Source organism: Bufo bufo, chromosome 6 (assembly GCF_905171765.1).
Source record: "Bufo bufo chromosome 6, aBufBuf1.1, whole genome shotgun sequence".
NCBI lineage: Eukaryota > Metazoa > Chordata > Amphibia > Anura > Bufonidae > Bufo > Bufo bufo.
In genome coordinates, this window is record NC_053394.1 from 122,833,630 (window position 1) to 122,905,718 (window position 72,089).

The 72,089-nt window shown below is 46.2% G+C and overlaps 1 protein-coding gene across 1 annotated transcript; it reads right to left on the reverse strand.

Moving 5' to 3' along the window:
* Window positions 1-24,774: 24,774 nt before the first annotated feature.
* Window positions 24,775-52,253, reverse strand: LOC121005269 (beta-microseminoprotein-like). The gene is made up of 4 exons (XM_040437901.1): window positions 52,227-52,253; window positions 32,041-32,146; window positions 30,730-30,835; window positions 24,775-24,998 (listed from the first exon to the last, which is right to left on the reverse strand). Exons 1-4 carry the CDS (start codon window positions 52,227-52,229, stop codon window positions 24,869-24,871), a joined length of 345 nt encoding a protein of 114 aa, XP_040293835.1. The 5' UTR covers window positions 52,230-52,253; the 3' UTR covers window positions 24,775-24,868.
* Between the last annotated feature and the right edge of the window lie 19,836 nt (window positions 52,254-72,089).

Here is a 72,089-nt window from a genome sequence, read left to right on the forward strand (position 1 = left end):
TGGTCTGCCAAAACCCAACAGGTAGTGCAAGAGATCACATGACTGCACTGTTTAATGGCAATGGGGAAGGCAGGGACAGTAACAAAAAATGGCTGTGTCTTCTCTATGGGGAGCCCTGACTCTCGCAGCTGCACAATTAACATACAGCTATGATCTCAGAAGTTTATGCAAAATAAATATTATGGCTCGATCCCACACAGCCCAGTCCCTGCCTTCCACAGTTATTTAAAATTGGATCGGAAGAACCCCACAAAGTCAGACTTTTCAGTGCAAGGTTAGTTTGTGCAAAAGTTTTCACTCAGCTGTATTTTTCCGACTGGTTCTCTGCGTGTTTGTTGGGTTACAACAGGATCTCTGCCGGTCCCCATTATAGTTAATGGGGCCGGACTTGCAGCAAAGCCAGATCCAGAGATATCCGGCAGGTTATTTCCTGTTGGAACAGTTTGCCAGATCTCGTGAATTCTTGTGGGAAACTAGCCTAATTCATTGGTTCAGATCTTCCATAGAGACTGAATCTACAAAAGTCTCCCTCCATCTTCTGGAAGAAAATACCCAGCAAGAAGGCACTTCAGGATATCCTATTTTAAAGAGAACCTGTCACAGTGAAATTAATTGTAATCTGCATGCAACATACTAAAAAGCAGAAGAAGCTGAGCAGATTGATACTGTATATAGCTTTGTGGGAAAATATACAAAAGTATTCTGGAAAAAAATGTAATTCATTCATATAACTAAAGATGGCCTTGCGGTTCGCCTGGCGGTCGTTTTGCGGCAAACTTTGCTCGTTCGCGGTACGTCAAACAGATGAACATATGGCGATGTCCACCGACGCCATATTCTTTTACATTGTGAAGAACTTTGACCCATGACACATCCATCAGGTGGTACAGGACAGCCAATTGAGACATTTTAGCACATGGACATACCAACTACCTTATAAATAAAACCGATCTGGCCGCCATTTTACATTCATTCTTTTGCCAGTGTAGGGAGAGGTTGCTGTGTGGAGCAGGGACAGACTGTTAGGGACACCAAAGGCTAGCTAATAGGGCCACAAAAGTCCTTTTGAAGGACTGGTAAAGGTGTGCTATCGATAGGTGTGGCATACTGAGGGGTGTAATATACTTATAATATACTTTCTAACATAGAAAGTATATTATAGTGCATTTGTATTGTGCAGTTGTGTGCGGTTCTGCTGCGATACTGCAGCTACACAGAGGGACAAACGCTATTGGAGCAAATAATTTCTACTGGTGTGATATACCAGTTGCCCCCCAATAAAACTGATTAAAGCAGGGGTGTTATATACCAATAATATACTTTCTATATAGTGCATTTAGGTAGTGCAGCATTTGTTTGCGGTTTTGCTGCGTTACCGCAGCTACGCAGAGTGCCAAACGCTATTGGAACAAAAATTTCTACTGGTGGGGGGCAGAGCCTGACTGCACTGCTGCATGGCCGCACATGTCTGAGCTCCTCCCGTGAACCAGCTTCTTAACCCCTGAATACGCTTATAAGCAGCAATAATATGGGGAAGACTGGCAAGGATAAGCCTAAGGAAATTCCCGAAGCCACGCCAGAACGCATCAAGCAGCCTGAGATGGATAAATTCTTGAAAAGAACTCCAAGACCGGTCGCTCCGAACAGATCCAACATGGCGCCGACAGCCGCGCCAGACTCAGACGTTTGAGATCTCTCTGACATAGGCAGCTGCTCAGATACTTCCGAACGGCGACCCAGAGACCCTCCGATCTCAAAAGCTGTGTTAAAAGAGATAATGGAGTCTGCTCTCTCTCCCTTAAAAAAGGACTTGTCCGATATAAAAGACTACCTGCGTCATTTAGGCCACAGGGTCATAGAGCTTGAAAACAAGCAGGACGACATCCTGGCGTTCGGTGTAAAAACCGGGGAGGCCCTAACCACTCATAAAGCCCTCCTAAATGACGCACTCCTGAAACTTGAAGATCAGGAAAACTGTAGCCGCCGTCGTAACCTGCGAATTTGCGGCCTCCCGGAGACAGTAGCAGCAGAGACCTTACCATCCGTGGCCCGCAAAATCTTGTCTCACACTACTAGGCCCTGAGAGGGCAGCCACCGTCATGGTCGAAAGGATCCATCGAGCCTTGCGCCCTAGGCCCAAAATGAATGAACCGCCAAGAGACATTATTTGCGGGCTCCTCAGCTACGTCGACACGGCGGAATTGCTAAGAAAGAACAGGGAAGCCAACTCTCTACAATATGAAAACTCAACCATCTTGATGTTTCAAGACTTAGCCCCTTCAACTTTAGCTAAGCGCAGTTTATTTAAACCTATGCTAGACGCCCTCAAAGCTTCAGCAACCCCATTCAGGTGGCTTTTTCCGTTTGGGTTAACAATTTTTTAAAATGGAAAACAACTCACGATTAGAATGCCTCATGACCTCCGGAACATCTGGGAGCAACTAGGCATCCCCCCATAGAGATCCCTTCTTGGATGCTGGTAGATCAAGGCGAGCCCCGAACAATGCCACCCGGGGTAATCCCCTTGCAGCTATCCCCATCAGGGAGACCAGATAAAGCCCGGAGAGGACGCTCTAACAAGATCTTGACCTGAAGGGTCCTCCACAGCTTCAGTGCATGGTCCACCGGCCTCTATTTTCTACTAGGAACAGTTACCTGTAACCAGCGGAAACCTGTTCGGACGTTCGTCTCTGGTGGTCACTGCCGCCGCCAAGAACAGATTGAGCCCACCATAGGATTTGCTACCTCTGGCCCACTATAATCAGCGAAAACTTGTCCTGATGTCCACCTTTGTTGACCACTACCGCCTCCAAGTTCGGATTGAGTCCACCACAGACTTTGCTATCTCCGGCCCACTCGCCATGGTCCACCACAGACTTTGCTATCTCCGGCCCACTCGCCATAGTCTGCGGAAATAGGATTGCGGCTCCCCAGCCAGCCATCTACTTATGTGATGTTTTATTTCTTTATCCTCCTCACTTCCATCACTTCCACCAAACCATAACCTCTCACTCCTACAAAAGGATAAGGTATCCATAGCATTCTTTCAGGAAACTAATTTTAAATCTGGTAAGATACCAAATTTACCTCCCAGGCGATTCTCACAATGGTTCTACAGTACACATAATTCCGCCAGAAAGGGTGTCAATATAGCCATTCACAATTAGCTTCCGTTCATACACTCGGCTTCTTTAGCTAACCCAGAAGGGCGCTACCTGATTGTGAAGGGCTCCATCGCTGATAAGCAAGTAACCCTGGCTAATATATACGCGCCTAACAGAGGCCGGATAACATGGCTCATTCAGACCCTCACATTGCTGGCCTCCGTCAAGGAGGGTATAGTTATTTTAGGTGGGGATTTCAATGCTTCACTAGAACCTGCCCTGGATTCCTCTACTAAGAGATCCTCCCTCTCTCACAAACTTCTGAGATGCCTCAAGATAGCTTTAAAAAAGTTTGGAGTCCTAGATGTTTGGCGCACCCTAAACCTTTCAGGAAGAGATCTCACATTTTACTCCCATGCAAAAACTTCCTTCCACAGACTTAATTACTTATTTTAATCCTCTGCCCACATTCTTCTAGTCACAAGTGCTACTATCGGAAATATCGCAATATCGGACCATGCTCCAATCTTCCTTACCCTCTCATTAACTGACCTCCCCAGGAAAGAATGGAACTGGCGCCTGAACGACACCCTCATCACTGACCAAGCTAATAATTTAAAATTGGCAACCTCCCTTACCGAATTCTTCAATCTAAACTGTGCAGGCCCTTGCCCTCCCTCCCCCTCTATTATTTGGGAGACCCACAAGGCGGTAATTAGGAATGAACTTATTGCCTTGGGCTCTCAAAAATCAAGAAAAAACGCCATACGCCTTCTTCATCTCCTGAACTGGGCCCGGAGCAAATCTAAACCCTTAGTACTCTTAAGCACGGACACGGAAAAGGCTTTTGACAGGGTCAGTTGGTGATTTATGTCAATGGTCTGTCAAGGTTTGACCTACCTTCTCAATTCATTGATGCTATTTTCACACTATATTCAGCCCATTCTGCTAGGGTCAAGGTCAACGACACCCTTTCCCCCACATTCTCTATATCTAATGGTACCAGGCAGGGCTGCCCTCTTTCCCTGGCACTCTTTATCATTGGGATGGAGACCCTGCTTTGTAAAATCAGGCAAGACCCAACCATCTGAGGCCTTGAGTTAGGTTCTCAGACCCACCTTACAGCAGCATTCGCTGACGACCTTCTTATTATGACCTCCAACCCGGAAATCTCGTTCCCCAGATTGCTCGCCATAACTTTAAAATAAACTATAGTAAGTTCTTAGCCCTTAATATTTCCTATACTCCTTCCATGGTTAACCACCTTAAGCGCTCCACCCCATTCACGTGGGCCCCACATGATATTCAATATCTTGGCATCCATATTTCAGCCGATACAAAAGACCTCTTTGCCCTCAATTATTCCCCACTACTTAAATCCATCAGGTTACACCAACAGTCCTTGAAGCTACCATTCATTTCCTGGATAGGAAGGAAAAATTATCTCAAAACCTATATAGTACCCAAACTCTTTTACTTAAAACAGACCCACCCAATATGGCTTCCGCATTCATTCTTTATTGAAGTAAGGCGGTTATTTTCCCTTTTCCTTTGGAAGGGAAAATCCACAAGATTAGCATATTCCATCCTGACCAGGGAAAAGAGGTTTGGGGAATTCGGACTTCAAGACGTCCATTTTTTTATATTAAACAGCTTCCCACATATGCAAAGGCAAAACACTATCTTCCAAATTGGAACACGCCCTCCTTACTTATCAGGAAAAACTTATCCTCTGGGGGATCCACCCCTGCCCACCTATTACATCTGCCCTTTCTCCCATTTGGAAGGGTGTATTGGTTGAGTGGTCCAAACTATTTAAACCCATGTGATTAGGTTCCCGCTTCCTAATACACTGCATCTTCTACAGGCCCACTTACACCCTAACTTGACGGAGCCATCGGCTATATGGTCCTTAATATCTGACCACACACTACAGGAAATCTCTCGCCCAGATAATAAGCTAGACTGGAATAAAATCCTCATCTTACCTAAAGTACTGACAACTTCATTCCTACATACACTAAGTTTTCGTAGCAACTTGCGAAGCCTTCGCCTACCCCTCACCCACAGTGAACCGTCCACCTGGCTCGAAAAGAAGCTTGGTGATACTCGCCCCTCCCCCCCCGAAGACCCCTGTCATTAATGTATAAAGAGCTGCTTTCCGCCACACCTTCTGAGCTACACTTTCTGAAATCCTGGGAAAAAGAATTGTCTATAAAACTCACTGACCCAGAAAAAGCTTTTATCCTTTCAAGCTCACATGGCTGCAGGAGATGCATTAAAATACTGTAGGGGAAAGCTTGGGATCTAGTGATCACCAGTCAGTGTGGTTTACTATAAGTACAGTGACTGAGTCACACCACACAAAAACAAAAGTTTTAGATTTTAGAAAAACTGACTTTTCTAAAATTAGATTAGTGTTATACAAGTCCCTATCAGATTGGAACAGTTTCATTGGAGTCCAGGAGAAATGGGACTACTTAAAAGAGGCACTATTGAAGGCAACAGAAAATTGCATTAAGCTTGTCAGTAAAAGCAAAAAAAAGGAAAAGACCACTGTGGTACTCAGCAGAAGTGGCCAAAATCAATAAAAACAAAAAGATAGCATTTAGGAATTATAAAAAAAAACAAAACGAGGATGACAGGCTAATTTACAAGATTAGGCAGAGAGAGGCCAAACAAGTTGTAAGAGCTTCTAAAGCACGGGCAGAAGAGAAATTAGCTCAGTCAGGGAAAAAAGGCGATAAGGCATTCTTCAGATACATAAATGAAAAAAGGAAACTAAAACAAGGAATTACAAAATTAAAAACAAAAGAAGGAAGGTATATGGAAGAAGATAAAGAACTAGCTGACTGCCTCAATGAATACTTCTGTTCAGTATTTACGAAGGAAAATGAAGGAAAAGGACCTCAGTTAGGAAAGAAGACTAATGAATCTTTTGATGCATGTGTCTTTACAGAGGAAGAGGTTCTAAGTCAGCTGTCTAAAATCAATACAAATAAGTCACAGGGGCCTGATGGGATACACCCAAAGCTATTAAAAGAGCTCAGCGGTGAACTAGCAAAACCATTAACAGATTTATTTAACCAATCACTGGCAACAGGAGTTGTCCCAGAAGATTGGAAATTAGCAAATGTTGTGCCGATTCACAAGAAAGGTAGTAGGGAGGAATCGGGCAACTATAGGCCAGTAAGCCTGACATCAATAGTGGGGAAATTAATCGAAACCATACTTAAGGAGAGGATTGTGGAACATCTAAAATCCCATGGATTGAAAGATGAAAAACAGCATGGGTTTACTTCAGGGAGATCATGTCAAACTAATCTTATAGATTTTTTTGATTGGGTGACTAAAACAATAGATGGCAGAGGTGCAGTAGACATCGCTTATCTAGACTTCACTAAGGCTTTCGATACTGTCCCACACAGAAGGCTTATCAATAAATTGCAGTCTTTGGGCTTGGACTCCCATATTGTTGAATGGATTAGGCAGTGGCTGAGGGACAGGCAACAGAGGGTTGTAGTCAATGGAGTATATTCAGACCAAGGTCTTGTTACCAGTGGGGTACCTCAGGGATCTGTTCTGGGACCCATATTGTTTAATATCTTTATCAGCGAAATTGCTGAAGGCCTCGATGGTAAGGTGTGTCTTTTTGCTGATGACACAAAGATTTGTAACAGGGTTGATGTTCCTGGAGGGATTTTCCAAATGGAAAAGGATTTAGGAAAACTAGAGGAATGGTCAAAAATCTGGCAACTAAAATTTAATGTGGATAAGTGCAAAATAATGCACCTGGGGCGTAAAAACCCAAGAGCAGAATATAAAATCAGTGATACAGTCCTAACCTCAGTATCTGAGGAAAGGGATTTAGGGGTCATTATTTCAGAAGACTTAAAGGTAGGCAGACAATGTCATAGAGCAGCAGGAAATGCTAGCAGAATGCTTGGGTATAAAGGGAGAGGCATTACTAGTAGAAAGAGGGAGGTGCTCATGCCGCTCTACAGAGCACTAGTGAGACCTCATTTGGAGTATTGTGCTCAGTACTGGAGACCATATCTCCAGAAGGATATTGATACTTTGGAGAGAGTACAGAAAAGAGCTACTAAACTGGTACATGGATTGCAGGATAAAACTTACCAGGAAAGATTAAAGGACCTTAACATGTATAGCTTGGAAGAAAGACGAGACAGAGGGGATATGATAGGAACTTTTAAATACATAAAGGGAATCAACAAGGTAAAAGAGGAGAGAATATTTAAAAGAAGAAAAACTGCTACAAGAGGACATAGTTTTAAATTAGAGGGGCAAAGGTTTAAAAGTAATATCAGGAAGTATTACTTTACTGAGAGAGTAGTGGATGCATGGAATAGCCTTCCTGCAGAAGTGGTAGCTGCAAATACAGTGAAGGAGTTTAAGCATGCATGGGATAGGCAGAAGGCCATCCTTCATATAAGATAGGGCCAGGGGCTATCCATAGTATTCAGTATATTGGGCAGACTGGATGGGCCAAATGGTTCTTATCTGCCGACACATTCTATGTTTCTATAAGTATTTAATGAATTTGCAGATTCTGAATTCTAAACTGGAGGTGTGAATTGTGGTTATTAATTATGAATAATATATACAATTTATGTCAATTAAGAGGTTTCTCTTTTTGGTTCACCTACTGTATTCTATGTTCGCGCACAGGGGGCACAGGGAGCGCACACAGGCAGGGGGCACAGGGGGTGCACACAGGGCGCAAAGGGAGTGCACACAGGAGGTACAGGGAGAACACACAGGGGTCACAGGAAGCACACACAGGAGGTGCAGGGAGAACACACAGCGGGTACAGGGAGCAATTACACAGAAGGCACAGGCAGCACACAGGGGGCACAGTGAGAACATACAGCGGGCAAAGGCAGAACACATAGCAGGCACAGGAAGCACAGACACCGCACACAGGGAGTGCAAACAAAGCCCACATACAGGAGGCACAGGTAGAACAAACAGAGGGCACAGGGAGCGCACACAGGGGTCACAGAGTGCGCGCGCACAGGGGGGACAGACAGGGGGCACAGGGAACGCACACAGGAGGTGCAGGAAGAACACACAGGGGTCACAGGGTGCACACACAGGGGGCACAGGGAATGTGCACAGGGGGTGCAGACAGGGGGCACAGGGAGAGCACACAGGAGGTACAGGGAGAACACACCGCAGGCACAGGGAGCAAATACTGGGATCACACACACAGGGCACAGGCAGAACACATAGCGGGGTTGTACTTAATAAAGTGAAGTACATTTATTTGGTGGTAGCCGTCATATGTCAGTCTTTGTATGTATTTTTTATGCAGTACTTTTGTATTGTTTCAGGTACCCAGAGAGCATATTTATATTGGTATTTATAATTACCCTAAGCACAAGCCAAGGGCGGCTTGGTTCTTAAGTTCCAGGGAATGTAACGCCCCAGAGTGGCATTACCACCTTTTGGGCCCCTCTACTATCTCCTGTGGTTGATTCTGTGTCATCATGTGTATTTATTGCAAGGTCCTGAATAATGTGAATCTGTATTTCTGATTTTGCAACTGTTAAAGTGTAATGTACCTGGTTCGCCAGCAGATGGTGGCTGTATTGGCAGAATTAGTTGGCCTGGAATGTAACCTTCTATCCATTCTAGCCCTCTCTAGAGATCGAGGAGCTTAGTTAGTGAAGGTAAGTCTAGAGTACCCCCTGCAAGAGGCAGGGTGTGTGGAAGCCAGCAGAGCACTCCTTCAGCTCTTCTAGGCCTAGAGGCCCAAGCTGCAAGCTTCAGAAGCCAGGAGGAGAAGTTCCCTGGATAGAGATAAAGATACAGATCAAGATAAAGACAGTGTCAGACTACAGAAAGTAAAGTACAGCAAAAAGGAAAAGTTTCTATTTAATCTGACAGCACAGCAGAGCTAAAGAGGTTCAGATGTAGAGGAGCCGAATGTGTTTGCCAGCCAAAACTTATGCCAAAGCTTGCTGGTGACCAAGATAAAGTTGAACGATTGTTTTCTGATGCAAGTTTATTCAAGTAAAGCTGTTATCACCTATATACAAAGTCTGGACTCAATCATTTCTACAATTCCCTCAACTATTCCCCCTGTTTGCACTGCTTCGGACGACAACGCCGGTGGTTCCAGAATATCCAGATAGGAGCACTGTGACACGTGCACAGCCACAACACCTAAAGGGACATTATAGGCAACCCCTACACCACTCTGGCATTCCTACACCTGGGTACCACCACCACCATCTACTTAGGGGGACTCTGTCTCTCGTTGTTGAAATGCAACTGGCGTCATGACAAAACTCTGCACCCCTGGTAGTACCCAGTCCGTTGCAGTAGCGCACACAAAGGGCACAGAGAGTGTAACCCTGTGAAGTTACACCGGCTGCGTTATCTGAAATGCCCAGTAGATGGACTCAGTATGCTGTTAATAAGACATTGAGCATTGATCACACGACTGGCTGAAATGAGTCACATGGTTAGTGACATCATCGCAGGTCCTAAAACGCTGCGGGCTGCACAGCTCTAGAGAGGAAGGTCCTGGAAAAGTTTCTAGAAGCTAAGATTTGCTCAGCCAGAGAGAGGACCTGTGTCTAGTTATGAGAGACTGCAGCACAGAGATAGAACTTGAACAAGAGAACTTACTTCACCCAAGATCACACCTGCTGAGAGAGGGACCGCTGGCAAAGACAAGCACTGAGTCCAGACGTCTGGTGAATCCAGTGAAAGGAGATTGCTGCTGACCTACCTGGCTAATGGTGTTGTGAGGGTAAGTCAAACCTCTCCCTGTATCACCACAGGGCACCTGTCTCCTCATTCACAATAAAGACTCTGAGGTCCCGTGACGGACATTACACAGCTCAGGCTGCTTCAGTGACCCTGCGGAGCAAGAGCTTATAAGGGCCCCAACTCTCCTATGTGCACCAACGGCCATTAGGGCGAAGATAGGGGGTGGGACGCAGGTGTGCTAGTGGGTGGGTGAGGAAGAATCCACCTTACTCTGTTATTTGTGTTACGCTATTGTATTTTTCCTATGTATGTTGGTTCATTTTGTTACGCACTATATAAAGTTAATTCCAGTTAGGCTGTGTCAGTCTCATTTGCACCAAGTATGTTCCCAGTGGAGCCTCACATCCCTACCCCGGATGTTCCACTGGGTGGAGGCACTGCCGCAGACATGTACCCCAACTCCCAGATAGCGGAGGCTCAGGATCCGCCTGTCAGGCATAGTGAGTTAACTAGGGTTAGGGACCCCATAGACACTAGGGGGCGCCCCCAAAACCCCGTTACAAGAGTATACACAGGGAGCGCACAGAGAGCATACACAGGGAGCGCACAGAGAGCATACACAGGGAGCACACACAGCGGGCACAGGGAGCGCACACAGCGGGCACAGGGAGCGCACACAGTGGGCACAGGGAGAACACAGAGCGGGCACAGGGAGAACACACAGCGGACGCGGGCAGCACACAGGAAGCACAGGGAGCACACACAGGAGGCACAGGAAGCACACACAGGAGGCACAGGGAGCACACACAGGAGGCACAGGGAGCACACACAGGAGGCACAGGGAACACACACAGGAGGCACAGGGAGCACACACAGCGGGCACAGGCAGCACACACAGCGGGCACAGGGGGCACAGGCAGAACACACAGGGCACAGGCAGAACACACAGGGCACAGGCAGCACACAGGGCACAGACAGCACACACAGCGGGCACAGACAGCACACACAGCGGGCACAGACAGCACACACATCGGGCACAGACAGCACACACAACGGGCACAGACAGCACACGCAACGGGCACAGGCAGCACACAGAGGGCACAGAGAGAACACACAGCGGGCATAGGCAGAACACACAGGGGGCACAGGCAGCACACAGAGAGCACAGGGAGAACACGCAGCACACACAGCGGGCACAGGCAGCACACTGAGGGCACAGGAAGCACACACAGGGGGCACAGGGAGAACACAGCGGGCACAGGCAGAACACACAGCAGGCACAGGGAGCACACACAGCGATCATAGGCAGCATGCACAGGGATTGCCGAGAATGTAACCCTATAACCCCACCTTGGTACTTAGCAGCTAGGAATAAACGACAGAACACTACTATTTGTTGGGTGAGAGTCGGTCACAGCTTTATTAATAATTTTATTTATCAAACCAACTTTTATATCTCAAAACCAACATCAACAACTTGGAGTCTCAAGAAGCGGTATGCCCCACAGACTCCCTCTGTGGGCAAGTCACCCTTCTTCTCCATCTTGATTTTGATCACCGACTTCCGCTGTGACTTAGTACCGCGTACACTTGTAAATAAACAGCAAAAGAACCATCGTAAACAAACCAATAAAACCAAACCATGGCGGGAGGGAGGGGCGCTGCCTGCGGTGCCGTAGAGGAATAGGCAGGGACATGCATAATCCGCTTTTTAACCCCCCCTTGGCCTCTACCACTTCAAACCACCAATCAGGGGTTAGGGGAGGATCCCAAGGAGCGCCTGGAAACACCATACAAACGGCCCTAACCTACTCTAGAGAACCCTACCATCTTGGCTGTACCACAATGCTGCTAGCTGCTGACTGGGATTTTTTAACCCTTTAGCTCCCTGTTTCTGCAGTCCATGCTGCCTTCGTTTAATCCCTCGGCGCCAACTAGACTGCCGAGAATGTAACCCTATAACCCCACCTTGGTACTTAGCAGCTAGGAATAAACGACAGAACACTACTATTTGTTGGGTGAGACTCGGTCACAGCTTTATTAATAATTTTATTTATCAAACCAACTTTTATATCTCAAAACCAACATCAACAACTTGGAGTCTCAAGAAGCGGTATGCCCCACAGACTCCCTCTGTGGGCAAGTCCGCCTTCTTCTCCGTCTTGATTTTGATCACCGACCTCCACTGAGGGGCCCGTGTACTCCTACACGGCGCTCCGACCCCCACCCAACAAGAACAAAGGTTGCTCCACTCCGTCCTGTAAACCAGACAAGAAAATATCCAAACCGATGTCGTTCAAATAGACACCGTCGGGCCGCATAAGGCGCTCATTATCCCCTTCCAACTGGCGATGACGTACGACCACCCCAGCTCTGGAGCGTATAAATCGAGAAATACGGTTATTGACAGTACGCCTGGCCCGTTCGATCGCTGTGGAATCCCTAGCCCCTTGCCACGTAACCCGGGGGATAATTTCCGACCACACTACAATTACCTCGTGGAAGAAAGAGGGGAGTCTCTCCAAATCGGCCCGTATTAACGTGATCAACTCCGCAATTTTCAATGGGCAAAGGTCATTGCCGCCCGAATGAATCACTAATACAACAGGAGATCGCACTGAATGGCTAAATTCCACTGCTTCAAGGAGGACCTGGACACCCCGCCAACGGACTTAAATATTCCGAAAACCGAGGCCTCGACCACCCGGCCGGCATTCAGCTCTCTGGCCTGCCCAGAAGATGTACAAGTGGCCGATGAAACATACTGTAGGCTGGACCGAATCTAAAAGAAAATCAAATCAATAAATGAGGGCGAACATATGAAGCAAAACAGGCAGATTTCCATCTTCCGATCCGCTGCACATCGGACTCTGGCAACCCAGCTCGAGCCGCCTCAGTGGCAGCCCCAATCCTGAAGGAGTGTGTACCAAATTCAGCAACCGGTAAGTGAAGCGCAAGAAGGCAACAACGAAATATGGACCTAAATTTGAAACGGGTAAGGGGGGTGCCGTCAGCATGTACCAGGAAGGGGGAACCTATTGGTCGAGTAGACAAGAACTGAGCAACCGCAGCATGGGGGCAAGCTGGGCCATCAATCTTATGCAAAGGGAGCCAAGCACCTTGCGCGAAAGTATCTGTTTTGGAGCGCCTGATGAAGACTCGGAGAGCAGAGTCATTGATGAATACATCACTAACACCTAAACCTCCTGGGCGAGTGACGGAAGGGGAAACCAACTCCCCTATACGAAGGGCAGCGAAAAATGCTAAACAAAAAGCCGCCCTAAATAAACGCACCTCATAAGGAGATGCGCAGATAGAGGGGAGTAACTGGCATATGCGCGACAATAAGGAAAAAGAGACATGGCGGCGACATTCGCAACGAATATGCTCCTTACGCCAACCCCTAATGGCTTGCCTAATTAGGAAATGCTGAGTCACATCCGGCCAACCGCACATTTTCAGGTAAAAACCAACTCCCCACATTCTACGCTGCGCCACCAACGCAGTAACTCCCCTGGTTCGCAGGCTCAAGAGATAAGAAATGGTCACCTGTAAGCACGCAGCTGGCAAAGTAGTAACATAGTACATAAGGCCGAAAAAAGACATTTGTCCATCCAGTTCGGCCTGTCATCCTGCAAGTTGATCCAGAGGAAGGCAAAAGCAAAACAACCTGTGAGGTAGAAGCCAATTTTCCCCACTTTAGGGGAATAAAAAAAATTCTTGCCGACTACAATCAGGCAATCAGAATAACTCCCTGGATCAACGACCCCTCTCTAGTAGCTATAGCCTGTAATATTATTATGCTCCAGAAATACATCCAGGCCCCTCTTGAATTCCTTTATTGTACTCACCATCACCACCTCCTCAGGCAGAGAGTTTCATAGTCTCACTGCTCTTACCGTAAATAATCCCTTTCTATGTGTGTGTACAGTAGGTGATCGCGAGATTGTGCATAAAACTGGGTTTGCATCGGCGATATTGACCCTCTGTGAGCCCTGTCGCGTGAGACAGCACCGAGCTGTGTCGCTCATTCATTTTTTTTTTCCCTCTGGATTCCTGCCTAAATCACTTTCACCGCTAGGTGTCATGCACGCTTTGTTTTCTATTTGTCGTCACACTACAGTACTACTGTGGCTGCAGAAGAGTGTGTCAATTTCTTGGGCATATGAACAAGTAAAACTGCTGGTGGTCCAGCGGCAGCGTGTCAGCCTTGTAACACCTAGTGTCTAGGGTTTGATTTTTTTTTTTAACTTTTTTTTTTTTTTTTTTGTGTGTCTTTACTTAATAATTTGTGTTAACTTCCAGAAAAAGGTTAATTAGATCATTTCCCTGCATAGCTGCAAAGCTGGAGATTAGTGTGGCATACTTCTTTTATTAATATATGAACAAGCGGTGCTGGCAGTCCTAATGTGAGCTGCATTATCACAATGTGACAAACATGCCATGGTGCTGGCTGATTATGGTCATAGAATTCAAAATTCACAAGTAAGTTTGCAGGCGTGCTGCCAAGACCGCACAAAATCCATTATAGTGCAGGTTCCCTGCTGGTGGGGGCTTCACAGGAGAACTAGGTTCATAGAGGATGGGGGACTACAAGTCCCAGTTAGGGCATACTGCCAAGAGTGCACAAAGTCATTGGTTCCCTGCTGGTGGGGGCTTCACAGGAGACCGCTTCTACACACCTGCAGAGTAGCAGCAGAACGGTGCGAGTGATGCTTCACTTCCCTGTCAGGCGGAGTGATCTCCACCCGACAGGAGCTTCCTAGTCCCGGCTGGTCTGACGTCATGATTCAGAGGCTGGGAGCGCGTGATTGAAGAACAATGCCGTATTTAACACCTCCGTCTTAGATATGTGAAGTGGACTGCTTAATGCTTTGGGGGAGGGGGGGGGGTGTTAAATAATTTACAATGCAAGAGCTGTCTTTTACTGGCTTGGGGATGTTTAAAGTGTTGCATGCATCCCAATGCTGGCATCCCATTTATTTCTACTGAGACACACAGCCGCTATATCCCAATATGTCATGCGTGCGGGTCCCAGAATGCATGCAGGGTGCGTTCAGGGACCTGCACCAGCATGTCATATTGGGATAAAGTGGTTGTGTGTCTCAGTAGGAATAAAGATGATACCAGCATTGTATAATAATAGTATAATTTTGTATTCTCCACAAAAATCTAATAAAAGCTACATTTTAAAGATACCTATTTCTTTGAGTATTTGTGTGTGTTTTTTTTTTATTTATGTTTAATGTGTACAGTTTTATTTTGTATTCTCCACAAAAAGCTAATAACATACAGTATTGTAATGTTGAATTACAATAGAATGATACTTGTGCTGTAGGCATACTCTGCCAGTTGGGGTTTGGAGCTAGTTTACAGGCACCCCCCATGGTGCCAATTCTCCTCCCTCCTTGGCTCTCAAGGTTGCAATGTGAATAGAGTGGGGGGAGGGGAACTGTAATTTAAGCTTGCTGATGGAGCCAGAGCTGTGAGAAAAAGGAAAACAAATTCTGTTACAGTACTGTAGGCAGGCCACAACTGTAGCACTGAAAGGTGTCCCTCTCACCCACACCATCCAACAGCACAGAAAAATGGTACAGTACTGTACAGTACAGATCAGTGCACAATATTCTACTTTACTGAAGTTCAAACAAACACAAAAGGCACTAGTTTTTTTTTCACATATAATGTATAGTTTATTTCTGCAGTGTTCACTGCACATTAACTACTGTACAGTACAGGAATTCATTAACTTTACATATTGGTTGCTGCACCATTCCTCTCAATCACCACCGGGAAAACTTTCTTTATGTGGTCAATTGTGTCACAGCAGATTTTAACGGTCAGAATGTCTCTCCAAAACTTTAGAATTCCATCAATCAGCTCTGCCTCCCCCCACTCTATTCACATTGCAACCTTGAGAGCCAAGGAGGGAGGAGAATTGGCACCAAGGGGGGTGCCTGTAAACTAGCTCCAAACCCCAACTGGCAGAGTATGCCTACAGCACAAGTATCATTCTATTGTAATTCAACATTACAATACTGTATGTTATTAGCTTTTTGTGGAGAATACAAAATAAAACTGTACACATTAAACATAAATAAAAAAAAAACACACACAAATACTCAAAGGAATAGGTATCTTTAAAATGTAGCTTTTATTAGATTTTTGTGGAGAATACAAAATTATACTATTATTATACAATGCTGGTATCATATTTATTCCTACTGAGACACACAACCACTTTATCCCAATATGACATGCTGGTGCAGGTCCCTGAACGCACCCTGCATGCATTCTGGGACCCGCACGCATGACATATTGGGATATAGCGGCTGTGTGTCTCAGTAGAAATAAATGGGATGCCAGCATTGGGATGCATGCAACACTTTAAACATCCCCAAGCCAGTAAAAGACAGCTCTTGCATTGTAAATTATTTAACACCCCCCCCCTCCCCCAAAGCATTAAGCAGTCCACTTCACATATCTAAGACGGAGGTGTTAAATACGGCATTGTTCTTCAATCACGCGCTCCCAGCCTCTGAATCATGACGTCAGACCAGCCGGGACTAGGAAGCTCCTGTCGGGTGGAGATCACTCCGCCTGACAGGGAAGTGAAGCATCACTCGCACCGTTCTGCTGCTACTCTGCAGGTGTGTAGAAGCGGTCTCCTGTGAAGCCCCCACCAGCAGGGAACCAATGACTTTGTGCACTCTTGGCAGTATGCCCTAACTGGGACTTGTAGTCCCCCATCCTCTATGAACCTAGTTCTCCTGTGAAGCCCCCACCAGCAGGGAACCTGCACTATAATGGATTTTGTGCGGTCTTGGCAGCACGCCTGCAAACTTACTTGTGAATTTTGAATTCTATGACCATAATCAGCCAGCACCATGGCATGTTTGTCACATTGTGATAATGCAGCTCACATTAGGACTGCCAGCACCGCTTGTTCATATATTAATAAAAGAAGTATGCCACACTAATCTCCAGCTTTGCAGCTATGCAGGGAAATGATCTAATTAACCTTTTTCTGGAAGTTAACACAAATTATTAAGTAAAGACACACAAAAAAAAAAAAAAGAAAAAAAAAGTTAACGGGGGAATCGAACCCTAGACACTAGGTGTTACAAGGCTGACACGCTGCCGCTGGACCACCAGCAGATTTACTTAAAGAAGGGCATACAGTATATGTAAAGCAGTCTCAGAGGTCTCAGAGGAGGACTGAACAAAAGCCGACATGCGCACAATGGTTTTTGTCCAGCGCCACCCCGTGGTTACATGTAGCAACAACAGTTTGAGAATGCATCGCAAGCCCATTGCGGATGGTCTCGGGGACAGGCAGCGCGACAAGTACAAGCTGCAGCGCCGAGCACCAGCGTGATGGGCTCGCGATAGAAATACAATATCGAAAATACCTACTGTACAAACCTTCTTTCCTCCAGACGCAGAGGATGTCCCCTCGTCACAGTCACAGTCCTGTGGATAAATAGATGATGGGATAGATCTCTGTACTGACCCCTGATATATTTATACATATTAATTAGATCTCCCCTCAGTCGTCTTTTTTCTAAAGTGAATAACCCTAATTTTGATAATCTTTCAGGGTACTGTAGTTGCCCCATTCCAGTTATTACTTTAGTTGCCCTCCTCTGGACCTTCTCCAGCTCTGCTATGTCTGCCTTGTTTACAGGAGCCCAGAACTGTACACAGTACTCCATGTGTGGTCTGACTAGCGATTTGTAAAGTGGTAGGACTATGTTCTCATCACGGGCATCTATGCCCCTTCTGATGCAACCCATTATCTTATTGGCCTTGGCAGCAGCTGCCTGACACTGGTTTTTGCAGCTTAGTTTGCTGTTTATTAAAATTCCTAGATCCTTTTCCATGTCAGTGTTACCCAGTGTTTTACCATTTAGTATGTACGGGTGACTTGCATTATTCCTTCCCATGTGCATAACTTTACATTTGTCAGTGTTAAACCTCATCTGCCACTTATCTGCCCAAGCCTGCAATCTATCCAGATCCCTCTGTAGTAGTATACTGTCCTCTTCAGTGTAAATTATGTAATATCTGCGAAAATTGATACTTTACTATGCAAGCCTTCTACAAGATCATTAATAAATATATTGAACAGAATAAGGCCCAATACTGACCCCTGAGGTACCCCACTAGTGACAGTGACCCAATCTGAGTGTGTACCGTTAATAACCACCCTCTGTTTTCTATCATTGAGCCAGTTACTTACCCACATACAGACGTTTTCTCCCAGTCCGAGCATTCTCATTTTATATACTAACCTTTTATGTGGTACAGTGTCAAATGCTTTGGAGAAGTCCAGATATACGACATCCATTGATTCGCCGCTGTCAAGTCTAGAACTTACCTCCTCATAGAAACTGATTAAATTAGTTTGGCATGACCGATCCCTCACGAAGCCATGCTGATATGGCGTTATTTGCTTATTTCCGTTGAGATGCTCTAAGATAGCATCTCTCAGAAAACCTTCAAACTGTTTACCCACAACAGATGTTAAACTTACCAGCCTATAGTTTCCAGGCTCTGTTTTTGGACCCTTTTTGAATATTGGCACCACATTTGCCATGCGCCAATCCTGTGGGACATTCCCTGTCAGTATAGAGTCCGCAAATATCAGAAATAAGGGTCTGGCTATGACATTACTAAATTCCCTTAGGATACGGGGGTGTATGCCACCCGGTCCTGGCGATTTGTCTATTTTAATCTTTTTAAGTCGCTGATGTACTTCTTCCTGGGTCAGACAGGACACTTTTAATGGGGAATTTATTTTTACGTTCTGCATGTCATCTGACAGTTTATTTTCCTCAGTGAATACATTGGAGAAAAAAATATTTAACAGCTTTGCTTTCTCCTCGTCGCGCTCTGCGACTCCCCCCTCATTACTCTTTAAAGAGCCGACACCATCAGATTTATAATTTTTAACATTTATATAATTGAAGAACATTTTAGGGTTAGTTTTACTCTAGTTTGGCTGCTTTTATTTGTTTTTTACATGTTCTATTTGTTTCCTTAACCTTTTATTCCCATACGGTATGTACCTCTCACAATGAGATTTTAAGATGTTTTTAAAGATATCCCATTTTGTGGCTGTATTTTTATTTTTGAGGACTTTGTCCCAGTTAGTTAGGCCTATGGCCTCTCTTAGTTGGCTAAATTTAGCTTTTTTGAAGTTTGGTATTTTTGTTCCTCCCTGTAGAAACGCTCTTTTGAATGATAATTGGAAGGTTATTACTTTATGGTCACTATTTCCCAGGTGTCCACCAACCTGCACGTCTGTTATTCTGTCAGGCCTATTGGTTAATACTAAGTCCAGTATGGCCGTTCGCGGAGTTAACCGCCACCGCCCACCATTCTGCCCACGCCTTACCATGTGCCGACCACGTTTCTGGAGTCACTGAAGCTCGTACCATAGACATCAGTCATTGATCAGCAAATCCCATAGTGTCGGCGGGCATGGTATTCCCTACTGGATTGCCCCCGGCAAAAGGTACCTGAATTCCTGCCAACGAAAGCGAGATAGAGCATCAGCTACGGAGTTGTCTACTCCCGGCACATGACGGGCCCGGAACCAAACATTGAACTCTAGGCAGCGAAGGACAAGATGGCGCAATAGAGAGAGGACTGGGAGGGAAGAGGATGTTAAAGAATTAATACAACAGACTACAGCCATGTTGTCCGTGTAAAAACAGACCCGTCTGTTTTGGAAACAGGGGCCCCATAAGTTGATGGCCACAATAATAGTAAACAACTCCAACAGGGTGATATTAGAACACAAGCCAAGGTAACGCCAGGAGTCCGGCCACGTCGCGGCGCACCACTCATAGCCAAATATGGCACCAAAACCGGTAGACCCAGCAGCATCCGTGAGCAGCATCCGTGAATAACGACAAATCTGGAGAAGAAATTTCCAAAGATTGGTAACAAGTATGGCCATTATACTGGGCCAAAAAGGCGTTCAATCGAGTACGTCCACTAGATGGCTCTATACACCTGTAGCTATTTGTCTCAGTACATCCTTTATTATTAAGGCGTCTCTCTACTTAAGTGCTGCACGCTGTTATTCCCACAGCGTGCTTGCTAGCGTGACTGCCTTCCTGGACTATGCTCCTATTATCTGTATATCTTCCAGATGTAAATGCAGGCCAGGCATTAGCTGGCTAAAACACTAACATCACTAATTGCCCCCGACATGTTTCGCCAACCAGGCGTCTTCAGGGGTTTGGGCAGAGTCCTCTGACAAAAAATTGGCATGATGCGGCACGCAAATACCAATAAGCCCATTAAAGCCTGCATTTGGCGTAGAGTAACTGATTTAACTGCAAGAAAGCCTGCAATCATGCCGGCCGATGGTCTTATCATCAAAGATGGGGACTCCAAAACGGGACATTAAAAAACGAAATGTATCCAGGAGAAATTGACATTTGTTAGAATTACCCGTGGAAACGAATAGGAAATCGTCTAAGTAATGAATAATATTTTGAGAGCCAGTTTCAAAACGTATGACCCATTCCAAAAAGGTGCTAAACAGTTCAAAATAATGGCACAATATAGAGCAGCCCATCGATAGGCATGTGTCATAATAATAGGCGTCATCAAACATACAGCCCAGTAGGTGATAGCAATCAGGATGTACTGGGAGTAGACGAAAAGCCGCTTCAATGTCCGATTTGGCCAGCAAAGCGCCAATTCCAGACCGGCTAACTAAAGCAACTGCCCTATCAAATGACACATAGGACACCGAGGCCTCCTCCTTGGAGATACCATCATTCACCGAGGAACCTTTTGGAAAGGACAAGTGATGGATCAAGCGAAATGAGCCTGGTTCTTTTTTAGGGATAAGGCCTAAGGGGGAAATACGTATGTGGGGATGTAAATGGGCCCATTATACGACCCAAAGTAAATTCTTTAGCTAACTTGCTTCTCAATTGGTCTGGATTATCCTTTGCCGATTTCAAATTATTTGAAAATGTAGGGAGAGCGGAAAAATAAAAAGGGATGAAAAAACCAAAAGTGAAACCGAAACGTAGTTGAGCAGCCGCTTGCTCATTGGGGTATTGGTCTAGCCACGGGGACATCGCGAGCACTCTCACCGGGGTCTTTCCCTCCAGTGGAAGTGTGGGCTTTGTGTACTGCAGCATGGTGCTGGCATCGGACCGCAGCGTGCGAACCTCCGCAGACTGAACATTCATGTTTGTATTTACAGAGGGCAAAAAATTTACAATGGCCCTCGTTATATAACCAGCAGGCTCCTGGCCTGCGCACGGCCACTTCCCCTTTGTGTATTTGCTGGGGGAGCAGTGGCCGCAAGGGGAAAGGGCTGTGTTCTTTGCGCCATCATAAGGCGGAGCCATAAATCCGCGGCTTTTACTCCCCAACCAATGTCTGGGTGCAAAGCTTACCATCGGCGGAACTCTTCGTCGTACCGCCACCATGCGGATCCGCCGTGCGCCTTAAAAGCGCTATAAATAGAGTCCATATGCACGAAGAGGTCAGCCGAGAGTTCCGGATGTCTCTGAGCCATAGTGTAACTTAACACTGCGAATGCTTGTATCCAATTACCTATGGTGCGAGCTACCTTTGGCCTACGGTCTACAAACCGTTCAGCGTTGGGGCGCCGCTCTTTGTCTACGGTGTGCTGATCCACAGAAATTAAGGACCAAATGTCTATGTACTGGTTAGCCCATATCTTGTTTTTGATGTCGCTAGGTCTGTACTTACTGGACTGAGCAGCCGCGGGAGCGGGCTGTGGAAGGGTAGAGCCGGGGTCTAATTGGGCTAACAGCGCCCTAAGAGCAGGAACTAAACCTTTGGCTACCATGTCCGCACCCTAAGCCCCAGTAAAATTGAACTCACCGGAAGAAGGATTCTGCTGTGTGGGAGCCACTGAACTCGCCTGAGGAGTTGCTGCTGGAACCGCGCTGGCTGTATCAACCACGCGGGAAGCCTTTCGGGTCCGATGTCTGGGAGCACACACACTACGAGAACGTGACCCGCCGGAGCTAGAACCGCAGGGGCTCAGATCCGAAGATGAAGGCGACCGACACCACGCCGATCTTGAACGGGTCGAACGGCTACTCTGGCTATGGGCGCTGGAGACATGGCGGGAAGAACGGCTGCGTTGAGACTCCGAGCTGCGCCTTTCTCGGCGGTCGTGGATAACAACAGGTGATCTGTGTCTAGATGACTGTCGGGGGGCTGACGCGGGGGGAGCAGTAGCCGAAAGACTCATCTTTAGGTTGGCTGATGTAGTTGGCATGTGGGGAGGTCAAAGGGTCTGCAGAGGGGTTGGGGTGGGGGTTTGGAAGAAACATGACCAGGAAGAAGCTGCACTGGGCGGGGGGAGGGGGCATGAGCTGCACTGTTGGTTGTGGGGGCAACACTGGTTCTGCAGCAGCTACATTAGGGTTAGCCTCCACCAGGGGGACCTCCTCATTAGGGGCATGATTCAGTAGCTGGGACACCAAGGTGAGAGCCTCCTCAGCAGAGGAGTGCTCACTTTGCCTATTCCCCATATTGATACCGTGTGTTGAAGGGAGAGGGCCAGGGTGGAGGGGCTGGTGCGCGACTGGCGGGAACAGAGACTGCTGTTCCCGTGGCACCGGAAGTTGGGGAGCGGTGGGCGAGGCCTGTGCACGTGCAGTCCGAATCGCTTGAGTCCTCCGAACACCGGCGGCAGGGGGATCGCTGTGCTGCTGTTGCCGCCGGCTCCGAGTGCGGCGAGGTAAAGGGGCAGGAGAAGGGCTGAGGCGGGCGGGTTGGCGGATAGTTCTTGTGGGCCACCTGCCACCCGCACGCTCAGGCAGTTGGACACCAGGGGGAGGGGGGATAAGTGGCGGTTGGGGCGCTTGTAGGCCCGCCATCAGGCGGGATAGAAAAGCCGGGCCCTCGGCTGCTCCTCTGTGGCCATACCTGTGCTGCCTGCGGTGCCGTAGAGGAAGAGGCAGGGACATGCATAATCCGCTTTTTAACCCCCCCTTGGCCTCTACCACTTCAAACCACCAATCAGGGGTTAGGGGAGGATCCCAAGGAGCGCCTGGAAACACCATACAAACGTCCCTAACTTACTCTAGAGAACCCCACCATCTTGGCTGTACCACAATGCTGCTAGCTGTTGACCGGGATTTTTTTTAACCCTTTAGCTCCCTGTCTCTGCAGTCCATGCCGCCTTCGTTTAACCCCTCGGCACCAACTAGAGTGCACACAGCGGCAAAGGGAGCTCACAGAGGGGGCACAGGGAGCTCAAAGAGGGACTACAAGGGAAAGAGCTTACAGTGGGAACTCACAGTTCAGTGACCATCAGTACTTGAGGGCAGTGCAGGGCTGTTACAATAAGAGTGTGACCCCAGCAGCCCTGCACCCCCTCCTCCACAGACATTTCTGCATACTTTTTACAGAAGGACTTACAAGCTGGAGAGGGAGCAGGCCAGGTGCTTTGATATGAGGGTCCGGGAGCCCACTGCAGTCCAGCAGCTGAGGTCAGAGCCTGGGGGTTGAATGCAGCACAGGACGCAGCCATCTTAATCTGGTTTGGTCCTTGCAGCCTGGAGCAAGTGCAGGCAAAGGATAGATCCGCCCACACAGAACGTCCTGATGCCAGTATGTGGCATCAGGATTGTAGATGATGCTGTGCTGTCACTGAGGTCTGGTGAGATGGGGAGACTGTGTGGGGTGGACAGCAGCGCTGATTGTGTTTACAAGGACCCGGCAGTATGTTAGAGAGGCAGTCAGGGAGCATGTGGAGGAGGGAAATAAAGCAACTGAATGAAAAAACAAAAAAGGCTCCCACTGTCAGCCCACTTAACTATCAAACAGCAGGGGGCCCCTTTCGGAGCAATTGCCCTGTTTGCCCTCCCCCCCCCTCCCTAACGCCGACCCTGCATATAGTACATGACAGTCGACAGCCCTGTACCTCAGATCCAGAAAAATTCCCTATTCATTTCTCTGCTAGATTTTTATCAAGCTGGCAGCATAAGGGAAGTGTCTTTTCTGCTATAGCTCAGGGAACATGTCTTTTCTGCTATAGCCCAGGGAACGTGTCTTTTCTGCTATAGCTCAGGGAACGTGTCTTTTCTGCTGGAGCCCTCTCCCTTTCACAGATCAGGAGGCAGTTGAAGGATGAAACTGCATGTGCGGCCTTCTCAGTGAGCCGAACAAGAATAAAAAATAATAATATGAAACAGCAGGTGGCGCTATCCAGATACATTTTATTGAATAACTCATCCAAAATTTTTAATTACATGCAATTACAAAATATTTTTTGTGGGACAACCCATTTAAAGATTTGTGCTATAGAGCTGCGGACATGCACGGCTAGATTGCCGCTAGCATGTCCGCAATATACCTGTCCCATAAAGCTGTGTGCTTTTATTGTGCTTAAAAAATGCTTTTATATATATGTAAATGAGTCTTGTATGTGTCCAAGGGGCTGTACTAACCTTCCTGGAGCCCAGCCGTGCCCGCCTGTGATGGAGCCCAGCACCGCCTATGTCCTCCGAATCTCCTCCTTTCATCAACGATAGATTGCCGTAATCTCGCAATGCGCAAGCTCGCGTATGCGCAGTTCCTTCCCTAAGGGTGATGCCAGCACAGGGAAGGAACACTATACCGGCACTGCGCATTTCTCGAGCTCGCGCATCGCGAGATTACGGCAATCTATCGTTGATGAAAGGAGGAGATTCAGAGGACATAGGCAGGGCTGGTCTCCTTCACAGGCGGGCACGGCTGGGCTCCAGGAAGGTTAGTACAGCCCCTTGGACACATACAAGACTCATTTACATATATATAAAAGCATTTTTTAAGCACAATAAAAGCACACAGCTTTATGGGACAGGTATATTGCGGACATGCTAGTGGCGATCTAGCCGTGCATGTCCGCAGCTCTATAGCACAAATCTTGGTGACAGAATCCCTTTAACTTGCTGATGGTAAATAAATTTGACCATCATCCTTTATAGAGAGAAGTACTGAGGTAGACATTGCAGACAATATGTTCAGCCCACCATTCCGTAAGATTCACACTGTTTGGTTGGATCTTCATTTGGAATCAGTTTATAGACACAGTTTTTCCGGTCAAACACGAACTTGCATCTCTCCTTATCATAGTTTCCTGGTGTACCGTAACTATATGAAACAAAGGAATATTAAAACACATTATACACTGTGCTTATAAATACTGTACTGAAGTAAAACACTATGTACAGTATATAGCCTGGTAGTAGAGTCGAGTGGACACCTGGATGTTCAGGTTAGACGGGTTCGGCCGAACTTAACAAAAAAGTTCGAGTTCGGGACCCAAACTTGACCTGAACTTGACCCCGTTGAAGTCAATGGGGACCCGAACTTTTGAGCACTAAAATGGCTCTAAAAATGTCATGGAAAGGGGTAGAGGGCTGCAAATACCAGCAAAATGTGGTTAAGAGCATGGCAGGTGCTCTGCAAACAAATGTGGATAGGGAAATGACTTTAAATAACATAAAATACGTAAAAATAAAAAATAATAATCTTGATCTAGGAGGACGAGGTCCATATGGAGTAGGAGGCTGAGGAGGCATTGGATTTGGCGGTGTAGGTGGAAGCGGCGGTGGAGGAGGAGGAGGTAGCCTACACTGGTTTTAATTTAATTAAATTTTTTTATTAGGGTACACCCGAAAACATTGGGAAATAAAACCTGTTATAACCCCCTCCAGTCCTGCTAAACACACGTTCAGACAATACACTGACTGCAGGGCAGGCCAGCACCATCAAGGTGTAAAGTGCAAGCTCAGGCCATGTGCCCAATTTGGAAACCCAGAAGGGGGCAAACCAATCAGTCAGTTCGTGTAGGCGTGTGCACACATACTGCCCCACTATTTCGCACGTCCCCGTGATGTTCACGATCCAATTGAATATCTGCTCTATCAACTGTTGATGTTATTTTCTGCGTCTACTATGTTGATCACGGTTAGCGGCGAATCAGGGTTCCACGCCGGAGAGGGAGCGTGAGTAAGGGATAGCACATCCAAGGGAGATCAATGGATGAAATGTAATTGTGATCAAGCGGAAATGTGGGAGAAGCTATTAAAACGGAAGAATCAAAGGAAAGGAGGAGGCGCGTGGCATTACCCACTCCCGACTCGGGGAAGTAGTGACGATAAATAACAATACAGGACTCTTGAGATGCCCTGTTATTTCAATGATTAATAAAAAATTATAGGGAATGTCACTGGGGTATTTTGGATTTGGAAATAACAGAATAACAGAATAGAACAGCAGTATCTAAAGCCTGTATCTCACACTGACAGATGCAGACAAGGCCACAAATTTAGTATTTGGCCCAAAATAGGTGTTTTTTTAATAACAGAATAGAACAGCAGTATCTAACGTGTGTATCTCACACGGACAGATGTAGCAAAGGCTGCAATATTAAGTACTTTGCCCAAAATGGGTGTTTTTTTAAACCCAGAATATTATTGCTGTATTTCAAGCTTGTATCTCACTCTGACAGATGCAGACAAGTCCGCATATTTCGTTTTTGGCCCAAAATGGGTGTTTTTTTAAAAATAACAGAATAGAACAGCAGTATCTACCGTATTTTTTGCCCTATAAGATGCACCGGCCCATAAGACGCACCTATGTTTTTGGGGAGGAAAATAAGAAAAAAAATATTTTTAACCAAAAGGTGTGCTTTTGGTGGGTTTGGAACTAATGGTGGTCTGTGGATGGCACTATTACTGGGGATCTGTGGATGGCACTGTTATGGGGGGATCTGTGGATGGCACTGTTATGGGGGATCTGTGAAGGACACTGTTATGGGGGGATCTGTGGATGACACACTGTTATGGGGGGATCTGTGGATGACGCACTGTTATGGGGGGATCTGTGGATGACGCACTGTTATGGGGGGGATCTGTGGATGACGGACACTGTTATGGGGGGATCTGTGGATGACGGACACTGTTATGGGGGGGATCTGTGGATGACGGACACTGTTATGGGGGGATCTGTGGATGACGGACACTGTTATGGGGGGATCTGTGGATGACGGACACTGTTATGGGGGGATCTGTGGCTGGCACTGTTACAGGGGGATCTGTGTCTGGCACTGTTACAGGGGGGATCTGTGGATGGCACTGTTACAGGGGGATCTGTGGGTGGCACTGTTATGGGGGGGATCTGTGGGTGGCACTGTTATATATGTGCCATCCACAGACCCCCCACCCCATAACAGTGCCATCCACAGACCCCCTCAGCCCATAACAGTGCCATCCACAAACCCCCCACCCCTTAACTGTGCCATCCACGGATGTTCCCCATAAAACTGTCATCCACAGATCCCCCCCGCCGCTCCAGTATACTAATATAAAATGTCTTATTCAATTAAAAGTTATTAAACATGCCCCCTCACTCCTAATATTACCGTACATCCTAACCGCTTCAGTAGAATGCAGGCAGGCAGGCTGGGCGGCAGCGTAACTTCAAGAGGTAGTCCCCTGAAATGGTCTTCCAACAGTCTTGAAGGAGTTCAGCAGAGATGCTTAGCACTTGTTGGCCCTTTTGCCTTCACTCTGCGGTCCAGCTCACCCCAAACCATCTCGATTGGGTTCAGGTCCGGTGACTGTGGAGGCCAGGTCATCTGGCGCAGCACCCCATCACTCTCCTTCATGGTCAAATAGCCCTTACTTTCAAAGTTTTCCCAATTTTTCGGCTGACTGACTGACCTTCATTTCTTAAAGTAATGATGGCCACTCGTTTTTCTTTACTTAGCTGCTTTTTTCTTGCCATAATACAAATTCTAACAGTCTATTCAGTAGGACTATCAGCTGTGTATCCACCTGACTTCTCCTCAACGCCACTGATGGTCCCAACCCCATTTATAAGGCAAGAAATCCCACTTATTAAACCTGACAGGGCACACCTGTGAAGTGAAAACCATTTCAGGGGACTACCTCTTGAAGCTATGTGGTAACCAGATGTAGAGTGCCTGTCTAAGCAGTATATAACACTTGTATTTCACACTGACAGATGCAACCAGGGCTGTAAAATTTAGTATTTTGCCCAAAAAGGGTGTTTTTTAAAACCCAGAAAATTATTGCTGTATTTCAAGCTTAAACTGCACACTGACTAATGCTGCATAGGCCCCAGAGAGAGGGTATTGCCAAAAATTTGTGTTTTTTAAAACACAGAAAATTATTGCAATATTTCAAGCTTAAATTGCACACAGACAAATGCTGCAAAGGCCACAGATGTAGGGTCTTGCCAAAAATGTGTGATTTTTTTTAAAACCCAGAATATAATTGCATTATTTCAAGCTTCTTTTTGACTGTCACAAATGCACATATGCTGTGGTGGTGCACAGAACTTGCATAAAATGGCTGCCGCTGCCCACCTAACTAACAGATGGATAAAAGTTCTTTTTCTGGGTCACTGGGCTCAGGGCAGGGTAAAAAGATTGTGCACTGCACCCACAAAACAAAATCTAGGTAGATCGCTGAGTTAACAAGCACTTCTGATTAAATATTCTGTCCTATTCTCTCCCTCACAGTAGTAGAATCCTATCCCTACACTAATCAGAGCAGAGTGACGTGCAGTGCTATGTGACTCCAGCTTATATAGAGGGTGGGTCACATGCTGCACTAGCCAATCACATCCATGCCATTAGTAGGCATGGCTGTGATGGCTTCTAAGGGCACACGAGTTAAACGCTTGTTGATTGGCTGCTCTGCAGCCTTTCAAAAAGCGCCATTAACTCGCCGAACACCGAACCCGACCCCAAACTTTTAATGAAAAGTTTGGGTTCGGGGTCCAAAAATCCTAAAGTTCGGTACCCTACCTAGAAGCTATTTATCACTAGTGGGTTCTAAGTAGTTTTAGAGTGTTAATGGTAGTCTATACTTTCAACTTTTTTAAGGCTGTGGTGTACCCCTTGGCAGCTTGTCCCACTTTTCCTGCTCGTAGACCACTACCCACTTTAGTTGGGGGCTCTATGGTGGACCTCTGCTTTGGCACATCTATATTGGCGAACGTACTGCTTATTGCCACTGTTTATATTCAGGGTACTTCAGAAGAACTAGGCTTGCCAGAGTTATTCTGAGTAACAATGTTGGCATTATTACTGTTGGGGCTTTCTGCTTGGCAACATAAGGGCACTCTGGTTGGCAAAAAAAATTATGTGAATACTTCTATGTGTGCTTCAATGCACTATGTGCCCATTCTGATTGGTATAGTTATTTTTGAAGCGCTATGTAGGATGATAAGAACACTCTGCCAATCACGATTATTGTGGTGTACTGTGTAACACTATTATTAATGTGGGATCTGTTTGGCAGGGTTATTGTTGGTGGAACTATTACTTTCAGGGAACTATCTACCATTGTTGGGAGCACTGTGTATAACACCAATTACAGTCAGGAACCAAATGCATTGGCAGACTAGAGGCAAAACCCAGAGGGCGAGCCAGTGAGCCCCGTTATTCACAAAGCCCCTGGTGGTAGGGAGTAACTGGGCCGATGACTCCCTGTACACTTGGCCGCTAACTGCAGCGGAAACAGACAACGAGACTGGAACCCAACCAAACACAGGACACGGAACAGACAACAAGACAAATGGGAACCAGCACAGAAGCATATGCCTGGACCCCATGCGGAAAGGAAGCATGGCAGTCTCAGGCAGAGCTGCAGACAGACTAGAGATCCTCCCTCCAGAGAACCCAGGGACCCTCTCACGAAGGCAGGACAGACAGGAAAAGAAGCAGTAGGCACTACCAGGCTAGACATGGAACACACAGGATCGGAAGCAGTAGGCACTGCCAGGCTGGACATGGAACAGAGTGGATCCAGACAGAGAACAGATACAGAAGAACAGGAAAGGCATGGACAAGTATAACAATGTCACCACAGAACAGGTACAGAAAATCAGATAAGAAAACAACAACAATGCATTACCAGGCGACACCACAAACAAAGGCAGATGGCAATACCCCCTGGGGCAGCAGCAAGAGGCTACACCGAGCAAGGCTGAAGACAGAACTGACCCTGAGCCCCAGAGCTCACAGATAGATATAGCTGGATTAACAAAGGCACCTGATAAGCCACACCAGGAACAGACCAGGGGAAGTTAACCCCACCAGAACCAAACAGGGAGGGAAGCCTGCATGAACAGAGAAGTGAACACAGGCTGCAGTACTGGACGTTTTTCCCCTGGCAACCAGCAAACACGGAGTTACCCGCAGCCAATACGCAGACCCCAAACAATCCATGACACAAACAGAAATGCATCCATACTCAAACCCTGTTCACACACAAGGCCGCAGCCAGCACGCGTCACAGAATCAGCATACATTGTAACACCCACAGCCAGTACACAAAGGTCATGCAGCCAGCTTGCACGGCACCTGTGACAGGAGCCACAGAGATACAGACACAGGGAGCCACAAACACAGGCCACAGTTCAAACACAACACCGCAGCCCCAAGCAACCAGCATACACAGGTGTCAGCCTGCAGCCAGTATGCGAGAGCGCCAGCAGCCAGCCTGCACCTAAACAGTGTCAAGAACTGTACAGAGATACAGCCCTGGGGAGCAAACACATTCAAAGGCAACAGTTCACACAAGACACCGCAGCCAGTACGCAGCCCTAAGCAACACAGAAGTCAGCCTGCAGCCAGTACGTGAGAGGGCATGCAGCCAACATGACCACAACTGTCACAGTGAACCGCATGTGACACAGCACCAGCAACAGGAGCACTATCTATATGAAATTATTTCCTGGGTGCTAATTGTGACAGTACTCATTTCAGAGTGTATTGTATGTCAGTCTGTTATGATTTATTACATATGGACTTTTTTATAATGAACTAGTGAAGGATTTCCCTTACGCTGTGCAGCATTCGTATCTTCCATTAGAATCACATGTACAGTCAAGGCAATCTTTTGTCCGCCACTGGCTTTTCAGTTGATACATCTTTTTTCTAAAGTAACAACCTGCAAATAAAAATATTTAAAATAAATTCAACATATAAAAACAAAGACAATAAAAGACAGGTTTATTCTGGCATTTTATGGGAGATCCTGCCATAGCAGCATTAGTACAAAGATGCGTCCTGCGCAATGTCTTTTCCTGACAGGTCTGGCCACGTCTGTCCTCTCAGTGGCGTTGTTAGGGATACTAGCTGGTGTTTGCACAGAGCACACTGCTGTCCAGTAGCAGGGCTCAGCTACTCCTCCAAGCAGAATGTACGGCTGTCCAGTAGGGATGAGCCCACCCGGGTTCATACCGAACTTTGCAAGTTCAGTTCAAGTACCCGAACCCAGACTTTTTCACTGAAGTTCGCTTTCGGTGTTCGGGTGATTGTATTATTTTCCGTTATAAGATGGTTATATCAGAAAATAATAGCATTCTTAAGTCAGAATGCAAAACAATATGGACATTTAGGGGTTGAAATTTAAAAAATAAATAAAAATCACCTCATCCCCTTGATCGCACTGCAGCATCTTCTTCTATCTTCACTGAACAGGACCATCCAAAGGACCTGCAATGTGCGCAATGACATCACTGCGCCCTCCCACATGGTGATGTCATCACGTATATCTTAGGTCCTTTGGCAGTTCCTGTTCAGTAAAGATATAAGAAGCTGCTGCAGCGCGATCAAGGAGATGAGGTGAGTTGTTTTGCTTTTTTTTACCCCTTAATGGCCATATTGTTTTGCATTCTGTCTTAAGAATGTTATTATTTTCCGATATAACCATGTTATAACGGAAAATAATAAAGTGAAGTTTGGGTCCCCGTTGACTTCAATGGGATTCAGGGTCAAGTTCAGGTCCCAAACCCAAACTTTGACCTGAAGTTCGGCCGAACCCGGCAAACCCGAACTTCCACGGGTTCGCTCATCCCTACTGTCCAGCCAATCAGTAAGCTCACTCAGAGGACCAATCCCTGTGCCTGGCACTCTATTTGGACTTGCTCTGTATCGCTTTTGTCAGTATTTTTGTCCTGCAATCATTTGACTACGGTAGTATCTGGATTAACCCATCATAACCTGTATTGGTATTGACTCTGGACTATGTGGTAACCCCTTTGTCTGCCCTTCTTTAACATGTAGTTTTTCCTGGTATTCACTCTGCTCTGCCTCTTATAATATTAGTATACTACTGCTAAGCTCATGTGTGGTATATTCACTCACACTCACCTTTAGGCTCTGTACCAGGTTTCACTTTTGTATCACCCCTCATGCAGGATGCATTAGTTACAACTACAAGGATTCCAGCACAAAATGCAATTGCCACAAGGAATTTCTAAAATGTATAAAATAAGATAAAAACAATAAAAAGCAGTTCTGAAATGTTGCTGGGTAAGGTCTTATTCACACATACATGGATTTTCACAGACCACGGTCCGTGAAAACCCGTCCTGCCGAGTGCACGAGCGCACGGCGTCATTGGTTGCTATGACGCCGTGCGCTTCATGCTGCCACCGCTGTACAGTAGTACACTTGTATGATCTGATGAGACCTAACTACAGCCTTTTTTTGCTTCAAGTGGAAGGAAGAGGAAGCTGTAATTACCCTGCACAGCCGCTGCAATGTAGACTTAGTGTAGATAAACACTGAAGAGGATACAACGTGAATATGAATTCTACAGGCCTTTCAAAGAGCTGGTTGGTGGGATTGATCTTAAATATTTTTAAACTAGAATATCCCCTAAGTAGACAAGCACCTCGATAATAGGGTATCAGAGTCCCTGGAGTGTATGACACGATGGTTCCAGTGGCAAGCTGCCGCTCCACTATTTTATGCACTCTAGGCACTCAGGTATCCCATTCCCATGAATAGTGGGGGCCCAAGTGATCAAGTAGATACGTGTTTACGGTGGAGCAACACATTTAAAGGCAAGGCTACCTTAGAAACCATTTTTTTTTATTGTCCCAGAATATCTAATATGAAAATTGAACCAACTTTACAATAGATCTTGATTGCAAAATGTCTTTTTATTTTGTTTCTGCAGCTCCTATGTCCATAGTTACATAAAACAAATCCTGAGTAGTCACATCACAAATGTATTTAAGAGACAATAGGATATACACTAATGGGTAACGGGTAACAGTGTTGAAAATTTTTGACTTTCAGGCTCTATTTCTCCCCATTCACTACAGCTTTGAATGTGAGACTACCATCATTTTATAGACAAACATCTTGGCTATCTCATACATAAATTGGACTTGCAACTATTTAGCATATGATTAATTATGCAAATTATTGTCATGTAACTGCATTGTTACTGTTTTGCTACTAAAATTCTAAATTCTAAATTCTAAATTTTAGTTTTTATTATTTTGTTAGTACAGTGATCCCTCAAGATACAATCGCCTCAGGATACAATATTTTCAACATACAATGGTCATTTCTGACCCATTGTAAGTTGAAACTAGACTCAACATACAATGTCTCAGACTCAGATCCAACCAATCAAGGCCACTTCTCTGGTAAAATAGCTGGATTAGTTGCTAGTTAGCAGCTACTCCTGACAGTTATATGTAAGGACTTGTTGTATCAGTCTTATTTATCTGCCTATTTTTTTAAAATCTACATTTTCTCTTATCTTGGATGACATTTTGGGGCTTTGGAACCGATTACTCAACTTACAATGGTTTCAACATACAATGCTTGTCCTCGAACCAATTAATACTGTAACTTGAGGGACCACTGTATTTTGTAAATCCACCTTAGACTTTTAACTTTGCCTGAATTCTTCTGTGCATCTTCTCGATCAGATTCAAGCATGTCTCGACCGAAATCTGTTCCCAAGTCTCTTCTACACATTCCCAATGTTGGTGCATACTGGCCGACTCACTTGGGTACGAATACAGCTTTTTCTTCAACTCTACCCACAAGTGTTCGATTGGTTTGAGGTTTGGGGACTGTAGTGGCCAATCCAGTACCTCTACTTTATTGTCACTGAACAATTTCTTCGCCGATCTCAACGTATGCTTCCGGTCGTTGTAATAATGTACTAACACTATGTCATCCTTTTCATACCCATAGTACTCAAGTCTACAAAGTAACTCATCTAGTAGGATACTCACATACAGCTCAGCATTGAGACCACCATCGATCCTTATCCAAGTATCCAACCCCTTTGTGAAACACCCCTATATCATCAGGCTTCCTCCACCAAACTTGACAGTTCCTTCTATTTCTCGACCCGTTAGCCCCCTTTTTCCTTGTTTATTACAGACGCATTTGCATCCATCAGAGCCCAGTCTATTGACTTTCATCCCATCACTTCAAATCACCCGTTTCCAATCTTGTGAAGAGCACTCTAGCAGTGCACAGGTTCATAAAAGCAGCGGCAGGCATCAATGTGAGAATTTTTCACCAAGTCACTGTGGGACATTAGTGTGGCGGTATGCAAGATGTGTGGGCAGAAGGTGAGGCGTGGCCAGGGTGCTAATGTTGGCATGAGAGCCCAGTGTCAACACATGTAGTGTCACCATAAAGTGGGAAAACTGTGTCACTCATTTAGAGTTACAGCCTGATGCATCTCCCACCAGCCTGCACCCTTCTCCAACAGTCAGAGCTTGTCAACATCAGCAGAAGGAAGCTATTATTCCTTCCCATCAAATTCAATATTGTCTATTGCTCCTGATGCTCCTCGTCACTTTTTTGAACAGCAATCAATCACTAAGGTGATTGCAAAAAGACAACAGTATAAGTACACTCTTCCAATGCAGTTGACTATTGAATGTGAAAATCATTCTTTTTTTATACACAACTTAGGGGGGGCAGGTCTCAATGATGACCATTAGAGATGGCCTTGCGGTTCGCCCGGTGGTTGTTTTGCGGCGAACTTTGCGTGTTTGCGATTCGCCGAACATGCGAACATATGGCGATATTCGCGCCCGCCATATTCTTTTACATTGTGAAGAACTTTGACCTATGACACATCCATGAGGTGTAGAGATGGCCTTGCGGTTCGCCCGGCGGTCGTTTCGCAGTGAACTTTGCATGTTCGCGATTCGCCGAACATGCGAACATATGGAGATATTCGCGCCCGCCATATTCTTTTACATTGTGAAGAACTTTGACCTATGACACATCCATGAGGTGTAGAGATGGCCTTGCGGTTCGCCCGGCGGTCGTTTCGCGGTGAACTTTGCATGTTCGCGATTCGCCGAACATGCGAACATATGGAGATATTCGCGCCCGCCATATTATTTTACATTGTGAAGAACTTTGACCCATGACACATCCATCAGGTGGTACAGGACAGCCAATTGAGACATTTCAGCACATGGACATACCCCCTACCTTATAAATAAGCCTGATCTGGCCGCCATTTTGCAGTCAGTGTTTTGCCAGTGTAGGGAGAGGTTGCTGTGTGCAGCAGGGACAGGCTGTTAGGGATACCAAACGCTAGCTAATAGGGCCACAAAAGTGCTTTTAAGGAGACTGGTATAGGTGTGCTATTGATAGGTGTGATACACAGAGGGGTGCGATATACTTATAATATACTTTTATAATGAGTCAAAAACTCATAGATCTATATAGTGATCACCTGGAAGTCAGGGGCCTAGGGGCTAGGGGCTTATAAGGGCCATTTTTATATAGGGCAAGGTTCCGGACGGAGTCGCTCTTATCAGGGCAGGTGGTCTGTGGTTAGGTTATCAGGGCCAGAATAGCCCCCCCCTTCCCGTAGGGCAATATCAGGGACAGTTCCTTGCCCACCCTGTCCTTCAATACCACATCATCATCTAGCCCAGGGATAGATGGTTTTTGCATTCCCTCCCGGATTCATGGCTGTGCACTGGAACCCCCCGGATTGTGGTAGGACATATGGTTTCTGATTTGGTGCCGCCGAGCACCTGATTTAGTGCCGCCGAGTACTTGTTATTGCCACATCTATGCTTTTTGCTTAACTTTAATAATTTAATTTATTTTAATTTTGAGGGATATCTTTTCACACATCCACAAAATGGGTCCGCACCCGTTCCGCAATTTTGCGGAACTGGTGCAGACCCATTAATTTTCAATGGGGCCGGAATGTGCTGTCCACATCCGCATTTGTGGATCCGCACTTCCGCATCCGTGCTTCAGTTTCCGCAAAATAATAGAACATGTCCTATTCTTGTCCGCAATTGCAGACAAGATTAGGCATTTTCTATTATAGTGCCGGCGATGTGCGGTCTGCAAATTGCGGAATGCACATTGCCGGTGTCCGTGTTTTGCGGATCCGCAAAACACGTACGGACTTGTGAATGGACCCTCATAGTAACATTATTAACCGCCTCCGGACCGCCTAACGCAGGATCGCGTTCCGGAGGCGGCAGCCCTGCGCACAATCACGCATATATGCGTCATCTCGCGAGACGCGAGATTTCCTGTGAACGCGCGCACACAGGCGCGCGCGTTCACAGGATCGGAAGGTAAGCGAGTGGATCTCCAGCCTGCCAGCGGCGATCGTTCGCTGGCAGGATGGAGATGTGATTTTTTTAACCCCTAACAGGTATATTAGACGCTGTTTTGATAACAGCGTCTAATATACCTGCTACCTGGTCCTCTGGTGGTCCCTTTTGTTTGGATCGACCACCAGAGGACACAGGTAGCTCAGTAAAGTAGCACCAAACACCACTACACTACACCCCCCACTGTCACTTATTAACCCCTTATTAGCCCCTGATAACCCCTGATCACCCCATATAGACTCCCTGATCACCCCCCTGTCATTGATCACCCCCCTGTAAAGCTCCATTCAGACGTCCGCATGATTTTTACGGATCCACTGATAGATGGATCGGATCCGCAAAACGCATACGGACGTCTGAATGGAGCCTTACAGGGGCGTGATCAATGACTGTGGTGATCACCCCATATAGACTCCCTGATCACCCCCCTGTCATTGATTACCCCCCTGTCATTGATCACCCCCCTGTAAAGCTCCATTCAGACGTCCGCATGATTTTTACGGATCCACTGATAGATGGATCGGATCCGCAAAACGCATACGGACGTCTGAATGGAGCCTTACAGGGGCGTGATCAATGACTGTGGTGATCACCCCATATAGACTCCCTGATCACCCCCCTGTCATTGATTACCCCCCTGTCATTGATCACCCCCCTGTAAAGCTCCATTCAGACGTCCGCATGATTTTTACGGATCCACTGATAGATGGATCGGATCCGCAAAACACATACAGGCGTCTCCCTGGAGCCTTCCAGGGGGGGTGATCACCCCATATAGACTCCCTGATCACCCCCCTGTCATTGATCACCCCCCCTGTCATTGATCACCCCCCCTGTCAGGCTGCATTCAGATGTCCGTATGATTTTTACAGATCCACGGATACATGGATCGGATCCGCAAAACACATACGGACATCTGAATGGAGCCTTATAGGGGGGTGATCAATGACAGGGGGGTGATCACCCCATATAGACTCCCTGATCACCCCCCTGTCATTGATCACCCCCCTGTCATTGATCACCCCCCTGTAAGGCTCCATTCAGAAATTTTTTCGGCCCAAGTTAGCGGAAATATTTTTTTTTTCTTACAAAGTCTCATATTCCACTAACTTGTGTCAAAAAATAAAATCTCACATGAACTCCCCATACCCCTCACGGAATCCAAATGCGTAAAAAATGTATATTCCAGACTTCTTCTTACGCTTTAGGGCCCCTAGAATGCCAGGGCAGTATGAATACCCCACATGTGACCCCATTTCAGAAAGAAGACACCCCCAGGTATTCCGTGAGGGGCATATTGAGTCCATAAAAGATTGAAATTTTTGTCCCAAGTTAGCGGAAAGGGAGACTTTGTGAGAAAAAAATAAATAAAATCAATTTCCGCTAACTTGTGCCAAAAAAAAAAAAAATTCTATGAACTCGCCATGCCCCTCATTGAATACCTTGGGGTGTCTTCTTTCCAAAATGGGGTCACATGTGGGGTATTTATACTGCCCTGTCATTTTAGGGGCCCTAAAGCGTGAGAAGAAGTCTGGGATCCAAATGTCTAAAAATGACCTCATAAAAGGAATGTGGGCCCCTTTGCGCATCTAGGCTGCAAAAAAGTGTCACACATCTGGTATCGCCGTACTCAGGAGAAGTTGGGCAATGTGTTTTGGGGTGTCATTTTACATATACTAATGCTGGGTGAGATAAATATCTTGGTCAAATGCCAACTTTGTATAAAAAAATTGGAAAAGTTGTCTTTTGCCGAGATATTTCTCTCACCCAGCATGAGTATATGTAAAAAGACACCCCAAAACACATTGCCCAACTACTCTTGAATACGGCGATACCACATGTGTGACACTTTTTTGCAGCCTAGGTGGGCAAAGGGGCCCACATTCCAAAGAGCACCTTTCGGATTTCACAGGTCATTTACCTACTTACCACACATTAGGGCCCCTGGAAAATGCCAGGGCAGTATAACTACCCCACAAGTGACCCCATTTTGGAAAGAAGACACCCCAAGGTATTCCGTGAGGGGCATGGCGAGTTCCTAGAATTTTATATTTTTTGTCACAAGTTAGCGGAAAATGATGATTTTTTTTTTTCCCTTACAAAGTCTCATATTCCACTAACTTGTGACAAAAAATAAAAACTTCCATGAACTCACTATGCCCATCACGAAATACCTGGGGGTGTCTTCTTTCCAAAATGGGGTCACTTGTGGGGTAGTTATACTGCCCTGGTATTCTAGGGGCCCAAATGTGTGGTAAGAAGTTTGAAATCAAAATCTGTAAAAAATGGCCGGTATAATCCGAAAGGTGCTCTTTGGAATATGGGCCCCTTTGCCCACCTAGGCTGCAAAAAAGTGTCACACATGTGGTATCTCCGTACTCAGGAGAAGTTGGGGAATGTGTTTTGGGGTGTCATTTTACATATACCCATACTGGGTGAGAGAAATATCTTGGCAAAAGACAACTTTTCCCATTTTTTTATATAAAGTTGGCATTTGACCAAGATATTTATCTCACCCAGCATGGGTATATGTAAACACCAAAACACATTCCCCAACTTCTCCTGAGTATGGCGATACCACATGTGTGGCACTTTTTTGCAGCCTAGGTGGGCAAAGGGGCCCACATTCCAAAGAGCACCTTTCCGATTTCACCGGTCATTTTTTACACATTTTGATTTCAAACTACTTACCACACATTTGGGCCCCTAGAATGCCAGGGCAGTACAACTACCCCACAAGTGACTCCATTTTGGAAAGAAGACACCCCAAGGTATTCGCTGATGGGCATAGTGAGTTCATAGAAGTTTTTATTTTTTTTCACAAGTTAGTGGAATATGAGACTTTGTAAGAAAAAAAAATCAAAAAAAAAATCATCATTTTCCACTAACTTGTGACAAAAAATAAAAAGTTCTATGAACTCACTATGCCCATCAGCGAATACCTTAGGGTGTCTACTTTCCGAAATGGGGTCATTTGTCGGGTGTTTGTACTGTCTGGGCATTGTAGAACCTCAGGAAACATGACAGGTGCTCAGAAAGTCAGAGCTGCTTCAAAAAGCGGAAATTCACATTTTTGTACCATAGTTTGTAAACGCTATAAATTTTACCCAAACCATTTTTTTTTTTTACCCAAACATTTTTTTTTTTATCAAAGACATGTAGAACAATAAATTTAGAGCAAAATTTATATATGGATGTCGTTTTTTTTGCAAAATTTTACAACTGAAAGTGAAAAATGTCATTTTTTTGCAAAAAAATCGTTAAATTTCGATTAATAACAAAAAAAGTAAAAATGTCAGCAGCAATGAAATACCACCAAATGAAAGCTCTATTAGTGAGAAGAAAAGGTGGTAAGTTGCATGACCGAGCAATAAACGGTGAAAGTAGTGTAGGTCAGAAGTGTAAAAAGTGGCCTGGTCTTAAGGGTGTTTAAGCTATAGGGGCTGAGGTGGTTAAAGGTTACGTTTTATCTTTATGTATATTTTAATGGATTGCCTTCCTTGTACAATGTTATAATATACTTTCTAACATAGAAAGTATATTATAGTGCATTTGTATTGTGCGGCAGTTGTGTGCGGTTCTGCTGCGATACCGCAGGTATATAGAGGGACAAGCGTTATTGGAACAAAAGGGTTCGATATACCTGCTTCTACAAAATACAGATTAAGGGGTTTGATATACCTCCTTCCACCAAATATTGATTGAGGGCTGCGATATACCTGCTTCACAAAATATTGATTGAGGGCTTTGATATACCTGCTTCCACAAAATACTGATCGAGGGCTGCAATATACCTGCTTCCACAAAATACTGATTATGGGGATTGATATACCTGCTTCCACAAAATATTGATTGAGGGCTGCTATATACCTGCTTCCACAAAATACTGATTAAGGGGTTTGATATTCCTAATTCCACCAAATATTGATTGAGGCCTGCGAGATACCTGCTTCCACAAAATACTGATTAAGGCATTTGATACACCTGCTTCCACAAAGTACTGATTAAGGGGTTCGATATATCTGTTTCCACCAAATATTGAATGCGGCCTGCGATATACCTACTTCCACAAATACTGCTCTTCTCTAGGGACTTAGGCACAGGGTCATTTTGAAAATGACAGGCAGAGGCAGGCCGTTCCGCAGGGTTTGGTTGGGCAGGTGCACCAGGCCGGAGCCTAAGTGGGAAGTTGGAAAAGACGCGTGCGATTACTTCAAAGGACGCACCAGAGTTGGTTGAATGGCTCTTTTAGCTTTCCGCTTCTGCACCCTCCTCATCCTCTGTATCTGCACCCTCTTCACTCTCTGCTGTGTGCACTCCCAAAGACACCACCACCATAGCCCCTCCACTCGCGTCAGAGGAATTATTTTCCCATTCATTCCGAGACCTTACCGATGCACAGCCATTCTTGACATCAGATAAGGAAGAGACGGTAGCAACGGCCATTACCCAGTGGTCTGACGACAGTCCCCAGATCAGCCCAAGAGGGATGGTCCCCGCTGTTGCTGCTTACTCTGAGATCTCAAATGTCAGTGGTGGTGAAGATGACGATGATGACGTGTCGATGGACATCATGTGGGTGCCCACAAGAGAGGAAGAGAAGGAGAGTACAGAGGGAGAGACGGAGCAGCAGAGAGGGAGGAGAAGGAGGAGAAGGAGGAGAAGGAGGAGAAGGAGGAGAAGCAGGCAGAGCTCGCAGGGCACAGGAGGCAAAAAGCATACTGCAAATGTATCTGGAGCGAGCCATCCACCATGCACGATCACTTCTGGTGCCTTCACGGTGCCGGCACATGGCTCCGCAGTGTGGGCTTTTTTTAACGTGTCCGCTGCTGACAATAGTGTTGCCATCTGCAGCCTGTGCTGTCAATGCATAAGTCGCGGTAAGCCCAACACTTACCTTGGGATGACCGCCTTAAGAAGGCACCTGGCCTCCCATCACTGAGCCCAGTGGGAGCAACGCTGTCAGAACCCACCAAAGCCACACTGCCGGCGCTCCACATCCTGCCTCTTCTCCTTCTCCTCTCTCCTCCCATTTGTCCTCCACTCCACCTTCCACCATGCCGTTCATCTGACAAAAGGCAGGCTTCCATGGCCAAAATGTTCGAGCGTAAAATGTTGATGACGCCGGATAACCCTCTTGCCCAACGACTGACCTCTGGCTTGTCGGAACTGCTAGCCCGCCAACTCCTGCCATATAAACTGGTGGACTTGGAGGCCTTTTGAAAATTTGTGGCCATTGGCACACCATAATGGAAGGTCCCCTAAGGAAATATTTCTCCCAGAAGGGCAATCCCAGAGCTATATGGCCATGTTTAGCGGCAAGTGAATATATCTCTGGCACACAGTGTCTTTGCCAAGATACATCTGACCACAGACACATGGTCTATCAAACACGGGCAGGGAAGGTACATAACTTTCACTGCCCACTGGGAGAACCTTCTGACGGCCGTCAAGCATGTAACCCGTTGCACTCGTGTGGAATTGGTGTTACCGCCACGGATTGCATGCAGGCCTGCCTCTTCTTCTCCTCTTCCTACTCCATCCTCCGTCTCCTCCTCGGCTGACTCCTCCTTTTCCACTGCTACCGCCACTTCCGCTGCACCCCCTAAGCTTCCCAGAAACTATTTGACGTTCCAGGTGAGACATTGCCATGCTGTGCTGCGGCTGTTGTGCCTGGAAGCCAAGAGCCACACCGGTCCTACACGTCTTTCAGCTCTGCGGTCACAGGCCGATCAGTAGCTAACCCCGCTTAATTTGACAGTTGGTAAAGTGGTGTGCGACAATGGTGTCAATCTGCTGAGCATGCTGAAACATGGCAAAATGACACACGTGCCGTGCATGACAAACTTTCTGAACTTAGTCGTGCAGCGATTTGTTGCCAAATACCCTGGGGTCAGGACATCTTGCGGCAGGCCAGGAAAATCTCTGGCCATTTTAGAAGATCTTACACAGCCATGACTTGCCTTGCTAACGTTCAGTGGAGACATCACCTGCCCGTCAGACGTCTGTGACTGTCCGAAGCGCTGGAACTTCACCTTGTATATGCTTGATAGGCTGCTCCAGCAGAAACAAGCCGTTAATGACTACCTGTGCGAACTCTGCAGCAGGACAGGTTCTGGGGAGCTTGGTTTCTTTTCACCGCGCCAGTGGCTGCTCATGTACGATGCATGCAGACTTCTGCGGCCATTTGATGAGATCACCAAACTGGTCAGTCGCAGCCATTGTGCCATCAGTGACATCGTACCTTACGCCTTCTTTCTGGAGCGTGCATTGCATCGTGTCATTGATCAAGCTGTTGAGGAGCAGGAGCTGTAAGATGAGGAAGTCGCAATGCTGAATGAATCCCCAGGGGAGGCTACTCCATCTGAGACAAGTCAGCAGGAGTCTGAAGAGTTGTCAGAGAAGGATGGTGGCTGGGGGAGGAGGATGAGCAAGAAGAGCAGGCTTTGAGGGGAACTTTAAACTTTTCAGGGATCCCTGGTGTTGTCCATGGATGGGGGGAGGAGACTGAGGACGACATTCTCCTAGGCGATGAGCAGGAGCCGGGGCACTCCACCGATTCCAATTTAGTGAAAATGGGGGCCTTCATGTTCCAGTGTTTAAAGACGGACCCCTGTATAAAAAGCATAAAAGGCAAGGAACAATACTGGGTGGCAACATACTTAGACACCCGGTACAAACATAAAAAGGCAGACATGTTACTAGCATCACAGAGGGCTGTCAGAATCCAGCATTTCCAGGCCTTGCTTTGAGAGATGCTGCATTCTGCTGTTGCGGGTGCTGGCAGAGTAATTTCCACCCACAGAAAACGTTTGCGGGTAGCAATCCTACCACGCCTGCAAGAAGAGCGCGGTTTGAAGATGTGTTGGTCACTTCAGATATGAGATCATTCTTGCAGCCAACCCATCGACAGCCGCCCTTCGGATTCAGCCTGAGGGAACGCCTAGACCGACAGGTGTCCGACTACATTGGGTTAACGGCCAACGTGGAAGCTCTGATAAGCGAGGAACCCCTGGACTACTGGGTCTGCAGGCTTGACCTGTGGCCAAAGCTGGCACAATTTGCCATGAAACTCTTGGATTGCTCCTCGTCGAGTGTCCTGTCCAAAAAGACGTTCAGCGCAGCAGGGGTGATTGTGACCGATAAGCGCACTCGCCTAGCTCATGACAGTGTGGACTACCTCACATTTCTAAAAATGAATGAGGCATAGATCTCGGGGGAATTCAACACCTGTGACGACCACATGTAATTGAATTTCCTCATGCTAGCGCACACATATCCGCCACCACCCAGAATAAAGAATGGTCCTTGTCTTATGTACTGTATATACAGCAGCATAAAAGGCCTTTTCTGTCAGGTGAATGCCTAATTTTTGGGCCGTTACTGGCCGACAGTAAAATTTGTATCCAGTGACCGCCTAATGTACCTCCAGCCACATCATCACAAGTTATTTTCTGTCAGGTGAATGCCTAATTTATGGGGCCTGTACTGGCCGACATTAAAACTTTTTGTCAGTGACCACCTAATGTACCTCCAGCCACATAATCACAAGTTCTTTTCTGTAAGGTGAATGCATAATTTTTGGGTCCTGTACTGTCCTACAGTAAAATTTGTATTCAGTGACCGGCTAATGTACCACCAGCCACATCATCACAAGTTCTTTTCTGTCAGATGAATGCCTAATTTTTGGGGCCTGTACTCCCGTGGCCTAAAATAACATTTTTCTAGGCTCCAGCAGAGCACATTTTTGAGAGTTTCCCTTTAAGTCGCATGAAAATGGCCCTTGATTAAAATACTAATTTTTTTTGTGGGAATTTTTCCCAATAATTCCATTCTGGTATGTCACTGTCCATGTTATGGGACTATTTGTGCACTTCTAATAAGTATTTGGTGGCTGAAAATATGACCTGAAGGTTTTTCAGGTTCGCCTGCCATTAAAGTCAATAGGGCCGAAAGCACGGTTCGTGAACATTTGATCGCGAACACGCGTTTGCTAAAAGTCTCGGCCGATGTTCGTCCATCACTACTTATGAATACGTTAAACAGCAGAGTTGATAATATAAGCAGCACCGCAGGTCCAAAGTAAAATAGGTTGCCAGCAGATGTTGGAGCGATCCAATCTCACAAAAACAAAAATATCCCACGGCACTCCAGAAGAAGTAAAATGAATGTGACTTTAATTCACCAACGCAACGTTTCGGTCCACACACTGGAACCTTCCTCAAGCAGTGACAAACATAGTGGGTATAGCAGCATATATATAAGGTGAACAATTTACAGCATAATTAGTGTAATTAAGTAAAAACATAAGTAATGAAACTTTTAAATATAGCATAGTGTCCATAAGTGTATCCAAAGTTACCATTATTTATACAAATCAATCCAATGTTCAAAATAAATGTGAATAAATACATAAAATACATTCAAAATACAATTCATACTCAGGTGAAGATAATCCATAATTAGTGCACAGGTGAGAAGACACATGATAGTTAAAAAACACATATTTCATCATGAACCAGTAGTGATTACCTTGGCAGACATAAGGATCTCGGCGTGGACTGTGCATGACTGCGCATGCGCGATGTGTGTTTCCAACTTCCGCCCAAATGGTACGCACCGTTAGAACGCACACATCACTTCCTCCTCGGGACGTCATCAAATGATATCCTCCCACGGAGTTTAGTCGCATACAAAGATGGACATATTCGGAATCACATGACCTGAGCTCATTTGATTCAGCTCCTGGTGATCACCTGACATGTAGCCAGCGATACAACACAGGCACTAAAAACAAAGTCCAGTCACATGATCGAATCTGTCAAAAAGTTAAATTGTGAGTCCCCATGCATTCCTATCTCAAATAGCTACCCCATCCTATTAGACCATACCAGTAATGAAAGGCTGTATCTAAAGTTATTAATATGGTGAAAAAATGTGGAACGTGGAATCACAATTTGAAAGATATACTGTATAGTTCGGTTACATATAGATGAGAGTAGAAACACCCGCGCTAAACCACATAGTGAATGTGAGAGAATAGCCGGTGAGGACAACAGTGGTTGCCCCTCAGCATTAGGGGAATGGGTCCCACCACTATCTGCCACACTACTGTCCTATTCATATATGTATCTCTCAGGGCAAAGAGATAAATGTATCCAAGAATCCAGTATGCCAAGGTCACACTTCCAATGAGACCCTAATGTCTCTGGGGGTGGCATTTGTATCCTATATACCCACATAGTGTCAGATATGGAGAGTGGTGGCAATTGGTGGGTCCATTGTCTAATTTTAGATATGAGTCAAGGTAATATGCCAATTACTGGCTGTGGTTGGCCACTAAATCTAAAATATACTGATTCCCCACACATTCTATTATTGTGATCTGATCCCCTTACAGGAAGGTCTAATAGGCTACCTATCAGTGGGATATTGACAGGCAGACATAATACACTATACTTGATATACTAAGCTGTACAGTGCACACTACGCAAAATGTTAATGCTCTTAAAATATGGCACCAAAAAACATTTTAAAGACATTTTTTGTACAAAAGTGTTAAAAGCCTAATTTTTTTTAGTTTTTTTTAAACAGAGACATAGGAATCTTGACCCTGAAAATATATTTGAACACATGCTATACTAACCCTGGTGGTCCAGGCAGCATATCTGCCTTATATAAGGTATTTGTCTCCCTACAGGATAAGCTTTCTTATATCCAGCTATGAAAGGAGGATCTGGTAGTGCAATCTTATTTACGGGAATGGCTATAAATTCCTTATGAGATGGTAATTTAAGATGGTCCAGAATTAGAAAGGAAGGGGCTGCTCCATTCCATAAACAGCCCCACACGTTTTCACGGGTTGAGGCTTGCATTGCAGCTCAGCGCCATTAAAGTGAATGGGGCAGAGCTCTAACAGCACACATAACCTTTGAACTGGCTTGGTACTGTTTTTGGAAGCAGGCAGCTATCTTTTTGTAGTCCTGGTCAAAACATTTAACACCTGATACATTGACACAGATTTTTTGTTTTATATATATAAATTCCTCCCACCTTCAGAGGTTGAGGAGGTGAATGTTTATTGCTCAGACTTTTCCCTCTGTGCATTAATTCTGGATACGCTTCTGTTATCCTTTACAATCGGTAAGGGACATATCTCGTGCTTTGAGATTAGAAATTATTTAGACCATTATACATGCAATTTAATTTTAAAAAAAAGTTTCTGCTATAAAGGCTTCCTTAATTCCCTACCACTAAATAATACCACTAATTTTTTAGAATGTTAATGTAAAAACACATAGAATAGTGCTAAGTGAAATGAATATATGTATTGTATGAATACCTATTCTGATTTATATTGGTAATATTACCAGTTATAGAACTACAATGTAACAAGTCTGTCTAGAATAGAATACACTCACCATCCTGGAATGCTTTTGCTGTACTGAGCGTCTTGAACTTTGAGCCTCAGATTTATACTTGCTGGAGGACCTTCAGAATGCTATTGAGCAATATACAGTATTTTGAAATGTATGGCAATGACTTCTCTGTTATTTAGTCAGATTTTTCTAAGGCTCTGATCGCACCTCCATCAGAAATGAAAAGCGCCATGGAAGATAGTGGTACAATATAAGTGAATAATAATAATAATAATAATAATAATAATAAAATAATGTTTTACCTATGGACAGGGCCGATTCTAGCTATTCTGCTGCCTGAGGCAAAAATTTAAATGGCGCCCACTCTAATAAAAAAAAAGTATTAAAGCCAAGTAACTACTAGAGATGGCATTGCGGTTCGCCCGGCGGTCGTTTTGTGGCTAACTTTGCTCATCCGCGGTTCGCTGAACAGGCGAACATATGGTGATCTACGCCGGTGCCATATTCTTTTACATTGTGAAGAACTTTGACCCATGACACATCCATCAGGTGGTACAGGACAGCGAATTGAGACGTTTTAGCACATTCAGCACCTTATAAATAAACCTGATCTGGCCGCCATTTGAAATTCAGTCTTTTGCCAGTGTAGGGAGAGGTTGCTGTGTGGAGCAGGGACACTGTTAGAGACACCAAACGCTAGCTAATAGGGCCACAAAAGTCATTTTAAGGACTGGTATAGGTGTGCTATCAATAAGTGTGACTTACTGAGTGGTGTGATTTACTTATAATTAGAGATGTCGCGAACATAAAATTTTTAGTTCGCGAACGGCGAACGCGAATTTCCGCGAATGTACGCGAACGGGCGAACCGGGCGAACCGCCATAGACTTCAATAGGCAGGCGAATTTTAAAACCCACAGGGACTCTTTCTGGCCACAATAGTGATGGAAAAGTTGTTTCAAGGGGACTAACACCTGGACTGTGGCATGCCGGAGGGGGATCCATGGCAAAACTCGGGTTTTAATCCATAAAGGGCATAAATCACCTAACATTCCTAAATTGTTTGGAATAACGTGCTTTAGTGTAAGGGTTACGCCCGCTTCACAGTGACAGACCAAACTATGACAGACCAAACTCCCCGTTTAACGCACCGCAAACAACCGCAAACAGTCCATTTGCACAACCGCAAGCTCCCCATTTGCACAAGGTTGGATACCAAGCTAGCAATGTCCCGTTCCTTGTCCTCACTGACATCATTGAAGGTCTCTTCCTCCACCCAGCCACGTACAACACCAAGGGTCTCCGAAAGGTGACAACAAGCCCCCTGGGACGTCTGCTGTGGTTGGTCTTCCACCTCCTCAAAGTTCCCTTCCTCCTCTGACTCCTCTTCTTCAGACTCCTCTCTCTGCATTGCCGCAGGTCCAGCAATCGACGACGACAAGGCTGCTTCTGGTGGTGATGGTGACCACAACTCTTGCTCTTCATGCTCATCTACGGCCTGATCCAGCACTCTTCGCAGGGCACGCTCCAGAAAAAACGCATATGGGATGAGGTCGATGATGTTGCCTTGGGTTTGACTGACCAGGTTTGTCACCTCCGCAAAAGGACGCATGAGCCTACAGCCATTGTGCATGAGCATTCAGTAACGCGGCCAAAAAATACCCAGCTCCGCAGAGGCTGTCCTCTTTTTTTTTAATTAAAAAAAATCTGTTCTTACCAGTTTAATCTCTGTTTTGTCCCCTATCAGGGGCCGGTGTATGGAATAGATTTTTAGGAACCGGGAGATGGAAAAAGATGCTTGGTTGGTCCTCTTACTTCCAATTTGGGGCACTGCGCGTGCGCCGTGCAATGTAGTGTGCTACCAGATATGAGTGGTATGTTAAGTAGTACTATTCCTATCAGTTTAATCCCTGTTACATCCCCTATCAGGGGACGTGTATGGAATAGATTTTAGGAACCGGGAGATGGAAAAAGATGCTTGGTCGATCCTCTTAGGCTACTTTCACACTTGCGTTCGGAGCGGATCCGTCTTGTGTCTGCACAGACGGATCCGCTCCTATAATGCAAACAATGGTATCCGTTGCACCATATTGTGTCAACTTCAAACGGATCCGTCCCCATTGACTTACATTGTAAGTCTGGACGGATCCGTTTGGCTACGCACGGCAAGGCGGACACCCAAACGCTGCAAGCTGCGTTCGGGTGTCCGCCTGCTGAGCGGAACGGAGGCCAAGCGGAGCCAGACTGAGGCATTCTGAGCGGATCCGCATCCACTCAGAATGCATTGGGGCTGTACGGATGCGTTCGGGGCCGCTTGTGAGAGCCTTCAAACAGAACTCACAAGCGGAACGCCGAACGCAAGTGTGAAAGTAGCCTTACTTCCAATTTGGGGCACTGCGCGTGCGCCGTGCAATGTACTGTGCCACCCTATATGAGTGGTGTGTTAAGTAGTACTATTCTTTTATCCCTGTTACGTCCCCTATCAGGGGACGTGTATCGAATAGATTTTAGACAACCGCAAAGAGTTGTCAATAGTTGACACACTCATGACATAAATTTTATTCCTCTATGCATCAATCTCGGTGTAGTGATGACTGTGCTCGTGCGCATGTTTGGGAGATTGCACTTTTTTTCAGTGACCACCTAATGTACCTCCAGCCAAATAATCACAAGTTCTTTTCTGTAAGGTGAATGCATAATTTTTGGGTCCTGTACTGTCCTACAGTAAAATTTGTATTCAGTGACCGGCTAATGTACCACCAGCCACATCATCACAAGTTCTTTCTGTCAGGGGCCTGTACTCCCGTGGCCTAAAATAAAATTTTTCTAGGCTCCAGCAGAGCACATTTTTGAGAGTTTCCCTTTAAGACGCATAAAAATGGCCCTTGATTAAAATACTAATTTTTTGTGGGAATTTTTCCCAATGATTCCATTCTGGTATGTCACTGTCCATGTTATGGGACTATTTGTGCACTTCTAATAAGTATTTGGTGGCTGAAAATATGACCTAAAGGTTTTTCAGGTTCGCCTGCCATTAAAGTCAATGGGGCCGAACGCGCGGTTCGTGAACATTTGATCGCGAACACGCGTTTGCTAAAAGTCTCGGCCGATGTTCGTCCATCACTACTTATGAATACGTTAAACAGCAGAGTTGATAATATAAGCAGCACCGCAGGTCCAAAGTAAAATAAATTGCCAGCAGATGTTGGAGCGATCCAATCTCACAAAGATTGTAGAAAACAAAAATATTCCACGGCACTCCAGAAGAAGTAAAATGAATGTGACTTTAATTCACCAACGCAACGTTTCGGTCCACACACTGGAACCTTCCTCAAGCAGTGACAAACATAGTGGGTATAGCACCATATATATAAGGTGAACAATTTACAGCATAATTAGTGTAATTAAGTAAAAACATAAGTAATGAAACTTTTAAATATAGCATAGTGTCCATAAGTGTATCCAAAGTTACCATTATTTATACAAATCAATCCAATGTTCAAAATAAATGTGAATAAATACATAAAATACATTCAAAATACAATTAATACTCAGGTGAAGATAATCTATAATTAGTGCACAGGTGAGAAGACACATGATAGTTAAAAAACACATATTTCATCATGAACCAGTAGTGATTACCTTGGCAGACATAAGGATCTCGGCGTGGACTGTGCATGACTGCGCATGCTCGATGTGTGTTTCCAACTTCCGCCCAAATGGAACGCACCGTTGGAACGCACACATCACTTCCTCCTCGGGACGTCATCAAATGATATCCTCTCACAGAGTTTAGTCGCATACAAAGATGGACATATTCGGAATCACGTGACCTGAGCTCATATGATTCAGCTCCTGGTGATCACCTGACATGTAGCCAGCGATACAACACAGGCACTAAAAACAAAGTCCAGTCACATGATCGAATCTGTCAAAAAGTTAAATTGTGAGTCCCCATGCATTCCTAACTCAAATAGATACCCCATCCTATTAGACCATACCAGTAATGAAAGGCTGTATCTAAAGTTATTAATATGGTGAAAAAATGTGGAACGTGGAATCACAATTTGAAAGATATACTGTATAGTTTGGTTACATATAGATGAGAGTAGAAACACCCGCGCTAAACCACATAGTGAGTGTGAGAGAATAGCCGGTGAGGACAACAGTGGTTGCCCCTCAGCATTAGGGGCATGGGTCCCACCACTATCTGCCACACTACTGTCCTATTCATATATGTATCTCTCAGGGCAAAGAGATAAATGTATCCAAGAATCCAGTATGCCAAGGTCACACTTCCAATGAGACCCTAATGTCTCTGGGGGTGGCACTTGTATCCTATATACCCACATAGTGTCAGATATGGAGAATGGTGGCAATTGGTGGGTCCATTGTCTAATTTTAGATATGAGTCAAGGTAATATGCCAATTACTGGCTGTGGTTGGTCACTAAATCTGAAATATACTGATTCCCCACACATTCTATTATTGTGATCTGATCCCCTTACAGGAAGGTCTAATAGGCTACCTATCAGTGGGATATTGACAGGCAGACATAATACACTATACTTGATATACTAAGCTGTACAGTGCACACTACGCAAAATGTTAATGCTCTTAAAATATGGCACCAAAAAACATTTTAAAGACATTTTTTGTACAAAAGTGTTAAAAGCCAAATTTTTTTTAGTTTTTTTTAAACAGAAACATGGGAATCTTGACCCTGAAAATATTTTTGAACACATGCTATACTAACCCTGGTGGTGCAGGCAACATATCTGCCTTATATAAGGTATTTGTCTCCCTACAGGATAAGCTTTCTTATATCCAGCTATGAAAGGAGGATCTGGTAGTGCAATCTTATTTACGGGAATGGCTATAAATTCCTTATGAGATGGTAATTTAAGATGGTCCAGAATTAGAAAAAACATGGCTTCTCCATTCCATAAACAGCCCCACACGTTTTTTAACGGGTTGTGCCTTGCATTGCAGCTCAGCGCCATTGAAGTGAATAGGGCAGAGCTCTAACAGCACACATAACCTTTGAACTGGCTTGGTACTGTTTTTGGAAGCAGGCAGCTATCTTTTTGTAGTCCTGGTCAAAACATTTAACACCTGATACATTGACCCAGATTTTTTTTTTATATATATAAATTCCTCCCACCTTCAGAGGTTGAGGAGGTAAATGTTTATTGCTCAGACTTTTCCCTCTGTGCATTAATTCTGGATACACTTCTGTTATCCTTTACAATCAGTAAGGGAAATATCTCGTGCTTTGAAATTAGAAATTATTTAGACCATTATACATGCAATTTAATTTAAAAAAAAAGTTTCTGCTATAAAGGCTTCCTTAATTCCCTACCACTAAATAAAAAAAACAAACACCCTTTTTTAGAATGTTAATGTAAAAACACATAGAATAGTGCTAAGTGAAATGAATATATGTATTGTATGAATACCTATTCTGATTTATATTTGTATTATTACCAGTTATAGAATACAATGTAACAAGTCTGTCTAGAATAGAATACACTCACCATCCTGGAATGCTTTTTCTGTACTGAGCGTCTTGAACTTTGAACCTGAGATTTATACTTGCTGGAGGACCTTCAGAATGCTATTGAGCAATATACAGTATTTTGAAATGTATGGCAATGACTTCTCTGTTATTTGGTCAGATTTTTCTAAGGCTCTGATCGCACCTCCATCAGAAATGAAAAGCGCCATGGAAGATAGTGGTACAATATAAGTGAATAATAATAATAATAATAAAATAATGTTTTACCTATGGACAGGGCCGATTCTAGCTATTCTGCTGCCTGAGGCAAAAATGTAATGGCGCCCACTCCAATAAAAAAAAAGTATTAAAGCCAAGTAACTACTAGAGATGGCCTTGCGGTTCGCCCGGCGGTCATTTTGTGGCGAACTTTGCTCGTCCGCGGTTCGCTGAACAGGCGAACATATGGTGATCTACGCCGGCGCCATATTCTTTTACATTGTGAAGAACTTTGACCCATGACACATCCATCAGGTGGTACAGGACAGCGAATTGAGACGTTTCAGCACATGGACATACCCCCTGCCTTATAAATAAACCTGATCTGGCCGCCATTTCAAATTCAGTCTTTTGCCAGTGTAGGGAGAGGTTGCTGTGTGGAGCATGGATAGACTGTTAGAGACTATTTTAAGGACTGGTATAGGTGTGCTATCGATAGGTGTGACTTACTGAGTGGTGTGATTTACTTATAATTAGAGATGTCGCGAACATGAAAATTTTCGTTCGCGAACGGCGAACGCGAATTTCCGCAAATGTTCGCGAACGGGCGAACCAGGCGAACCGCCATAGACTTCAATAGGCAGGCGAATTTTAAAACCCACAGGGACTCTTTCTGGCCACAATAGTGATGGAAAAGTTGTTTCAAGGGGACTAACACCTGGACTGTGGCATGCCGGAGGGGGATCCATGGCAAAACTCGGGTTTTAATCCATAAAGGGCATAAATCACCTAACATTCCTAAATTGTTTGGAATAACGTGCTTTAAAACATCAGGTATGATGTTGTATCGATCAGGTAGTGTAAGGGTTACGCCCGCTTCACAGTGACAGACCAAACTATGACAGACCAAACTCCCCGTTTAACGCACCACAAACAACCGCAAACAGTCCATTTGCACAACCGCAAACTCCCCATTTGCACAAGGTTGGATACCAAGCTAGCCATGTCCCGTTCCTTGTCCTCACTGACATCATTGAAGGTCTCTTCCTCCACCCAGCCACGTACAACACCAAGGGTCCCCGAAAGGTGACAACAAGCCCCCTGGGACGCCTGCTGTGGTTGGTCTTCCACCTCCTCAAAGCCACCTTCCTCCTCTGACTCCTCTTCTTCAGACTCCTCTCTCTGCATTGCCGCAGGTCCAGCAATCGACGACGACAAGGCTGCTTCTGGTGGTGATGGTGACCACAACTCTTCCTCTTCATGCTCATCTACGGCCTGATCCAGCACTCTTCGCAGGGCACGCTCCAGAAAAAACGCATATGGGATGAGGTCGATGATGTTGCCTTGGGTTTGACTGACCAGGTTTGTCACCTCCTCAAAAGGACGCATGATCCTACAGCCATTGTGCATGAGCATTCAGTAACGCGGCCAAAAAATACCCAGCTCCGCAGAGGCTGTCCTTTATTTTTTAAATTAAAAAAAATCTGTTCTTACCAGTTTAATCTCTGTTTTGTCCCCTATCAGGAGCCGGTGTATGGAATAGATTTTTAGGAACCGGGAGATGGAAAAAGATGCTTGGTTGGTCCTCTTACTTCCAATTTGGGGCACTGCGCGTGCGCCGTGCAATGTAGTGTGCTACCAGATATGAGTGGTATGTTAAGTAGTACTATTCCTATCAGTTTAATCCCTGTTACATCCCCTATCAGGGGACGTGAATGGAATAGATTTTAGGAACCGGGAGATGGAAAAAGATGCTTGGTCGATCCTCTTAGGCTACTTTCACACTTGCGTTCGGAGCGGATCCGTCTTGTGTCTGCACAGACAGATCCGCTCCTAAAATGAAAACGATGGTATCCGTTGCACCATATTGTGTCAACTTCAAACGGATCTGTCCCCATTGACTTACATTGTAAGTCTGGACGGATCCGTTTGGCTACGCACTGCCAGACGGACACCCGAACGTTGCAAGCTGCGTTCGGGTGTCCGCCTGCTGAGCGGAACGGAGGCCAAGCGGAGCCAGACTGAGGCATTCACTCAGAATGCATTGGGGCTGTACGGATGCGTTCGGGGCCGCTTGTGAGAGCCTTCAAACGGAATTCACAAGCGGAACCCCGAACGCAAGTGTGAAAGTAGCATTACTTCCAATTTGGGGCACTGCGCGTGCGCCGTGCAATGTACTGTGCCACCCTATATGAGTGTTGTGTTAAGTAGTACTATTCTTTAATCCCTGTTACGTCCCCTATCAGGGGACGTGTATCGAATAGATTTTAGACAACCGCAAAGAGTTGTCAATAGTTGACACACTCATGACATAAATTTTATTCCTCTATGCATCAATCCCGGTGTAGTGATGACTGTGCTCATGCGCACGTTTGGGAGATTGCAGGCGATGGCGGTTTTTCAAAGCCTATGGTCGTACTGAGGTAGTTCAGTGACAGTTAAGTGACCCAGAAAACAATGATTCTGTAGTGTGGGCCCATTGTTGGCCTAGTAGGCTTTAATGATCACAAAGAAAATTTATGTTTTTTCTATGCAAAATTATCCAGCCGATCGCTTTTGGTCTGTTCACAATGAAGCAACGACCTTATCATCTGGGGTGTGCCAACATTGCCATTGCCAACACACTCATAGAGGTGATCGCTTCATTATGATATGCAAGCCCCTTCACCACAACAAGGTAATGATCACGAAGGGGAATTGACACATATATGTGCCTTTTTTTTTGTTTTGTTTTTGCAGCCACAGTGCAGCACCAGAGGCCAGAAAAATTAGGCATGTACACATGCCTGAAAAATTAGGTATTGTTGCAGCCGCTGCTATAGCAGTGGCCGGAAAAATGTATGTTTTCAAGGCAGAAAGTGCACTAAAACATTGCGGCTTGAACCCTAGTTGGTGGCGGAAAAGTCACACAAGTCATCCGGCATGCAGAGATTAAATACAGCAGCGTGTGGACCATTTTTAGACCAAGGCATCTCATCAGGCCTTTTTTAGTCAAATGTATCGCCCACTCTCAGTCCCTTCGGGATCCATGCCTCATTCATCCTAATAAAAGTGAGGTAATCTAGACTTTTTTGACCTAGGCGAATTCTCTTTTCAGTGACAATACCTCCTGCTGCACTGAAGGTCCTTTCTGACAGGACAATTGAAGCGGGGCAGGCCAGAAGATCTATCGCAAATTGGGATAACTCAGGCCACAGGTCAAGCCTGCACACCCAGTAGTCAAGGGGTTCTTCGCTCCTCAGAGTGTCGATATCTGCAGTTAAGGCGAGGTAGTCTGCTACCTGTTGGTCGAGTCGTTCTCTGAGGGTGGACCCCGAAGGGCTGTGGTGATGCGTAGGACTTAAAAAGCTCCGCATGTCCTCCATCAACAACACGTCTGTAAAGCGTCCTGTCCTTGCCGGCGTGGTCGTGGTAGGAGGAGGATTACTTTCACCTCGTCCCCTGTTAGATTCCCATTGTGCTGTGACATCACCCTTATACGCTGTGTAAAGCATACTTTTTAACTTGTTTTGGAACTGCTGCATCCTTTCCGACTTCCGGTAATTTGGTAACATTTCAGCCACTTTCTGCTTATACCGGGGGTCTAGTAGCGTGGCCACCCAGTACAGGTCGTTCTCCTTCAGCCTTTTTTATACGAGGGTCCCTCAACAGGCATGACAGCATGAAAGACCCCATTTGCACAAGGTTGGATGCCGAGCTACTCATGTCCCGTTCCTCGTCCTCACTGATCTCACTGAAGGTCTGTTCTTCCCCCCAGCCACTTACAACACCACGGGTACCAGATAGGTGACAACGAGCACCCTGGGATGCCTGCTGTGGTTGGTCTTCCTCCTCCTCAAAGCCACATTCCTCCTCTGACTCCTCTTCTTCAGACTCCTCTTCCACTATTGCCGCAGGTCCAGCAAGCGATGCTGATAAGGCTGTTTCTGGTGGGGATGGTGACCACAACTCTTCCTCTTCACGCTCATCTACGGCCTGATCCAGCACTCTTCGCAGGGCACGCTCCAGGAAGAAAACAAATGGGATGATGTCGCTGATGGTGCCTTCGGTGCGACTCACTAGGTTTGTCACCTCCTCAAAAGGACGCATGAGCCTACAGGCATTACGCTTGAGCGTCCAGTAACGTGGCAAAAAAATACCCAGCTCCACAGAGGCTTTCCTAGCACCCCGGTCATACAAATACTCGTTGACGGCTTTTTCTTGTTGGAGCAGGCGGTCGAACATTAGGAGTGTTGAATTCCAACGTGTCGGGCTGTCGCAAATCAAGCGCCTCACTGGCATGTTGTTTCGCCGCTGAATATCTGAAAAGTGCGCCATGGCCGTGTAGGAACGCCTAAAATGGCCACACACCTTCCTGGCCTGCTTGAGGACATCCTGTAAGCCTGGGTACTTATGCACAAAGCGTTGTACGATCAGATTCAACACATGTGCCATGCACGGCACATGTGTCAACTGGCACATGTGTCAACTTGCACAAATTCAATGCCGCCAACAAATTGCTTCCGTTGTCACACACCACTTTGCCGATCTCCAGTTGGTGCGGAGTCAGCCACTGATCCACCTGTGCGTTCAGGGCGGACAGGAGTGCTGGTCCGGTGTAACTCTCTGCTTTCAGGCAAGTCAACCTTAAGACGGCGTGACACTGTCGTATCCGGGATGTGGAATAGCCCCTGGGGAGCTGGGGGGGTGCAGTTGATGTGGAGCAAGACGCAGCAGCAGAAGAGGACTTAGCCGAGGAGGTTAGCGAAGAGGATGGAGTAGGAGGATTAGAGGAGGTGGCAGCAGGCCTGCCTGCAAGTCGTGGCGGTGTCACCAACTCCTCTGCAGAGCCACGCATTCCATGCTTGGCAGCCGTCAGCAGGTTTACCCAATGCGCAGTGTACGTGATATACCTGCCCTAACCGTGCTTTTCAGACCAGGTATCAGTGGTCAGATGGACCCTTGCCCCAACACTGTGTGCCAGACATGCCATGACTTCCTTTTCCACAATAGAGTACAGGTTGGGGATTGCCTTTTGTGAAAAGAAATTTCGGCCGGGTACCTTCCACTGTGGTGTCCCAATAGCTGCAAATTTTTTGAAGGCCTCAGATTCCACCAGCTTGTATAGTAAAAGCTGGCTAAGAGTTCCGACAAGCCAGCTGTCAGACGCCGGGCAAGGGGGTGACTCTGTGACATAGGCTTCTTACGCTCAAATATTTCCTTGACAGACACCTGACTGTGGGCAGATGAGCAGGAACTGCTCATGGTGAGAGGCGGAGTGGCGGATGGTTGAGAGGGGGCAAAGAGGACAGCAGTGGTTGACATGGCTGAAGATGCTGGACCAGGAGGAGGATCAGGCTTTGAGTTTGTGTGCTGCTTGTACTCATCATCATGTGTTGATCCCATAGGCGTTTGTGATGTGAGATCATGTGCCTTCGCAAAGCAGTTGTACCTAGGTTGGTGTTGGACTTCCCACGACTCAGTTTCTTTTGGCACAGGTTGCAAATGGAATCGCTGTTATCAGAGGCAGACACACAAAAAAAATGCTACACTGCTGAGCTTTGCAATGACGGCACTCTGGTGGTGGCAACAGCATGCGTTGATTGGCGTGCTGTCTGGCTGACCCCGGGTGTCCTCCTCCTCTCTGTCTCCCCATCTGAACTTTCCCCCTATTCTTCTTCTCTTTGAGTGGGCACCCACATGACATCCACGGACACATTGTCATCATCAACCGCTTCACTTGTATCTGACAACTCAGCAAAGGAAGCAGCAGAGGGTACAACATCATCATCATCACACCGTACGTCCATGTGTGTAATGCTGCCTGACTGAGACATATCCCTGTTATCTACATCCTCTGGCAATAATGGTTGCGCATCACTCATTTCTTCCAACTGATGTGTAAATAACTCCTCTGACAGATCAAGTGAAGCAGCTGTGGTGCTAGTGTTGTGGTGGCGGCAGGCGGGCGAGTGGTAACTTGAGAGGTGCCCGAAGCTGAGCTGGAGGAGGATAGTGCGTCAAGATTCCGAGCGGAAGCTGTAGAAGATTGGGTGTCCTGTGTTAGCCAGTCAACTATGTCCTCATGCAGCGTACTCAAGTTAGGTTTAGAAATGTTCCTGGGTGTTGTAGTGCAATAGACACTAACCTGAGACGGCTGACTCTCTGCAAGGGCAGGTGATGATGAGAAATGTTCGTGACGCCAGTGCCAATTAAACGGTGGCACGCCGTTTGCTGATAGCAGGAATAACTGAGGAACCACGTGATGTTAAAGCAGAACTCAAACTTTAGTAGTCATCATATAGGGACATTGACGGAAACGCAGTTCCTTTGCAGACAGTTGATTTTCAATACAGTTGATGCAGGCAATATATGTATAGCAAGGTGACTTCAGAGTGTTAAACACAGGACTTGCAGTACAGGCAGCTTGCACTCTATTCCTGACTGATCCTGGAACATAGAAAATCTTCACCAAGGCCCAATACCCTAGCTCTGGCGTATATCCTTGGTTTTATCTTTATCAAGTACCTCCTCTGTTGTCTTGAGTACCTCTTGCTTTTCTGAGCTTTGCCTCTGTCTCTCTCTCAGCTTCCTCAGGCTCTTTAACTGCGGTATTCCTGTTACTGCATATGGGAACTCAGGAGGGGAACCTTCTCCTTGGATCTGGAACCCGGTTACAGGGACTGCAATACCCTCTCCTGGTCTACAGGCTTCAGGCCTGGACTAGACTCTGACATGGTCTAGTCTCCAACTCCAGACTCCAACTACAACTCTAGACTCCCACTTTAGACTGACTTTCCTTTCCCTGACTGGGCCTTATATAAACTAGGGCTCCCTAGCTCCCTCTAGTGACTAAGAGCTGGAATGACACCCCTAGCAGGCCTGTACATGCAAGTTTCACAGTAACAGGGAAATACATAGCATTACATTACATTACATTTTATAAAGATGACTTATACCAACTTCCCCATAAATAAGGGGGACACGACAGCACAACAAGTGACCCTTTTGTAGTGACGGGACTTACAGTCAAACTTTTCGAGTTCAGGGTACGTGGCCTCTGAACACTGGGCATTATTCTAGGGCCAAAGGAAATCACAGCACCACGACCACGACGGCCCCTGCGGGGTGGCCTGCCTCTGCCTGTCAAGCTACTGTGACACCAGATATGAGTGGTGCAACTGGGCACTGGCGTCTGGAAGTAGTGGGCACAGTACATGCTGTAGGCCTGACACACACCCCTACAGGCAACTGCAATTATATTACAGTGAAAAAAAAAAAAATTATATATTTTTTTAATGTAATCTACTGTGACACCAGATATGAGTGGTGCAACTGGGCACTGGCGTATGGCAGTAGTGGGCACAGTACACGCTGTATGCCTGACACACACGCTTGCAGGAAACTGTAATTATATTACAGTGAAAATTTTTTTTTTTTATTTAAATGCAAGCTACTGTGACACCAGATATGAGTGGTGCAACTGGGCACTGGCAGTAGTGGGCACAGTACATGCTGTAGGCCTGACACACACGCTTGCAGGCAACTGCAATTATATTACAGTGAAAAATTATTTTTTTTTTTTTTTTTAATGCAAGCTACTGTGACACCAGATATGAGTGGTGCAACTGGACACTGGCAGTAGTGGGCACAGTGCACAGTACACGCTGTAGGCCTGACACACACGCTTGCAGGCAACTGCAATTATATTACAGCAAAAAATATATATATATTTTTTTAAATGCAAGCTACTGTGACACCAGATATGAGTGGTGGCACTGGGCACTGGCAGTAGTGGGCACAGTATACTCTGTGGGCCTGACACACACGCTGGCAGGCAACTGCAAATAGATTACAGAGAAACAAAAAAAAAAAAAGCAGACTGATGTACTAGCCCTAAAAAGGGCTTTTTGGGGTGCTGTCAGGACACTGTCGTTACAGCAGATCAGATGAGTCTTTCAGGACTGGAGTGGACATTTTCCTATTAAATCAGCAGCAGCTGCACTGTCCCTCCTCTCACTAAGGCCTCTTTCACACTACAGTATGTCCATTTCAGTGTTTTGCGTTCCGTTTTTCACGGATCCGTTTTTCAGTTTTTTTGTTTCCGTTGTGTTTCCGTTTCGGTTCCGTTTTTCCGTTCCGTTTTTCCGTATGGCATATACAATATACAGTAATTACATAGAGAAAATTGGGCTGGGCATAACATTTTCAATAGATGGTTCAAAAAAAAACGGAACGGAAACGGAAGACATACGGATGCATTTCCGTATGTGTTCCGTTTTTTTTGCAGACCTATTGACTTAAATGGAGCCACGGAACGTGATTTGCGGCCAAATATAGGACATGTTCTATCTTTCAACGGAACGGAAAAACGGAAATATGGAAACGGAATGCATACGGAACACATTCAGTTTTTTTTGCGGAACCATTGAAATGAATGGTTCCGTATACGGACCGTATACGGAACGCAAAAAACGGACCGCAAAACGGAAAAAAAAAACGGTAGTGTGAAAGAGGCCTAACACTGCAGCTTCCGAATGAATCTAAGATGGATGCTGTCCTTTCTTTTTGCTTGGAGGTGGGAGGGTCTGGGAGGGAGGGTATGCTGCTGATTGGCTGGAATGTGTCTGCTGACTGTGAGGTACAGGGTCAAAGTTTGCTCAGTGATGACAAATAGGGGGCGGACCGAACATCGCATATGTTCGCCCTCCGCGGTGAACGCGAACAAGCGATGTTCGCCGGGAACTGTTCGCCGGCGAATAGTTTGGGACATCTCTACTTATAATATACTTTTTAACATAGAAAGTATATTATAGTGCATTTGTATTGTGCAGCAGTTGTGTGCGTTTCTGTAGCGATACTGCAGCTATACAGAGGGGCAAACGCTTTTGGAACAAATAATTTCAATTGGTGTGATATACCAGTTGCCCCCAAAAAAACTGATTGCGGCATGGGTGTAATATATCAATAATATACTTTCTATATAGTGCATTTGGGTAGTGCAGCATTTGATACCGGTTCTGCTGCGTTACCGCAGCTACACAGAGTGACAAACGCTATTGGAACAAATAATTTCAACTGGTGTCATATACCAGTGTCATCTCAAAAAAACTGATTGATAAAGGGGTGTGATATACCAATAATATACTTTCTATATAGTGCATTTGGGTAATGCAGCATTTGTTTGCGGTTCTGCGTCACAGAGTGACAAACACCATTGGAACAAATAATTTAAACTGGTATGATATACCAGTTGCCCCCCCAAAAAATTGATTGAGGCACGGGTGTGATATACCAATAATATACTTTCTATATAGTGCATTTGGGTAGTGCAGCATTTGCATGCGGTTCTGCTGCGTTACCGAAGCTACACAGAGTGACAAATGCTATTGGAACAAATAATTTCAACTGGTGTAATATACCAGTTGCCCCCCAAAAAAACTGATTGAAGCAGGGGCGTGACATACCTATAAAAAACTTTCTATATAGTGCATTTGGGTAGTGCAGCATTTGTGTGCGGTTCTGCTGCGTTACCGCAGCTACACTGAGTGACAAACGCTATTAGAACAAAAAATTGTTGGTGTGATATACCATTTGCCCCCTAAAAAAACTGATTGAGGCCAGGATGTGATATACCTTCTTCCACAAATAATGCTCTTCTATAGGGACTTTGTCACAGGGTCATTTTGAAAATGACAGGCAGAGGAAGAGGCAGGCCAGTCTACAGGGGTGTTAGGGGTCGGGAAGGTGCATCAGGCCGAAGCCTAAGTGGGAAGTTGCAGAAGGTGTGTGCAATTACGTCAAAAGAAGCACCAGAGTTGGTTGAGTGGCTCACTCAGCCTTCCGCTTCTGCACCCTCCTCATCCTCTCTATCTGCAACATCTTCACTCTCTGCTGTGTGCACCCCCAAAGACACCACCACTACCACCACCATCATATTCCCTCCGCTCGAGTCAGAGGAATTATTTCCCCATCCATTCTAAGACCTTACCGATGCGCAGCCATTCTTGGCATCATATCAGGAAGAGGAGGTATCAACGTTCGCCACCCAGCAGTCTGACAACAGTAGTGGTCGCCATTGTTGCTGCCTATTCCGAGATCTCTAATGTCAGTGGTGGTGAAGGTGACGATGATGACGTGTCGATGGACGTCACGTGGTTGCCCACAAGAATGGAAGAGGAGGGGAGTTCAGAGGGAGAGACGGAGCAGCAGATAGGGAGGAGAAGACTGCCGAGAACTAAGCCCATAAACACCAACCTGCTACCTGTTGCAGCAAGGAATAACTCCCACAGATACTTCTTGGTTGGGTGGGAATCGGTCACAGCTTTATTAACTTTTTTTTCCACCAACCTTTGTATATCAAACAACCCGTAAATAACTTGGAGTCTCAAGAAGCAGTATGCCCCACAGAATCCCTCTGTGGGCAAGTCTGTCTTCTTCTCCATCCTTTTAACACCGACCTCCGCTGTGACTTAGTACATAATCATAAAGAACAGTAAAAACAAAAGAAACCATCAATCATAAACAATCAGGGTGGGAGGGAGGGACGCTGCCTGGCTGCCGTAGAGAAGAGGCCGGGCACTCCCCTTTCACATTCCTATAAACCCCACAGCTCAACCATTACTACACTAATCAGAGCTGAGGGGGGAGGATCAGGAGGGACTGTAACCCTTAACACTGTTGTAGTGTACGGGGACTGTAATACCCGTCACTACCAAAGTGTCACTTGGTGTGCTGTCGTCCCTCCTTAGTTATGGAGGAGTTGGTATATGTCAGTTTTATAAAATGTCATGTAATGCAATGCTGTGTGTTTCCCTATTGCTGTGACACTTGCATGTACAGGCCTGCTAGGGGTGTCATTCCAGCTTCTAGTCACTAGAGGGAGCTAGAGAGCCCTAGTTTATATAAGGCCAGACAGGGAAGCAAAAGGCAGTCTAGTGGAGAGCTCAGAAGTTTCTAGAGCCTCAGGAAGCCGAGAGAGACAGAGGCAAAGTGCAGAGAAGTAAGAGGTACTCAAAATAACAGAGGAGATACTTTCTAAAGCTATAGCCAAGGATATAAAGCCAGAACTAGGTTATTGGGCCTTGGTGAAGAATTGCTATATTCCAGGATCAGACAGAAATAGAGTGCAAGCTCCTGTACTGCAAGTCCTGTGTTCAACACTCTGTAATCACCTTGCTAAATCTGTAATTGCCTGCATCAACCGTATTGCAAAATCGACTGTATGCCAAGGAACTGCGATTCCAATATTGTCTCTGCATGAAAACTACTAAAGTTGGAGTTCTGTTTTAATACCACGTGTTCCTCAATTTATTCCTGCTATCCGCAAACGGCGTGCCACCGTTTACTTGGCACTGGCGTCACGAACTATCTATACCATCACCTGCCCTTGCAGAGAGTCAGCCATACCAGGTTAGTGTATATTGCACTACATCACCCAGAAACACCTACTGCACACAACTTGAGTACGCTGCACCTCTCTTTTGGCGTCACGAACAGGATACGCACGCTTTCTAGTGCAAGAAGCGTGAACTTTGTGCCTTATACCGTTGCCCTGTGACCAAAGTGACAAATTGCCTGTTTATTGAAAGTGGACTTTGTGGACTGAAAATCATACCCAAAGTGTACCCAAAACTTCTAAAAAGCGCTGTGCAGTGTTGCGCTACCCAGAGAAAGAAAATCGCCGCATTGGAGTGTGGTTTTGTGGACTTTTTACAATCCTGCTTGCTGTCAGTGAATGGACAGCGTTTTGCTAAAGATGGCCACCAGCTGCCTGGAGTAAAGTTTCCCGCGCCGCTGAGGACCTTCGTGGGCGGATCCCTGCAAAGACACAGAGAGTCCCGCCCCTCTTCATCATCGCACCGCCGCGGCCCTGCTTCTTCTGCGTCATCGGGTGCTCAGGACGTCCGGAACCTCGCGAGACTATGCCTGCGCAAGCCCGGCGATACCGGTAAGCACTTATAACCGGAGGGAAGGGGAGTGTACCGGCCCCTTTAGTCGCCAGCGGCCACCTCTCAATAGACTACCATGTCAGAGCCAGGAGTGCCTGAGCAGCCGGCCCCGGGAGAGCTTGCGGCTCCTAATCATCCTACAGCCCCCAGCATGATGCCCTTTACCATGCCTTACTATTTCGGGGCCCCATGGTTCCCTCGCTACAGGGGGGAGACCCATACCCTAAGGGACTTTAAAGAAAAGTTGCTGGCACTATTCCGATTGTACCCTATAAATGCCGACCAGCAAATGGAAATCCTGCTGGCACAACTGGAGGGAGCTGCCCGCAGGGAAGTGTTATCCTGGCCTGCTACTGAGCGGAGTACTTTAGAACAGATCTTCGCCCGCCTCAGAGCCACTTTTGAAACTAGGACCGCCTCAGAGATAAAGACGCATTTCTTTGGCAAGAAACAGAAGTCCGGTGAGTCCCTCCGTGACTATGCCCTATCACTTCAGGAGGCTTTAGGGGCTGTAATTCAGATAGATCCCAAAGAGGCTGATAACCAGGACCAGACCCTGAGGGAACAATTTATCAACGACTAGTGTCTAGTGAACAAATAAGGACCCAATTAAAGATGCTGTCCGCCCAGCACCCTAACAGTGCCTTTCTAGACTTTAAAGAACTGGCTATAAAGATCCTGGGGTCCACAGTATCTCCTGAGTTGAGCGCCCTATCTGAGTCATCAGCCTGCAGGCCAAAACCGCTTATCACTAACCGAGCTGAGGCCGGCCAAGCTGTTCAAGTGTCAGCTACCGATACTATTGCCATGCTGACAGAGCAAGTAAATCACCTCACTAAAAGTCTAGAGAAAGTGTGCAGAAAAATAGAGGAATGGGAAAAACCCATAATGCTAGATGAAGAATTACTGTCACCTCCTAGGCCGTTCCCACCTCCATACCAAGAGACTCACCCCAGGGATCCTGGGAGACGTAATAGAGATCGCAAGCGGCCCGTGTGTACATACTGCAAAAAGCTGGGACACATAGAATCCACGTGCTGGCAGTTAAACGGGCAACCCCTGAGGCTGAGGACCACCCCTCGGGAGGTAGAACACTAGGTCCACAGGATCCAAATTGGATGCCACGGTATGTAGGATCCCATCCTAAAATCAATATAGAGATCAACGGGGTCCCCTTTGAAGCCCTATTAGATACTGGGTCTCAGGTCACTACTATTCAGCTGCCTGCATTTGAAAAGTTCTGGGACACCAACCAGTTGACCCAACCGCCTGAATCCTGGGTGGAAATTATCGCCAGCAATGGCAAACCAGTAAAGATCCATGGATACTGGGAACCCACCCTGCAGGTGGGAGAAGTAACCCTGCCTCAACAGGGGGTGATAGTATTTTAGGCACCAATGTCTTCAAAAACTGTTATTCAGAAATACTTGCTGTATTACATCAGACTTTGCCCACTGCTTCCTCTGCATCCAGGAGGGTGATTCAAAAGACTATTACTGTGTTAAGTGCCCAGCAGAGGTTTGCTAATGAGAAAGGAGAAATTTGTACTGCCAGGATTAGTGATATTAAGCCTGTGACTTTGCCTCCTAATTCTCAAACTCTTTTATGGTGTCGTGCTGTCCTGGGAGTCCAAGGCCGAGATTATCCAGCCCTGGTGGAACCAATCCAGATGGAGGATTACCCTTATGTGAGAGCTGCCAAGTGCCTGGTGAACGTCTCCCAAGGTAAAGTACCTGTCCGTCTGATTAACCTGAGTGATCATCCTGTTGCGCTTACTAAGCATTGCCGTGTTGCCCAGCTGTCCCAGGTGTCCTTCCAAGACATCATTCGTCTTCCAGCGACAGAGAAGCCGCCAGCTGCAGTCAGCGGATGTTCGCCGGTGACCCAGCCACAAGTGCCCTGGTGGGAAGAGCTCCATGTCGGGGACGAGACTACCCCCCAACAACAACAAGAAGGGATTATACAGCTTGTCAAGGAGCACCACCAGGCCTTCAGTAAGCATGCCACTGATTATGGAGAGGTGAGTGCCATACAACACACCATACCTACTGGCTCTCATCCTCCTATCAAGGAGAGATACAGACCTTTACCGCCTACTTCATATCAGACTGTAAAGGAAATGATCCAAGAGATGAAGGACTCTAATGTAATCCGGGACAGCCGTAGTCCGTGGGCTGCACCCCTGGTTCTTGTAAAGAAGAAGGACGGTAGTATCCGTTTCTGTGTGGATTATAGGAAAATTAATCAAATAACCCACAAAGATGCATACCCACTGCCCCGCATTGAGGAGTCACTAACTGCTCTGGGCTCTTCTGCCTATTTCTCCACATTGGACTTGACCAGCGGCTACTGGCAAGTACCCATGGCCCCTGCAGATAGGGAAAAGACTGCTTTCACTACTCCCATGGGCCTGTTCGAATTCAATTGTATGCCGTTCGGGCTATGTAATGCCCCAGGAACTTTCCAGAGACTAATGGAACGGTGTTTGGGTCACAAAAACTTCGAAACAGTGCTGCTGTATCTAGATGACGTCATTGTGTACTCAAAAACATATGAGGACCATCTGAAACATTTGGCAGAAGTATTTGAAATCCTTATCAAATATGGCTTGAAGGTAAAGCCATCCAAGTGTCACCTGCTCAAACCTGCAGTAAGATACCTGGGGCATGTAGTAAGCGGAGAGGGAGTGCAACCTGACCCTGATAAATTAGCAGCTGTCCGTAATTGGCCGGTTCCTACTACCGTCAAAGAGGTGAGGAGTTTTCTTGGTTTTGCCGGCTACTATAGACGTTTTATCCCCCATTTTGCTCAAATAGCTGATCCTATCCAGGAACTCTTGAGGGGGCAACCCAAAAAGAGTCCTAGAACTCCTGTGCCCATTGAGTGGAATGAGAAAAGAGAGATAGCGTTCCAATTGCTAAAAAAGAAACTGACCGAGCCTCCAGTGTTAGGTTATCCAGATTATAGCAAGCCCTTCCATCTCTATACTGATGCTAGCAAGCGAGGCCTGGAAGCTGTGTTAGCCCAGATCCAAGAGGGAAAAGAGAGAGTGATAGCATATGCAAGCCGCTCCCTGAAAGGAGCTGAGAAAAATGACCAGAATTATAGTTCCTTCAAACTAGAGTTCCTGGCATTAGTGTGGGCGGTGACAGAAAAATTCAAGGATTATCTAGCCGCCACCCCGTTCATTGCATTCACTGACAATAACCCTCTGGCGCATCTAAATACAGCTAAATTGGGGGCCTTGGAGCAGAGATGGGCCTCTCGCCTTGCCAACTATAATTTCTCTGTAAAGTATCGTGCTGGACGTACTAATGATAATGCTGATGCTTTATCCAGGCTTCCCACAGAGACAGCTCCTGATGATGTGCGAGATGCTTGGGAAGATGTAGAGATGCCGGCTTTCTATAACAAATTTGCTCAACAGGATCAGGCTCGAGCTACCAATAACAGAGCTGCAGTTCCTTCACCCTCCAGTAGGCCTGATCCTAAAGAAGAAAGGTGGGTGAAACTACAGTCTGAAAGTAGAGTGCTGGGTGAGTTGTTGGACTTCATTACTAGTGGCAGAGCCCCTGAGAGGATTCGGCGTAAGAGTGCAGATCCTGAGCTCATCAAACTGTGGAGACAGCGCCAGCAACTCTTCATACAAAAGGGCCTATTGCTACGGAGAAGCCTAGACCCAGTGTCCAACGAGAGAGTGCATCAGATTCTCATACCCCGACGAGATGCAGGTATGGTGTTGGAGATGTACCACAATCAATCCGGTCACTTTGGGGTCCAAAAGACTGAGGCTACTATCCGCCAGCGGTTTTACTGGGTGGGCATGAGAGAAGACATGGAGAAGTGGTGTCGGGAGTGTGTAGCCTGTGCCTTAAAACGAAGTGAGCACCATGATCAGAGGGCACCACTGAGACCCATTGTAAGTACCCGTCCTCTTGAACTTGTCGCCATCGACCATGTAAAACTGGAGCCTAGTCGCTCAGGGTATGCTTATGCCATGACTATTATTGATCATTTCACAAAGTTTGTTGTAGCAGTGCCTGTGAGAGACCAGACAGCCAAGACTACAGCCGAAATGTTCTGGAAGCACTTCCTCCTGCCCTATGGATGTCCAGAAAAGATCCTCACCGATCAAGGACCTGCTTTTGAGTCCCATCTGTTCCATGAACTGTGCCGCTTACACAACTGTAAGAAGATCCGGACAACGGCTTACCATCCTCAAGGTAACGGATTATGTGAAAAAATGAATCAGACCTTGATAGAGATGCTGAGGGCCGTGCCTCCTGAGAACAGAGGAGATTGGCCCAGTCTGTTGCCACAGCTCATGTTCACATACAATCATACCATACATTGTTCCACCGGGTATACTCCTTTTTATTTGATGTTTGGGCGCCAAGGGACATTGCCTGCTGATCATTCATTGGACATACACGTACCTGATTGCATTAACCCATTACCTAACACCGACTGGGTTGCTGAACATCAAAGGCGATTGAATACAGCCAACGCCATTGTTCAGGAACGTATGGACTATGCAAGGGACCGACAGCAGAGAGACTATGATCAAGCAGCCCATGCAGAACCCTTGACAATAGGGGCCGTGGTATGGTTAAAGAATAACTGCCGTACCAGTAAATTGGACAGTAAGTGGGAGCGAAGTCCCTATGTTGTCACTGCAATCCCAAATGTTGGAACTCACACTTATGAGATCACCCGGGAAGACAAGGGATCCCAAATTGTACACCGAAACCGGTTGAAGCTCTGCCTGACACCAGAACCTAGTGCCGAGAGTTCCGGATCTGAATATCCTGTGTCAGAGTCAGCAATACAGCCCGAGGATCCTATGCAGGCTGTTAGTAATCTGAGGTATGACGCTGATCCCATGCATTGGCTTCTGACACCGTGGTTGAACTTGCTGGTGCCTGCTCCGGCACCTACTGTAGCTTCACCTCCAGAAGAGCCGGTTCAAGATGCCCTGGATCCAGTTCCCCCTCTAGTGGATCTAGTTGTTCCTGTTGTTCCAGTTGTTCCAGTTGTTCCTGACCAAGATCTCCCTGTTGGAGACCATCCTGTTGATCCTCTCTCTTCTACCTTGTTGCTAAGGGAAGAAGAGACCCCTGTTTTGAGAAGGTCTACCCGGATGACCAGGGGACGCCCGCCAGTCCGTTTAGGAGACTTTGATTATTCTGGTGGTGTCTCCTCCCAAACAGTTGCCACGGGCAATACTTTACTTGACATTTGTGCGCAAGAATGGACTCCTCCACGTGAGCCCTTGCCTGTGATACACCCACAGGAAACTCCTGGGTAGTTCCGTTTTTATACTGTTTTATCTATTTTGCTGTTCTATTATGGACTTATTCATTGTCATGGACTATCCTGGTTATAATGTTACGCTGTGCCAGGTCAGCGCCCCCGTTCCATTCATTATCCTGAGAGAAGAGAACGACGCCCCTTGTCACTACCCTTCACCTTTGCCAATTGGACCTGATGTAAATGTAAATGCAGATGAATTACATGTATGTATGCCTGCATGTCTCTATTTTCTATTTCAGGTAGAGATTCCAGTTGGGCGACCCATGATGGAGTACGAGGTCGTACTCAGCTTAAAGCAGTGGGGTATGTAGTGTACGGGGACTGTAATACCCGTCACTACTAAAGTGTCACTTGGTGTGCTGTCGTCCCTCCTTAGTTATGGAGGAGTTGGTATATGTCAGTTTTATAAAATGTCATGTAATGCAATGCTGTGTGTTTCCCTGTTGCTGTGACACTTGCATGTACAGGCCTGCTAGGGGTGTCATTCCAGCTTCTAGTCACTAGAGGGAGCTAGAGAGCCCTAGTTTATATAAGGCCAGACAGGGAAGCAAAAGGCAGTCTAGTGGAGAGCTCAGAAGTTTCTAGAGCCTCAGGAAGCCGAGAGAGACAGAGGCAAAGTGCAGAGAAGTAAGAGGTACTCAAAATAACAGAGGAGATACTTTCTAAAGCTATAGCCAAGGATATAAAGCCAGAACTAGGTTATTGGGCCTTGGTGAAGAATTGCTATATTCCAGGATCAGACAGAAATAGAGTGCAAGCTCCTGTACTGCAAGTCCTGTGTTCAACACTCTGTAATCACCTTGCTAAATCTGTAATTGCCTGCATCAACCGTATTGCAAAATCGACTGTATGCCAAGGAACTGCGATTCCAATATTGTCTCTGCATGAAAACTACTAAAGTTGGAGTTCTGTTTTAATACCACGTGTTCCTCAATTTATTCCTGCTATCCGCAAACGGCGTGCCACCGTTTACTTGGCACTGGCGTCACGAACTATCTATACCATCACCTGCCCTTGCAGAGAGTCAGCCGTACCAGGTTAGTGTATATTGCACTACATCACCCAGAAACACCTACTGCACACAACTTGAGTACGCTGCACTGTTCTTTTGCCACTCCTGCCATAAAACACCCCTGCGGGCTATACCACCCTCACCTAGCTGCCTGAGGGTTGAGACTATTAACCCCTTAACGCCTGACCCTCTCTGCAGTCCATGCCGCCTTCATATATTCCTCGGTGCCTGCTAGGAGGAGAAGCATGCAGAACTTACAGTAAACAGGATGCAAAAAGCAGACTGCCAATGTATCTGGAACTAATTATTCACCATGCACGGTCACATCTGGCACTCCCAGGACGTCGGCACATGGCTCCGCAGTGTGGGTTTTTGTTAACGTGTCTGCTGCCGACAATAGTTTTGCCATCTGCAGCCTGTGCTGTCAACACATAAATCGCGGTAAGCCCAACACTCACATAGGGACAACTGCCTTAAGAAGGCACCTGGCCTCCCATCACCGAGCCCAGTGGGAGCAACACCATCAGACCCACAAAGCCACACTCCATGCGATCCGCGTCCTACCTCTTCTCTTTCTCCTTTGCCTCTATCCTCCCATTTGTCCTCCACTCCACCTTCCACGGTTCTGCCCTCGCGTTCATTTGGCAAAAGGTATAAACTGGACTCAGAGGCCTTTATAAAATTTGTGGCCATTGGCAACTTAGTCGTGCAGCGATTTGTTGCCAAATACCCTGGGGTTCAGGACGTCTAGCGGCAGGCCAGGAAAATCTCTGGCCATTTTAGATCTTACACTGCCATGGCTTGCCTTACTAACGTTCAGCGGCAAAAGCACCTGCTCGTCAGACGTCTGATTTGTGACTGCCCGACATGCTGGAACTCCAACTTGTATATGTTTCATAGGCTGCTCCAGCAGAAATGTGCAGTTAACGACTACCTGTATGAACTCTGCGGCAGGACAGGTTCTGGGAGCTTGTTTTTTATTCACCGCGCCAGTGGCAGCTCATGCGCGATGCATGGAGACTTCTGCGGCCATTTGATGAGATCAACAAACTGATCAGTTGCTGCCAGGTCGTCATCAGTGACATCGTACCTTACGCCTTCTTTCTCGAGCGTGTATTGCGTCGTGTCATTAATCAAGCCGTCGAGGAGCAGGAAGATGAGGAAGTTGCAATGCTGAATGAATTCCCATGGGGGGCTATTTCATCTGAGACAAGTCAGCAGGAGTTTGAAGAGCAGTCTGAGGAGGATGGTGGCTGGGGGAGGAGGAGGAGCAAGAAGTGCAGGCTATAGAATTTTTTAGGATCCCTGGTATTGTCTGTGGCTGGGGGGAGGAGACCGAAGATGACATTATCCTGGACGATGATCAGAAGCCAGGCCACCCCACCGCTTCCAGTTTAGTGCAAATTGGGGCTTTCATGCTCCAGTGTTT

What these genes read in the sequence shown, in the direction of transcription:
- LOC121005269 (XM_040437901.1), bottom strand. An exon ending in ACCTGGTACAGAGCCTAAAG is followed by an intron (nt 30,836 to 32,040) that starts GTGAGTGTGAGT and finishes TTTTATTTGCAG; the next exon opens with GTTGTTACTTTAGAAAAAAG. An exon ending in AGATACGAATGCTGCACAGC is followed by an intron (nt 24,999 to 30,729) that starts GTAAGGGAAATC and finishes TGTTTCATATAG; the next exon opens with TTACGGTACACCAGGAAACT.